The 65,742-nt window shown below is 36.1% G+C and overlaps 1 protein-coding gene across 1 annotated transcript; it reads left to right on the top strand.

Moving 5' to 3' along the window:
* Nucleotides 1-6,684: 6,684 nt before the first annotated feature.
* On the top strand, nucleotides 6,685-37,664 carry LOC128553429 (uncharacterized). Its single transcript, XM_053534576.1, has 8 exons — nucleotides 6,685-8,191; nucleotides 11,844-12,086; nucleotides 16,185-16,442; nucleotides 19,870-20,166; nucleotides 27,537-27,620; nucleotides 32,412-32,560; nucleotides 34,392-34,569; nucleotides 35,437-37,664. Exons 1-8 carry the CDS (start codon nucleotides 7,273-7,275, stop codon nucleotides 35,721-35,723), a joined length of 2,415 nt encoding a protein of 804 aa, XP_053390551.1. The 5' UTR covers nucleotides 6,685-7,272; the 3' UTR covers nucleotides 35,724-37,664.
* The last annotated feature ends 28,078 nt before the right edge of the window (nucleotides 37,665-65,742 follow it).

Raw genomic sequence — 65,742 nt, 5'->3', positions numbered from 1 at the left:
CCCACTTCTTGAATTCACGATTTCACGATTTCCACTTCATGAATTCACGATTTCCACTTCACTATTTCACGATTTCAACTTCACGAATTCACGATTTCCACTTCACGAATTCACGATTTCAACTTCATGAATTCACGATTTCCACTTCACGAATTCACGATTTCTACTTCACGATTTCACGAATTCAACTTCACGAATTCACGATTTTCACTTCACGAATTCACGATTTCAACTTCATGAATTCACGATTTCCACTTCACGAATTCACGATTTCCACTTCACGAATTCACGAATTCACGATTTTCACTTCACGAATTCACGATTTCACGATTTCATTTCAACTTCATGAATTCACGATTTCCACTTCACGAATTCACGATTTCCACTTCACGAATTCACGATTTCACGATTTCAACTTCACGAATTCACGATTTCCACCTCACGAATTCACGATTTCACGATTCAACTTCATGAATTCACGATTTCACGATTTCAACTTCATGAATTCACGATTTCCACTTCACGATTTCACGATTTCACGATTTCAACTTCATGAATTCACGATTTCACGATTTCAACTTCATGAATTCACGATTTCCACTTCACGATTTCACGATTTCACTATTTCAACTTCATGAATTCACGATTTCCACTTCACGAATTCACGATTTCACGATTTCAACTTCACGAATTCACGATTTCACGATTTCAACTTCACGAATTCACGATTTCCACTTCACGAATTCACGATTTCACTATTTCAACTTCACGAATTCACGATTTCCACTTCACGAATTCACGATTTCACGATTTCAACTTCATGAATTCACGATTTCACGATTTCAACTTCATGAATTCACGATTTCCACTTCACGATTTCACTATTTCAACTTCATGAATTCACGATTTCCACTTCACGAATTCACGATTTCACGATTTCAACTTCACGAATTCACGATTTCACGATTTCAACTTCACGAATTCACGATTTCCACTTCACGAATTCACGATTTCACTATTTCAACTTCATGAATTCACGATTTCCACTTCACGAATTCACGATTTCACGATTTCAACTTCACGAATTCACGATTTCCACTTCACGAATTCATGAATTCACGATTTCATCTTCACGAATTCACGATTTCCACTTCACGAATTCACGATTTCAACTTCACGAATTCACGATTTCCACTTCACGAATTCACGATTTCACGATTTCAACTTCACGAATTCACGATTTCAACTTAACGATTTCACGATTTCAACTTCACGAATTCACGATTTCCACTTCACGAATTCATGAATTCACGATTTCATCTTCACGAATTCACGATTTCCACTTCACGAATTCACGATTTCAACTTCACGAATTCACGATTTCCACTTCACGAATTCACGATTTCACGATTTCAACTTCACGAATTCACGATTTCAACTTAACGATTTCACGATTTCAACTTCACGAATTCACGATTTCCACTTCACGAATTCACGATTTCACGATTTCAACTTCACGAGTTCACGATTTCCACTTAACGAATTCACGATTTCACGATTTCAACTTCACGAGTTCACGGTTTCCACTTCACGAATTCACGATTTCACGATTTCCACTTCACGAATTCACGATTTCCACTTCACGAATTCACGATTTCCACTTCATGAATTCACGATTTCACGATTTCAACTTCATGAATTCACGATTTCCACTTCACGAATTCACGATTTCAACTTCATGAATTCACGATTTCACTATTTCCACTTCACGAATTCACGATTTCACGATTTCAACTTCACGAATTCACGATTTCCACTTCACGAATTCACGATTTCAACTTCATGAATTCACGATTTCACCATCGTTAAATCGTGAATTCGTGAAGTGGAAATCGTGAATTCATGAAGTGGAAATCGTGAATTCATGAAGTGGAAATCGTGAATTCATGAAGCAGAAATCGTGAAATAATGAAGTTGAAATGTCACCACGGGTCTACTTTCATACTAGTAATTCGGCAAGTAATTTGGAACAGGATGTGAAAAGTATTTTCAATTATTAATAAATAATACAAAGTTGTCCAATGCATTAGGCCTATTTGCAGTAAATAAGAATGTTGATAAGAAAGTTTAGCGTTTCAGCAGTCGTGTTAATAAAAAAGGGCTTTAAGCGAAACGACAAGCAAGCATCCATGGCTGCTCAAAAACTATGTAAAACCAATGTGCTCGCCCATGCTTAAAGTCTTTATTATTGTCAAGCTTACATTATTTACTTCATAAAATAGAATATGCGAGTGTCCCGCTACAATTACATAAGTTCAAATAGGTATTGAAGTTAGTGAATTATATGTAACAATGAATTATCTGAAGTCAGAATATGGTTTTTAAATAATAAAACGGGTGTTTTCATTTATGCCTTTTTTTCTGTGACGTCATGTATATATTTTATCTACGCTTGTCATAAAAAGGAAAAATATACCTACCACTGAATTTGTTTCCGTTTTCCTGCGAGACATTCTCACACAGTATGTTCTCATTTGTTTTCAATCAACAAGGTACATGATGAGCCATGTCTACATGACTCACGTTCATAGATGTGCCATGCCTGCATGACTCACTTTCAGAAATGAGACATGCCTGCATGACTCACTTTTAGAGACATACTGAGACATCCACGGATGACTCATAGAGAATAACAGGTTACTGTCTTTTGAGAAAGGGTTTCTCAGATGAGGCTATAGATATGGGCCTGGAAGGAGCGAGGCATGTCGAGCTCCTTCCGGACCATATCTAGCCGAGTCTGAGAGAAAACGGAAAATGACTCATGCAAAGCGTTGTTCAGAATATAAGTGGCAGGGGCCATTTTCGCATTTGGCCCGTACGTTTTTTAAATAAAATAGACAGATGCACTTTAAAGGCATTTATATTCAACTGGTTATTTATGATGTTTATAGAACTGAGGATTCCTGCGTACGAGAAGTTATTGTGTAAAGTATATGTACTTGAATCGATTTTCCTAGCTCCGTGTAGACGACCGGGTCTAAAGTCTTACCTGAGGTAACGGAATTCAGACGAAATGGAAACGGTCATTCATCCATCCAGATTCAGCTCAAAATAGCGGAAAAAGTAAACGGTTATGAGACACTTTTCTTCCCACCATTATTTTCGTCTGGCCACATGCTTTAAAAATATGCATGTGTTTGAGGTCAGTCGTTTGCAGATAATACGGTACAGATCGCGCAAGGTGTGCATTTTGGGTCATTTTTGCCTCAAGATTTAGTGTCCTGAAACCTGTGTTTTACTCGTTTTTATCACAAATGCAACAGAATCGGCTGAAAATGTCACATAATGAAGTGCTAAGTCTATGTAATACATTCGCTCAACACTTGCCTTGAATTTATCAAAATTGGATTTTTCATGATTTTTTTCGCACTGGTATCAGCGCAGATTTGTGGAATTTTCAAATTAACTGTCCCTTGCCCCCATTTGGCAACAAATTGAAATCATTCTTTCGTGTTCAGCAGAACAGAGATGTCGGTTACAAAACACAAGGTTAGCATTTTTTTTTCCGTTTTTTTATATTTTGAGATTTTAAAGGCCTACTTCAGTGTCGTATGAGGGCGTAATAATTTTTAAATGCAAAATGGACACAATCTGATGTCCTTGGACTTAATCATAGGTTTAAACAGTACAAAGTGTTCTCAAGTCACCGACCTGAGAAGGCCTGCTTTTCTCAGACAGGCTTTATCAGGCAGTTGTTATAGTAATGGCATGATAAATTTCAAACGACTATTATGTAGATGAGACATCCATGAATGACTCACTTTCAGAGTTGATCCATCCATGGATGGCCCACCTCAGTTCATCGTAATTTCTCTGAGTCATTCACGGATGACACTTCAAGATCCAACGATATGTAGCTGAGCCATTCACGGATGACTCACTTCCGAGGTTGACATTCACAGAAAACTCAATCTACACAACAAAACCCTGTATTCCTTTGTTGAATGGTGACTTATCTCAACTTTATAACTTGCAAACGCCACCAATTGATCCCTCCTTATTCTTATAATATATTGTATGGAAATGTTTGTAATTTTACACCAATTTTAAGATCTTATAGAAAATTGTTCAAATCCGTTGGCACAAATGGAGAACATCAAACACTGACTTCTCACTTTGACAGCTAAATTGAGTCAAGTTGGTCTGAATTTCTATCGGTAGTTCTGCCTTTTTTAACTATTAGAGACCATTAAAGGGGATTTCACGATTTTCTCACGCTAAAATGTATGTACATCACGTTAAAATTGTGCAGTGTGGCGTGTACATATTTAATTTTCAATTTAGTCAAAACAAAATTAAAATAATACATAGAGGATATTACATGAGTGTCTTTTCATATTGCATTTATAAAACGAATTGAATAAAATAGTAAAATGCGAGGCTCATACAGCACAAACTATGGGTTTGTGGTATGGCTATCTGATGTCAGAGTGATGTAATGGTCATAACCAAGTCAAATCCCGGGAAAAGTGCACTTTAATTAAAGTTTAAATCCCGGAATTGATATTAAAGAAATCGGACACACCGTAATGCGTTGCAATTGTATCCACCATCCATGCGTTGGAATCTTTTTTGGTTGATTATTTTATGTACCTGCATTAAAAGTTCCCCGATCACAAGGATAAGGTTGTTGCTTGATCTAGTGTCATACTTACGTTATGATGCAAACGTAATCAGGAGTTGATTTGTACAGAAATTCAACCATTTTAATCGAAATTCTACAAAATTTGTTGTCCCTTATCAAACTGTACAGAAGTGTTTACATTAATGGCTAAGAGTTGTTATGAACAAGTGTTTGCGGCTGGAGGAGTACATGTATATATGTGGGCTCCTGTCTCACTTTTTGTTTCTAGCCAAACATGAAAAAATAAAATAAACTCATTTGGAAACTTACCGATGACAGTGGAAATACGTTCACCCGGCCATATTTATCCACCGCTTCCGCGACGAATCCTCCACCACCGCAGCGTTGGAACCACCGCATCTGCAAAAGCTATGGCCAGTGTGATAATGGTCTTATTAGACATTTGCTACGATCAATATTTCAAGGGGACCATCTCAACATAATTTAGTTATATTATGTGTGGTAGAAAAAAACATGTCCATGATAGTGATAAAATCTGGCTTGTTATGCCACCACTTTGCGGTGGGGATATAGATTTGGCTTTGTTTGCCCGGCCATCCGTCCGTCCGTCAGAGAAATTTGTGTTACATATATCGTCAAAAGTATTTGACTAACCGTCATTACACTTTACTAAAATGTTCTTATACATTAGAAGTTATACATCTGAGTCGGAGTGATCAAGGGAGCTAGTGTGATCGCGCGGTGTTCTCAAACAATCTCGATTTGAACATTCCATAGATCACAATTCTGGCCCAATCTTGACCTACTTTTTGACCCAGTTTCAAAGTTAACCTACATTTGATAAAGGTAACTTTTCTCAAAATATTGCCTCTTGAGTGTATAAAAATGTTTTTGTTTTGTGCTTTGTTCTGTGATAAAATAGTGTGACCCAGTTTTTAATGCCGGATACCCTAGTATCAAACTAGATGTAGATTGTATTAACATCCAAAACAGGTTTCAGGAAGATCGAACATATAGAGATAGGCCTTAAAATTTTCAGTGATAGAATTACATTAAATAAAGTCTAGAAATTAATTTCCAAGTGCTTGAAATAACCAAAAATGATTTCACAAATGTGAAGTTTATGATAGTTTTGTTAATATCAATAACAGAAGTTTTATTTTTTAATTTAAAGTTGTGATCCACAAAGAATGACAACTCTTGCCTTGGGCTAGTACTTATAAGTAGAGATCTATTAGTTTACTTCCCTTGCAATTACACAATTGAGTGGAAAATGAAAACTGTTTAAGACACAATATCATACTTTTTTGCACAAAAAAATCATTAAGGATTTATTCATTTGTGTTTGATTTACCCCTCAAGACATGGTTCCTATGATTCTGTCAACTTACATATGGTAAAAAAATAACTTTTAACAAGCCAATAATAAAACGAAGTACCAGTAGGTAAATAGTAGTGCAGATAATACAGTTTTGCTTGTATCAAAATGTCACAATAGATCCACTTTTGTAATACAGAACACCTGGTAGGATTAGTAAAGGTGCAATTATATTGATCTCTATTTCCTATGCCTAGAACATAAATCATGGCCTCTAGTGTGTAAAAATGTATTCCTATAACTTCACCTAATGATACTGATTTTTGATCCTAGACAATTCAGTTTTAAACTTTATATCGATTTAAATATGGTTTCAGAAGAAAGGAACGGAATCTGGACAGTTAATAGGTTATTAATGATAACATATTAACTAGGTATTCGCATGTTTTTCCTACAGCACATAACCAATGAGATGGCCCCCATGAAAAAATAGATCGTTCTGGATGTTCACACTCCACTTCGTCTTAAAGACCCACCACAACCTAGTGATCTTCTTTTTCCTTCCACATGGACAGCGCGAAAATCATTCTAATAGTACTGGTTTAATACAGCTATATCACAGGATAACAGGTGGACAATTTAGGCCCTCCCTGAATGAATGTGTTTTTACAACTTCATCTGCAAAGTTATTTAGTCAGTCTCCTTACAGTATAGTTTTAAAAACATAGATAAATAACAAGTCTACCTCGTAGAAACAAAGTTTGGTCTAAACTCAACTTAATGCATCAAATACTATGCATACTGTTGTATTCGTTCAATACAATGCATTAAAAACATTGTCTTGACCTAATAAATGTCACTCTCAATTTGCAACGAGATACGTGTATTTCTCAACTTATTCATGCAAATCGTGTATAATACCATCATGGAAATACAAAAGAATACAGTTATTATGTGGCTCGTCTTTAAATTACCAAGTTTGGTTAAATGAGTAACGATTTTGCAATACTAAAGATCAATAAAGTTTATGAATCGAGGCGTGTCTGCACTTTTAGCTCATAACAGTACTACGTTAAACGCCAAGGATAGTGGATAAAATTATAGTAGGTAAAGTGTAATCTAATTTTGCAAACAAATCGGTTCGTTTCGTCTTTGAGATAGAGTGCTTTAATCATGTGATACATCCGATTATTGTACCAGTATTGTGCATTTAGATCAATGTGTACGTGATAAATTAGAGTGTGACATTTACACACGGAATGGAAGTTTATGTATTCATACTGAAAGGGAATTAAGCTGAAAATTAAATATGGCCGTCGCTGGCCGTAAGACGGAAACAAAATTGTCAGCAATCGGAACATCACTAAACATTTCGCATAATTGTGGACCTTGTGAAACTGATAAGGACCATATTGAAGCCTATGGGTACTGCATAGATTGTGAGGATTATCTCTGCAATGTTTGCTTTAAGTCGCACGGTAAAAATAAAGCGTCTAGACACCATACACTTCTCACTTATGATGAGATATCGACTGAAAATGTATCTCAACTAAAAACCAGTACATGTACGGACATATGTACCGTACATAAAAAAGAAAGTGTCAAGTTTTTCTGCTCAAAGCATAAAGTTCTTGGATGTAATGACTGTATGACACTTGGACATAGAACATGTGTAATTCAGTACATTCCAGATAAATGTAAAGGCATATCAGACTCCTTGGAGTACAAAACCACAGTAAGTTATTTAGCACAAGAATTAGAAGAAATAAACTCGCATATTGTGAAAGTTAATGTCAAAGATGGCATTGCAGAAAGTATGCATGATCAATGTATAAAAGAAATAAACAATTTCCAAACTCAGTTAAATGAACGCATTGATCAACTACGAATACAGATCCAAAACGATGCCGACAAGATAAAGTCAAAAAATAAAGAAGACATTCAAAAAGTCGTAAACGCTTTGCACGAGAAGAAATCAAGACTGGAACAAGCCGAGTTTGATATAAACAAACACAAAACTGCAAATCAAGAAGGACAGCTGTTTATCAGCATAAAAAGAGCACAGTCGGTTCTCCGCGAAAAAGAAAGGAACGTGAGTCACATGTCTGTTACGAATGAGAATATGCTTTACAAATTCGAGCCTAGCCACCGCCTTAGGAGTATTCTGGCAGAACCAGACATTTTTGGGAAGCTAAATCCACAATATCCGGAATCCGTCGAAAATTTGGGTATGTCTGTTAATTAGATGAGTTTCTCATTGCAGTTATCTTTTTTTTTCACCACATCTTAGGCCATACATTTATTTACGAGTGTGAGGAGTTTCATTAAAATCTGCATCGTAGAAAAAATTCTATTCGCAAAAATGTTACGAAGGTAGGGATTTTCCCATAGACTCCCATTATGAAAAGTTGTGCGAGGTCACAATTTTTCATATCAGTCTAGCAAAATTCAAGTACACGACCCTACCATTTTCATATGCCGAATTTTCTTAGTATATTTTGAAGTTTCGAAAAATCAGACTTTACTCAAAATCTACATTGTAGAAAAAAGTTCGATCCAAACGTGCAGAACTACCTAAAACATATTTGACAAAGTGGCTTTAAACATAATAGGAATATTATTCAACACGATTGTGAAGTTGTGCACCTGGGGATTTGTTTCCCCTATTTGTGTCTGAGATGTATAGTGCTATTTTGTTGTTGTTGGATTTAACGTCGCACCGACACATGATAGGTCAAATGGCGACTTTCTAGCTTTAATGGTGGGGGAAGACCCGAGGTGCCCTTCCGTGCATTATTTCATCACGAGCGTGCACTTGGGTAGAACCGCCGACCTTCCGTAAGCCAGCTGGATGGCTTTCTCACATCAAGAATTCAACGCCCCGAGTGAGGCTCGAACACACATAGATGATGGGCAAGTGATTTGAAGTCACCGACCTTAACCACTCTGCCTCGGAGGCCCCGTATAGTATTATGCCTCAACGATAACTTGATATTTACAAACAAGACTGTAAATAGAGAAAAATGGAACACGGGAATTCAACATTTTTCTAACAGGCATGTTAAAATCTAAATACATTTGTATTTCAAGTTTTAGTACGAATTGTACATATTTGCTTAGAGGACAAGCATGTTGTCCATGTTAAATAGATCTTTTGCCATGTAGGTTCGGAACTCAGTATCGACATTTAATTTCATTTTTGCATAAAAATTTAGATTCCTTCATGTGCTCTTTGACAAAACGGCAAAGAAATATCTTAAGCCAATATGGCAGATTAGAAAGGTTTACCATTATATCAAGAATGTTATTAAAATAACTAAATGCATTTACTCACGCTAAAGCTGTGAGTAAATCAATTATCCTTTAATCTCAATTATCTTCAACAAGACAAAAAAAAGAAGAAGAAAAACAGTAAATGTAGGAATAAGGTGTATAATTGGCAGCATATAAGTGTATAATTGTTCGCTGAGTAAATTCATAATTCAACAAACGATAAAAGTTCTTCGTATGGTTCCAAGCGATCAAACATCCGGGTAAACTTGTACTGAAACGGGACTAAAAGTACATTTCATCGTGTTGTTAAGATAAATGTTTCAATTTTGCGTTAAACACAGGTGTGAATAATTAATAAAATCCTTAATTTTATCCGGTGTTTACGATTTTATATTAGAAAAGACATCACCAGAACCAAACAGATACAACTGAAGTTGTAGCTTTACAACTAACAATCGGAGTGATTTACTTCGAAAAAACAAACACACATTATATATACTAAAAACTTAACCTAACTTGTGTAAAATAGTAAACATAAACCAAAGTGACAACGTTAATTTTATAATTAATTAAACTAATATTCCAGACAAGCGATTTTCATACCAGTGTGTTTCGTTGAAGCAAGCTATAAATAAAATACAAACACAATAGACATCATGGGAGGGAGGGAGGGTACAGACTGTTTGCTGCCTGTCATAAACCTGAGTGGTGAGAACACTACCAGTTCACTCAGGGCGTCCTTGGGCGTGTATTCTCCGGATGGAGTTTGGTCGAGTCGGATCACGTATCTCGAGTAAAACGCTCTAACACCGGGAACCTGCATAACAGCCTTGTGTACATTAACGACGGGGATAAATCAATATTTCTACAAAAATAGTGTAATTTTTTCATTCAAATAATATTTCATTTGGTCATAAGTTTATCATATGTTTATACTTAATACTAAAAGGATAAGGAAATAAGATTTCTTATTTGCCAGGAGCTGCAAATCATGCACAAATCATTCCGCCGTACTGTTTTCGCATTGTTCGCGGTCATCCCGATTAGGTGGTGGTGTGAAATTTTGACCCGAGAACAATGTTCTTGGGCCTTGTTCGTGTCGTTAGGACGGTTCTATCTCGGGTCTGACACAGAAGAATATGAAAAACGAAGCGCCCATGGACGCCATACACCGTAATATTTCACTAAATTCACGTGACAAAGAGCGCCAAAATATGCTAGCAAAAACGTTAGACCGAACTAGTACTAGGATAAACTACAAAGAAAGGTAATTTCGAAACGCTGTTGATTTTATGCTTTAAGGCAAAATTAATAATGAATATAATATTATGTTATATAAACACACATGTTTATGCAAATATAAACCATCAAAGAAAGAAACGAAAATATAGGAACAAAAATGAAAACGAATTAGAAAGAAAACAAGAAATTTGAAAAAAAAACTCTCTTGGGATTCGAACTCACAAAACAATTTGCTTATGTCCAATTGTTATCTGCATTTTACCTGACTGAGCTATGTTGTCGTATACTTAGAGGATAGTAAAAATGAAACAAATACTCGTATTTATTTGTCAAGTAATGTGCAAGCATTATGAATAGTTATTTTATCAGATTTCATGAACTATATAGTTTCGTCCTCGCGTTTTGGCGGGAATCAAGTTATCATTGGGGATTACTAACATATCAAGAGTTGAATTAAAATTACATGATACCTACAATTTATGAATGGACTGTAATCTGTCCATATGCCTTGTGTTTATCAAGTAAATAGCAAAGAAAGGCTTGTCTTTTCAAGGGGCTTCCCCAGCCCAGTGGTTAAGGTCACTGACTTGAAATCACTTTCCTGTTACTATAAACTGTGGGTTTGAAACTGTAACAGAAAATTATTACAGACGCGTTGCTTCAAAGATCCAACAAGCACTATTTAATTTTATGCAAAATATAGATAGAGGGGAGTAAGGGTAGAAAGGGGGATTGGTGAGGAGGTTGAAGGGGAAAGTAGAACAAGGATGAATATACAAAAGGGAATGCTACGTTCCTTAAACACAGTTACACTACATTGTAAACCACAGCAGCGCAGATACCGGTATAACAACACTGTAGGGCACCGCCCAAGACACACAGACGCACAGTCACACAAACGCACATATATAAGCTGGAAAAAAAACAAAACAATAGGGCACCGTCTTAGGATTCCGGCAGCCAAAAGTAAGGTGGACCCAATAACTTACTCATAGTAAAAGGGCAGGGGATGCCAAAGATTGATAAGTAAAGGTTTTTATATCGTGAAATTAAGAAGAGACCCTGGCATTTCAAAGTAGGAAAGTCATACGCGATAACTGCTCATTTTGGGAAAAGATTAATTCAAACAGATCAGATACCTTTTGCATATAAAAAGTTTCTCTTTCACAGTTAGGGAAAAATAACTTTCTTTTTTTTAATTGGGAATCGGTCGAGTATTCACTTCTGTCAAATAACGATGAGAGCTGTGTGTCTCTATCCAGATCCTGACTACTGTTTGAAATACTGCTTTGAGGGGTACCTAGGGGCTTCCTAAAATTGCATCTGTTTGTCTTCAAGCCTATCAGAATTGTTTTTACTTTACAGGGCATGGGCCACATCATGGAACTATTAATGAGAAACCAGAAAATAAAACAGGGGAGCCAGAGATGCTAGTTACCGAAGAGAAGCAAACAAAAATAGTGGTCAGCAACCTGCCCTCAAGTGTTCATGTAGAAGTTTTAGAAATGTTTTTTGAGAACACAAGAAAGTATGGTGGTGGTCCTGTGTTCCATGTTGACATTGATGAAGCGAATGGTACTGCTACTGTGGAATTTGAGGAACCAGAAGGTAATTCAAGTTTTCAAGCTGTACTTTTTCTTCGTTATTATCTTGTTATGTTTGCCCATATGTTTGGAGATATATTCAGTTTGTGATGCATGTTAGTCTGGCCATCTGTATGTCACAAAAGGCTTGAGATGTAGAGCGATCGTGGCCCTCTTGTCCTGAATCCTGGAGAGTTGTAGCTTTGAAATTTTGCACACTTGTTGATCATTATTAGTTGAGTATATGTGTCATGAACCATAACTGTCTTTGAATTTTATTATAATTATGACCCTGGGAGTCAAGCATGTCGTCCACCTGTCCATCCCTTGTGTCTGCTCCATGTTAACCTTATCAAGATAACATACGAAGTGCACGTCACATGTCACTAGGTCCAAGTTCAAGGTTATATTGGAGGTAAATGATCAAATAGCTTAACTTTATATCTTCTCCATATTGTCTAAACCGCTTGAAAGATTTTGTTAAGCAAATATCTGTTGCTTACCTCACCAAGATGACTCGCAGAGTGCACAACTCAGTTTTCTAGATCCGGGTTTAAGATCACACTAGGATGTCCTCGGTCAAATAGGTTAAGATTATGTCTGCTCTTGTCTAAACTGCTTGAACGATATTCATAATACTGACAGCAGTTGTTAACCTCACCAAGACAACATGCAGAACACACCATTAAAGTCATAAGGCCCAATGTCTGGTCATATTTAGAGGACAGAAGTCTTAAAGTTTAACTTTGTGTCCACTACATATTGCCGAACAGCTAACTGCTTGACAGATTTTCATAAAACTAGCATCAGTTGGTTAAATTTTCAAGTTGATCTGCAGAGAGCACAACCCAGATCACTAGATCAAGGTCAAGGCCATTCTTGGCGGTCAAGACTAATTAACAAATTAGTAATCAAATGTTAACATGGCATGAACAGGGTCTGTTTTGTGTCCAGTCCTAATCTCTCTCATCCATCAAGGTATTACAATATTACTTGGCATAAATGTTCCCCGTGATGAGATGACGTGTCAAGCACAAAGTCAGAACCCTAGCATTAAGGTCAATGTCACACTTTGAGACCAAGTGTCAATATGATTTTCTTTTCTGTTCGATCTATAACTTATTTAACTTATAACTAATTACTTCCGCTTAATATGATGCTTTCTTACATTTTTTTCTCATATTTTCCCATCAATTTCAAAATGAAATGTTACCAAAACTGAAATTTAATACTTTTTAATAATTATAGATATTATGAAACTATCAACAACTAGATTTTTGCATAATTATGCAAATTTGAATCCAAGTGTTCTGTTATAACATATTGTAGATATAATACAATCATTGTTTACACATCATTGACAGATATAAGACCATTAAGTTACACTGGAATAGAGGAAGGTAGGTGCCTTTCAATAGGGGACTTTGTATTACATGGCAATACTTAATTCACTTGTTATGCCTGTGTTGGTAAAACGGAGATAAGTGATGGCGCTGCATGCGCTTGTCCATCCGTGGTATATTAAGTCAAGGTATTGAATTTAAACTTGGCATATAGGTGATGGAGATGAGACAAGGTACAGAGCACATGAACCAGGTCGGTAGGTCAAAGGTCAAGGTCAAAAATGGTTCAAATACTTGTCAGGATACATATCTTAATAACTATTAAAAGCTTTGACTTCAATCTTGGCATATGGGTAGGTGACAATGAGACAGTTAGCAATGTACTTGAACCAGGTCTTTAGGTCAAAGGTTAAGGTCACAGCAAGGTCAAATTTGTCTCTCATATTTTGTGTCCAAGAGTCTTACTTGAAAACCATTGAGGAAAATTACTTATAAACATGGCACTTAGGAAAACGCAACGAGATGATGTGCATAGCGCATAAACTTTTAGTTAGGTAATTTTAGCTTTCAAGTTCTACCTTTTCTTCATCATTATCTTGTTATGTTTGTCCATATGTATGGTGATATATTCAGTTTGTGCTGTGTGTCAGTCTGTCCATCTGTATGTCACAAAAGTTTGAGATGTAGGGCGATCATGGCCCTCTTGAATGCTAAAAGAGTTGTAGCTTTGAAATTTTGCACACTTGTTGATCATTATTTATCTGTCCATCACTTGTGGCTGCTCCACATCTTTGTAATTACTAATAGGGTTTTCATAAACTGGCATTGATTGTTTACCTTATCAAGATGACATACCTCACTAAGATGACTTTTTGATTGCACAACCCAGGTGTCTAGGTCTGGGGTCAAGAGATCCGCCTGCTTAGCTCAGTAGGGAGAGCGCAGATCTACGGATCACATGATCGCGAGTTCGAGCCCTGGGCGAGGCGTATGTTCTCCGTGATGATTTTACAAAAGACATTGTGTCTAAAATCATTCGTCCTCCACCTCTGATTCATTTGGGGAAGTTGAGAGTTACTTGCGAAGAACATGTTTGTACTGGTACAGAATCCAGGAACACTGGAACAATGGTTAAGTTATCTACCCACAATTACATAACTGAAATACTGTTAAAACGGCATTAAACCCAAAACAACAACACACTAGGATGTCCTCGATCAAATAGGTTAAGATTGTGTCTACTCTGTATTGTCGTAACTGCTTGAAAGATATTCATGATACTGACATCAGTTGTTTACCTCACCAAGACAACATGCAGAGCACACAACCATATTTGGAGGACAGGGTTCTTAAATCTTAACATTTAGTCCACTGCATATTGTCATACAGTTAACTGCTTGAAAGATTTTCATAAAAAACTAGCATCAGTTGATAATTTTGTCAAGATGATGTGCAGAGAGCACAACCTAGGACACTAGATTCAAGGACAAGGCGATACTTGGAGGTCAGGATTATATAGCTTAAATTCATTTTCCCTATTGGATAGAAGACTTTCTTATGTCTGTTTTGGAAAAACAGACGTATTGTGTGATGGCCCTGCATGTGTTTGTTCAGCTGTCGTATTTTATGTCCAGACCATAACTCAACAAGAGATCGTAGAACACGAAATGATTCAGAAATTGCACAAGGAACAGAAATTATTTGATCACTGTGCACTAGACATTTGACTTACTGACCTCAAATCAATAATTATTGGTCATTTACCAAAGGTAGACTCCGTATCAAATGTGATATTCTCTAGTTATTTAGCAAAAAAGTTCTAATGTTCTGGGTCAATGTGACCTTGACCTTTGACCTACTGACCTCAAAATAAATGTGTCACGATAAACCTCTTGATTAAATTTCGTGATCTTAGGCCCAATAGTTCTCAAGTTATTTTCCGGAAACATTTGAACTGTTCCGGGTCAATGTGACCTTGACCTTTGACCTCAAAATCATCTTTTGGTCATGATCAACGACTGTGGTCTTGACCTTTGACCTACTGACCTCAAAATCAGTAAGTGTCATCTTCTGGACATGACCAACCTTATCAACTTTCATGATCCTTAAGCACAATTGTTCTCAAGTTATCGTCAAGAAACAGTTTAACTTTTCTGGGTCACTGTGATCTTGACCTTTGACCTGCTAACCTCAAACCAGTAAGGATCATCTGCTGGTCATGACCATCCTCCCTATCACCTTCTATGATCTTAGGCCCAAGCAATCTCAAGTTAACATCCGGAAACGTTTTACCTGTTCTGGGTGACTGTGACCTTAACTTTGACCTACTGGCCTTTAAGTCAATAAGGGTCATCTGCTTGTTATGAACTACCTTCCTGTCAGCTTTCATGATCCTAGGCCCAACCGTTCTCAAGTTATCTCCGGAAATGGTGTAACTGTTCCAGGTCACTGTGACCTTGCCCATAGACCTACTAACCTCCAAATCAATAAGTGTCATCTGCTGGTCATGACCAACCTTCCTAGCAATTTTCATGATCAAGCGTTATTGAGTTATCACCCAGAAACCGTTTCAACTGTCTTTACCATTGTTTTGTTCCCTTGTTTGCAGCACTCCTTAAAAAACAAAACATTTTTGACAATGTGGAAGGATGACCAGGTCCAACACGACTCTTGTGGATAATGGACTTTAATATGTTGGCCATAACTTCCTTACACAATATCTTCAGTTACAAGTAAGCTATTAGACAAAATGTTTTATGTTTTATTGTGAACATCTTCAGCTGTCGATATTGTCTTAAACAAATGTCCAATAATGATGCTGGGACAAAAAGTTGAAGTGACAGTTTACAAGCCAGAGCCTCCTGTTCCTCGGAGTACTATCGAAGTGACTGGTCCATGCAGTATCGTGTGTACGGAACAGCTTGAGACATTGGAAATGTGTTTTGAATGTTTTAGACGATCCGGTGGTGGTGACGTATGTGATTGTAGATTTGATGAAGAAAATAATATGGCCCTTGTAACATTTGAGAATGAGGAAGGTGAGGTTTTATGTTCTGGTTTTGTAATATAAACTGTAGTTATTGTAAGGTGATCCTAAGTTAAATTATTGTAGCAATCAATTGTTATTAGCCTTCTTCTGGTTGAATTTGTTTGTGGGTAGGTGAGGGTGGGGAGGGGCACTTAGAGTTGCCCTTATCCGTCCGTCTGTCCGAGCCTACATTTGCATACTTATGTGGCTATGGGAACAATAGGTAACCGTACTTTATGTTTGATGTCATTCATTTGGTAAGGTTTTTATTTGACTATTTTTTACGTGGCTAAAATGACAATAGAGAGAACAAAAGAGTAGCCATAAAACCCTCATATGTGGGAACATCCTCTGTCCGTCCGTCCAGCCATCCATCCCGATTTGTGTCACTCATATCTTGAGAAATATTTGTTCCAGAGTCATCAAATCTCACAGCATTGTTTTTCAACATGAAGCAGTGCACCAGGCTTTTTATATGGATCTCACTCAGTCATTTTAGCGTTATGGCCTTTGATTTAGCCATAAATAGGCATAAAAAGGGCCTATGTTTTTGTCGCATGTATCTCAAAGAGTATTGGCCCAGTATTATGAAACATTGCAAGAACATTATTCACCATGCGAAGTGTTGCATCTTGGGTTTATTTGAGATACCACAGCAATGGCCCTTGACTTGATAAAAAATGCGATAAAAAGGCATAAAAGTTGTGTCGCACATATCTCAAAAAGTGTATGACATAGGATCATGAAACATCATAGGAATATTATTCCGCATGTGAAGTTATGCACATGGGATTTTGTTCTGGTTTTTTATCGGTCAGACCAGAGTTATGGTCCTTGATTGTCCAAAATATGCATAAATGGAACAGAAGTTTGTGTCACAAGTATCTCAAAAATTATTTGAGTTAAAATCATAAAACATTAATTTAGAGGATTGTTATATAGCATGTGAAGTTTGACACCTTGTGTTCTATTTGGGATTTCACACGGGCAGATTGGAGTTATGGTTCTTGTCTTAGTGAAAAATACACATATAGTGCTTGTGTTGCATATATCTTAAAAGAAAATTACCTAGTGTCATGAAATCATGTAGGAATATTATCAAGTATGTGACTTTGTGCACCTTTTTCGACTTTGCAAGTCTACGGTTATGTCCCATGTCTTATTAAAAAAAAAAGTTTTTGCTGCATGTATGTCAATATGTACTTGACCTAGAGTCACAAAACATTTGAGTATTGTTTTATAGCCGATGAAGTTCTGCACTGGGTGTTCTCTTTCGGATTTTACTCGGGCACTTAGAGTTATGGTCCTTCACTAACTGAAAAATACACAAAAAGTAAATACTTAAATACTTAAAAGTTTTTTGTTTCAAACATCTTAAAAATGTTAACCTTGAGTCATAAAACCATGTAGTACTACACTGACTGGAATGTGTGTGTGTGTGTGTGTGTGTGTGGTGGTGGGGGTGGGGGCACCTGTGTCCTATGGACACACATCTTGTTTCTCATATTTTCACACCAATTTCAAAATGAAATGTTATGAAACTTGAGTTTATTAATAATTCCTTTTACTATTCATAAATGTTATAAGCAATCAACAACAGTACTGTAGATTTTTGTATATGAAAATTTTAATCAAAATGTTGTATTTTAACTTATTGTTTGTAAAGTACAATATTGTTTATACAGATCATTATGTTATACTGCAGTAGAGAAAATTATTTGCCTTCCAGTAGGGGACTTTGTATTGCATGGCAATACTTCATGCACTTGTAACATTATAGTTTTATGAAATCAAAATAACTTTAAAAAGTCTGCTCAAGTTATCAAAAGATGAAAGCATTTGTACTTGAGTTGTAAGCTGATGAAACTAAACCAGAAAAACCTACCATAATTATTAAGAGTCCTCAATCAGTTCTCTGTCAAAACCAGGTCAGAGAATAGTTTTAAGAGCTTTGGTTTGTGCTGTGGCAGTTGGTCAGTATGTAGTTCTGTTCTGTTTGTACAGTAAACAACTTAGTAAATGGTTAGATTATGAAACAACTTTGTTCAAACTCATTATAATAAGACAATAAAATTGCAAAGCACAGATCCAAATATAACTCCGTGGAGCTATATGCAAATGATGTAAAAAGATCTGCCAAAATGGGTCTGTCTTATCAACTGTCAAGAGAAATACTTACAATCAGTATGATAGGTTATGTTTCGGGCAAAGCAAATTTAGCAATGGAGCTATGCAGATCAGCAAGATTTTACAAAGCCACCTCCATATCCTAGTTGTAGAGCATTCACTTTGAGTGTGTGAGGTCGTGTGTTCAGTCCCTGACCATGTAATACTAAAGACATGAAAAATGGTACCAGTAGCTCCCTTGCTTGGCACTCAGCATTATTGAGAAACTGGCTTGTCTTTTAATACCCTCTTGGCAATGGGTTCCATCAATTTCATATTTATGTTTTACATAAATGGTATTTAATTATGCCCACCTTCCAAGAAGAGTGGGTATCTTGTTTTGCACCATGATCTCATAGAATGTTTGCATACAAAACAATAGATGACTTCTTTTGTTTTTTTTTTGGGGTCAGAAGGTCAAATGACAAGGTCAATTTGACCATGTTACTGAAAACAGGTTCTGCCCAATAACATAAAAATGCTTTGTCCTTTAGTTGTCAAACATTATGTAATGATTGACTATAGTCAGCAGATAACTCGCATTGTTTTCGGGGTTAGTAGATCAAAGGCCAATATCACAGTGATCTTGACACCGGACAGTTTCTGAGTAATAACTAAAGAATGCTTTGTCTGTCAGCTGTAAAATGTTATAAAATGATTGCATATAATCAGTAGATTAGGTGACCTCTATTACTTTTGGGTTAGTAGGTCAAAGGTTAAAGTCACAGTGATCTCCAATTTCAGTTCTACATTTTAAGAACAATTTGTCTGTCAACCTTCGTAGGGTGGTTGAATGTAGTAATTGTATGACCCCTGATGTTTCTGAGGATATTTGGTCAAAGGTTGTAGCAAAGTAGAATGATATATCCAGCTTCATCTGACTTGCCATCAAGTGAGGCATATATCTGTTTTACAAACAGCTGTTGTAAAAGAAATCCGATGATTTTTTTAAGTATATCAAATTATGTCAATGACTAATAGATTTGAAAACATAACATGTTAGTTAGTTCCTCTTAACAGTGTCATGTGAAGTGCTTGACCAGCCACAAAGTTCAAAGTCACAAAATGATTTAATTCTCCATGTTTTAGATTTGCAAGGTAAAACAAAAGTTCAAGTGCAGATTATGCAGATAATGCCTGAATCAGAGGACAGATCCTGTTGTTTATTATCAAAGTATTTTTTAATTAATAAATTATGTCTATAATAACTATAGACCAAAAATACAATGATACAATAGTTTAATCTGTTTTTCTTTGTCTTCGATATTTAGTGGCACTTAGGGTTCAAGAAAGAGTGGGTCATGTTATAGCAAAACAAAAAGTCAGTGTTGCACTACATACTCCTAGCAAACAGTCCAAAAAGTCAGACAAAGTGAAGGAAAAAGATAAAGAAAATGAACAATCAACAAAAACAATCAAAGTGAAAGGTGTTGACAAATCTGCATCAATTGACACAGTTGAATTTTACTTTGAGAATACAAGACGGTCTGGAGGTGGTGAAATTGAGGACATCATCAGAGACGAAGAAGAAGAGGATGTTATATATATTACATTTAAAAACCAAACAGGTATATTGTAATAAATATCTGTATTTCTTTCCTAAATTCATACATTTTGTAGAACAGCAAAACTGGAGGGTTGGACCTTGTAAAAGAAAGTTCTCGTACTGTATGTTGGATTGACCCTGTTTGCCTGTTTGTCTGTAGACACAGCGGACATGTTTGTCAAATGGTTCATTCATTATATGGTTGAATTCTCTGATATTTGTTGTGGCTCACTCTTACATAAATTTACAGGTATTAAGCTTGTTTTGAATTTTATTCATATTTAGGTTGTCTGATTTTTGAAAAAAATCTACGAGGTGTTGTCGTCGCTTGATCGTCAATGTTTGCGTCGGTTAAATATTTTGTTAAGGTCCTCCTGTTCTCAAAAACCATAACTACAGCTTTGAAACTTTGCACACTTGTTTGTCATCATTATGTGACAGAGTAGGCCAAGAACCATAACTCTGATATGCATTTTGTCCAGATTTTGGCCATTTTTGTACTTAGAAAGTTTGAGTTTCTTGGTTAAAACTTTTGTTTAGGTCCACCTTTTCTGAAAAACTATTAGAGATACGGCTTTGAAACTTTGCACACCTTTTTACCACCATAAGGTGCCTTTATAGACCAAGAACCATAACTCTGATTTACATTTTTTCAGAATTATGGCCCTTTTTGTACATAGAAATTCTGAATTATAACACTTTTCTTACATACTGACCAGCACTTGCAGACGAGCTATGGCACACATAGGCGGTGCTCTGGTTTCTAGAGTTATGGCCCTTATAGTCCTGTTTAACAATGTAGAGTTGAAGCTAGAAATCCTGAACTTGCTTTTCTGAACACTTCAGATATCTTTACAAATTTTGAAGTCGTGTCAACATTTGTTTTTAATGTATATATTTTCTCTCCATTTAAGTCATACCTAGAGCTGGAAGGTGAACCCCCCCCCCTCTAGGGACTTTTGTAGACCCTATTATTTTTGAAGCCCCTTGTCTGTAGATCATATTTCTGAATTCTGCCATCTGGCAAGCGGGTTAACTGTGAATTACAGCATGTTCTTTACGTTACATTAACAATTATTTAATAAATGATAAGACTGAAATGTGGTGATTTATGTGGTAGAAACAACCAAAAGCATTAACAAGTGGGTTTAGTGATATGCATAATATGCTGTTGTCAATTTTCCCGCTGTGTTTTGTTCTCTCAATCGGTCATTTCATTTTTTAATTTACGTTACCATATGTTTTAAAAAATACTCATATCAATTAATTCAATAGGTTTAATTGTCAGAAAAAAGCAGATACATGTATGTCTGAAATATAGTATTTTCATATACATATTATATAAGCATTTAAGAATGTATCGTTCAAAAGTTTTAAGAACAAGTACGTTACCGTTTTTATATACGTTACTAAAATTTACGATATAAAATTTTCATTTCTCAGACAATAGATTGTTTATGTAATCCTTATAATGATGTTTAATCTTAGATAATGCGAGTATCTTATCAAGTTTGAACTAGTTTGATATAAAAATGCATGTAGCTGTCAGGATACGAGTTATATGACCCAGGGAAGTCCCTGCGCCTTTAGTATCTTGAAAAATGAAATGGGTCCTATCCCTAAGGTGACTATGTCTTAGACTAGCTGACAAACGAAATAGAATGTCTTTTGTTAAAACGTATAGCTGGTGAGACCAAATATCTCATATATATAGAATTATCCTCTGGCTATCTTGCCTAAATGATTCGTGTACTAATGATTCGTAAATGATTTCGATTATGAGCTAAATAATTTCAGGGATCAGGCAAATCACTAAATGTTTCAAACTAACAATCTTCAATTAATAATAATTAGCTCAAACTCCTATAGGCTGGAGACTATACTTGACTGGTCTTTTTGTTGAAGTTCCCGTCAGACAATGTCTTTGAATCAAAAACATACGAGTCTTATCTTATAGATGATCGGCCTCTGCCCTCTTAATTGAAGTTACAACTCTATATGATTGCCCTGACTCCTGGATGCTCAGCGCCTATATGCTATCACATGTAGCATTCAACTACCATATAGGTATATCTCCAATGCCTTGGCTGTACTTCACCAATAACGCTGAACCGTCCATAAGCTGGAACTCTCCTACTATCTCAGTAGATTACCAAACTCTGGGTCTCTGTCTCAGCTTTCCGATGCACAGCCTATATATGCTATCGTCTATAGCATTCGACTACCCTTAAGGTAAAACTCATATGCTCTGGCCCTATAGCTCGAAACCTGGTTGAAATTCTGCAACTCTTCTTTAGTCAACGAACTTCAAACTTTTTCTTTTTAATAATTTATCCGCCCTGACAGTGCAGTTGCAATAACTTCCTTATCAAGGTACTGGGATAAATTATTAGTTGAATCCTCGATGTGTCTTCTTCTTTCGCTGGATACCGAATGCCCTCTTTGTCATCCATCTACCTATTTATACCTCAACAGACGTGCTATTTATAGAACTTGTTTCTGATTGGTCCAAATTTATACAAAGTATTTTACAACGAGTACTTGCTCTAACAAATATCTGGTTCCATTTAACTGTTGTATATAACATTGTGTGTGATACTGGGATCCAGCTATCAACATAATGAACCAAATTAGCCACAAATGACCCAAATCCTATTATTAACTGCAATTCAACAATAATTATAGCAATGACAGCATGAAAAGGGAGTCAAGCACTATCTGTGCTTATGTGTAACATTATCAATATATCAAACATACAAATTATTCTGACAGTAGCACAGCATTGACATTGTAACCTACCTTACGATACGTTAATGAATGTGTTTTTAGTAACTGAAAATTACATGCTTACAACCGCTTATCTGCTTAACCAAATCAATTCACATAAGTTAAAATTGAGAAACAATTAAGTTGTATCATTAATCATTCTTCAGCTACCTTGAAATAAGCAAATTAGTATTTACTGCTATTAACAGTTCTTTTCAGTTTGATATTTTCAGTCACCTAAGTCGTCATAATCACTGTCTCGTATATTGTGTTAATTATATTGGTCATCTCTACTTCTTCATAGTCATAATCAGAGTCATCAGAGTCACATGTAGCTGATGTGTCACAAATAATTTCAGCTAGTTTTTGAAGTACTATATTATCGGAACACCAGTCATATTCCAACAAATATTCTGACCCAACTTTCTATCTACTTTCATCCACTTTTCGTAGAATTGGGTAAATAGATAGTTCACACGTCACGTGTTATTTGCATTTTAAGTGCCAATAATTATTGGCACAGTGGATATAGACTTATGACCATACCATTATATGTACTCAGGACATTGCCAATACATATATACTTTTCAAGAAACATGTCATATATAAGTTTGTTGATGTTATTGTATTCTTTGTATCCATAGATTGCACAGACACTATTTTCGATGATGTATAAGAGGTCATCAGATCGGTGATGTATGTGAACTACTTCCGCTAATGTTGCAACATACACCTGGTTTTACTCTACTAATTTGAGCGGCGTTACTTTCCCTGTGCGAACAAAAGCACTAGTTGTATCAACCAGGCAGACAGTGCATTGCTGGCAAAATTGAGCAGATTCTTTTTCCTTTGCTTTTAAAGATGTTGCGAGCTTTTAAATGGCATCACTTATTGCCTGTTCCAGTGTAAAATAAAACAGTATTTCGTATTTTGAAGTCTGTATCTGAAGATCTAACTTTGATTGACGTCTTTCATGTAGTGCTAGTTGTACTGATATCTTTGTAATGAATAGTATTCTTATGTCTACTTCTTCCTTTATATAGAAACAGTGGTATATAAGGTCGAGCTTGAACTTTGTTCCCATCTTCACTTGTGAGTTTCATCATACACAAAATACAGTTGTCGTCCCTTCATCTTTAGTGCATAGGAATCACATTTTTAGTGTTCGAAAATTAGATTGATCAGCTGTGTTTTGTTTTCACTACTTGACATGAATGGTTTTCAGTCACGTTGTACTTTGGTTTTCACTTTGGTTTTCACTTTTGACAGTAAGATTTTTGGAGCACGCTGATATGATTTGATCGACCGAGGACTGTAAGTGTCATTTACAAAGTCGACACAAGCTGTCTTAGGTAGTTGACTGAACACAGTTTCGGCTACGTATTGGAATGTTGCAGGGATGGTTACTAAGCTTTGCAGCTGGGCGTTACCATCAAGCAATAAAACAATGTCATCTTTTTTGGACGGCTGGTTAGCTTCTACATAATGAAGTAGTTTTGACTTGTTTGTTTTAACTGGCATTCCATCTGCAGTAGCTATAACGGTCAGGGACAGGTCCTAGAGGAAAAGAAAGTGTCAATTCTAGATCAATGTCATGCTGAACAGCCAAAAGTACCAACTGTTCATTCACGTTACATTCTGCTCTTATCTGTAGTATTTTGTTTAGAGAATTTGTTACCTTCCTTGTATCTTCAGCTGTGGCAAATGTTTTAAGTTTGCTTCTCTTAATGGGGTCTTGAAAAGGAACTGATGTTTCAATCAATCTTCTTTTGATAATCAATCCGTCGTCTTTTCACCTATTTCAGTTGCCCCAAGGTCATGAGCGAATTCTGCGTTCGCAGGAATACCAGTCGACACACAGTAATGTTCATCTTTGTTGGAATGGGTTCGTGAAGGATTCTATGCCATTATAACCCTGTTAACTTCTTCTTCACTGCTACGTATCTGAGCAGGTTATACTTCTTTGTGGTCGGACATGTTTTCTCTATTTATGTCAGCATTTTGAAGTGTTGCTTCAACATACCTGGCTCTGAAATGACGGGTTATGCACCAGCGGAAGCATGCAGCATATTTTCTACTGAAACCAATTATGCCACCCTCAGACTTTGCATGTCTGTTAGGTTTCTGTTCTATAGTGATATATATTCAGCATTTCTCAATGCCGGTACAGAGGACCTAGATACACTAAAATCATTACTTCGGAGTAGCTCTTTTGCACCTGGAACAATATTCATCAATGTCAAGAGGTAAACAGGGAGGTAGCGGGCATGATTATAATATTGTGGTCAAATGCGAAGAACAAAGAGCACAGTTTGTACAGAGATACTATATGTAAATCAAGAACATTAGTCTTTGTTGCTTTGATGAGCAACAATATCATGCGAATTTTGTGTTCAATGTCATACTTTACACAAAATTGAGCAGTTTTGCCACTTTCACCATTTATGATTTCTGATTTGAACTGCAGATGTCTGTTGAAATACTCTTCAAAGTCAGGAATGATATTATTTCAAACACCTTTTCTTTGATTGGACTTTCAGTCCGTTTCTGTAATATTAGTGTCTTCTGAAATGCTTTCCTTGCGGGGTTCTGTCTCTTCAAACTTGCATAGAAGCAAACGCTCAAGAGCTTCCATTACAGACGAATGTACATATAGGTCACAGTTGTAGCGTTTACCTGGCGATACTTTATCATGTGAACCACTAGAACAAATTCCCTTTTCTGTTACAAGTTCTGCAAAACCATTGCTCTTCGTTTATTTTCCTACAGTCCCAAATATAGAGCAGATAGTGTGAAACACACCCATTCTAACAATTATGTTACCAATGCAGAACCAAAGAATATGCTTTCTTAGCAACAGCCAAGTCACTATAGTATATTTCTGGCCAACTTCATTACTTGCATCTACCGGCATTTGTAAGATATGTTTGACTGTAGCGTTATCATTGATTGAAAAATTCAAAGGTGCCATATATATGAAGCAAGTTTGAGCACTCACTCTCTGCAAATCATTTCACAGATTTGTAATTTATTTATTTATTTGTTTATTTATTTTCCACTAAATGAAGTCAGTTTCATTTCACATGGAAAATGATTTGTTTTTTAATCCTGATTGTAAATTCAGTTCGAAGAAAGAAAACTATACTAGGATATATTTTATGTAATTAGTAATTTTCGTTACATAGATCTATACATGTAATTTGTAATATATAAAATACAAATTTATGGAATTTGTACATGTTACATATCTGTTTAAGCAAATTATTTTACCATATCCCAAATATTATTTTACTTTTTAAAAATAATTATTTTAAATTGAAAAACTCAGATTGTCAACATTATATTATTTTATCTTCTTTACTACACATTACCGCTTTTTTTCGTAATAATTGGAAATATTTTACAACCGATATAATTATGTCAAGGTCTTATCTGCTATAATCACAACCTCTTCTAATAACACTTTTGACATTGACACTTCAAATAAAATATAAACTCACATAGTTGTATTTTCTATTTTTCGTTACAATTTTTGGTACATGTAACGTACATTTGATAACGTAAATCACATCCTATATGTGTCACTTTTACCTGCAAAATATAATTCTGTATATTCTGTCTATATATGTATACATACTGTGTAGCAAGTAAACCATTTATGGCTAACTGTAGTGCCAGTCAGTATTTTCTAAAAATTAATAATGGTAACGTATAAAGTAGGCTGTGACGTAAAAAGAACCCGACTGCCAGATGGCAGAATTTCTAGAATGATAGCTTATATTATATGCTTCAAGAAAATCATAGCGTAGAAATATCCCTAGACGGTGGGGGGGGGGGGGGGGGAAAGGGGGTGTTATTGTCAGCTCAAGGTCTATCAGATTGGACATACTGTGACTGTGGTTGTGTCAATGTAAATTCCTATAGATCTACATCTCAGTGTGTTAAAGTAAAAATTTGTTTTTTAAAAAAAGGTGTGATCTGTTGCAGATATAGAAAAAATAAAATCTATGAGCAAAACAGATTTTAATTTGCTCTGTTCTCCCAAAATATATATGCTTTATTCACTTGAACATAATGCGAGGATTCGACAAATATTCAGCAAGAAACCCTGCACCAACTATATTGTTCAAGTCTCATTTTGATTTACTAGAAGTAAAACACGGCTCATCAGATTTCGAGATACCCAGTTTCAGCTGTGTCTTCAGCTCTTGTTTTTAGTCTGATTAATGTCTGGTATGGTAGATCATCATGATAAAATTGAATAATCGTAATTTTAATTTCGAATGAAATTATTGAATAATGCAATAGTTAAAGCCATGTTTATTTCAATTTAATAATATACATGTCATCAACAGGAATTGGAATCTTCGTATGTTGAGGGGTTGTAGAAGGGGATCTAGTGATGTCCCTTTTTGCCTCCCTCAATATAAGATTGTAAATAGATCTAGTTCCAACAAGCCTTAAAACGTGCTTTTAGTAGTGTTAGGATGGAAAACATCAGATTTGAAATTGTGATGGACTCTTTTGATTTTGCGTATTTTAGAAATATCAGATATATGCAGATCATACAGATATTATGATAATCTAAGATTTGGTTTATGATGAAATATAGTTATGCATTTTCAGATGCAGAACGCGTCGTCAGTAAAGGCAACCACAATGTTGAAGGTAAAACGTTGAGTGTTTCTCTGTATACACCTTCTATACCAGGTATGATTCAAACTTTAAATAGTTGTACCACATTCACTTAATATGACACAAAGGTCATAACTCTTGCATCATTATTTCATGAATTATGCCCTCTTTTTACTTAGATCTTAATTCAAACTTAAAATAGTTTTTCCACTGCATTGTCCTCATCATATTACTCGAAGTCCACGATTTTAGAACAAATATGAGTTAAGTCCTTTTTACTTAGAATTTCAGTTAAATTTTGATTCTTCTATCATTACTCAATGGATTTGATTTAAACTTAAAACTTCCTCCGCGCATCATATGACATAAGGTTCTATGACTTTGCCCTGTTTTTGTTAGAATTTTAGGTTCAAGCTGCGATGTACTTTTGCTGTATCTGAGGTATTACTAAATAGATTTGATTTAAACTTGAAATAGCTGTTCCACATTATTAGTTATATGATATGACACATGGTGCATTACTTTTGCAGAAGTTTTCCATGAATTATGTCCCTTTTGTACTTATATAATGTTTTGATAATTTAACATAATCTCTATCTCTTGTTATTACCAAATACATTTGGCACTGACTTACTGACTAAGGTAATTTGATACTGAGTTATCCTTTTATAATGTGTACTATTGTACAATTCTTATCTTGAGTATTTCTCACCAACCAGTAATTACAATTTAGCAAAATTTCATAAGAGATTTTATTATGAAGAGAAGATAGTTGTCTTTGTGTCACGGTTGCGTGATTTTAACAGAATTATTGCCCTTTGATTATTTATTAGTAGTATAATTTAGTGCAATTCTTGTCCGCAGTATTTTTCAGCAAACACTGATCAGACTTTTGGTCATACTTTATAGAGGGCTTTACTGTCAAGAGGAGATGCGCATTTTTTCTCGCAATTTAGCCAAACAGATAATATATATATGTACTTGTGTGCCTTTGATATAGCACTATATTTTCCTGCATGTTTAAGAAACTATGGAAAGGTTACAAGTAACTGTCGCCGAGGGACAGACAAAATTATCTCATTTTTGTAATATTCATATTTCTCAAAAATTCGGCCCTGTCTTAAAAAAATTAATTAAATCGCGAGAGTTGGAGGCGATTGAAAATTACAAAGCTGCCGAATAAAATACCTTTCTTAAACAATTATATCATTGACTTGTCGCATCGTGCAAGACTGTGAAATTATGATTTCATCATATATTGTTGCGTGCCGCTGGCCGTTGTCTTTTAGACAAGATACCCGGACTACTCTCTGGACGGGAACAGTTAATATGCTTTCATGTGTTTAGCCAAATATGCATCCATATGCTCCACGATAATGTAGATTCAACCACTAGAAGCAAAATATCATTCAACTTTGCAGTGTCACAGATCTATGCTGGGATTCTAGGCTGGACAGGGACAGTTTATCTGACAATATACAAGTATGCACAGACGAACGAACACACAGAAAAACCATGATAACAAGTCTCTAGTGTTCACAATCGTGTAGACACCTGAATGCAGACTATGGCACCAGGTTCACAGCTATTGAGGTTATACCTCGAGACATCTAATGAGTACAGACGGACGGACGGACAATGACTGATTCACAAAGATTGACTGCGCAGGGAAAACAATAAAGGACTAGATCAAAGTAAAACATAATTAAAATCAAGTCGGTAAAAGTTTAACGTGATTTATTCACAAGAAACCTTAACAAAATGACCGTATAAGCAACGAAAATTAACGATATGGCTGCGTGAGAAAACATCGCGAGTAAAACTTTATAGAACTTTTAACACAGGGGCTGGCGCAGGTGCAATATACAAAATTTACTCATAAGAATGTATTTATTCCATTAACAAAACTTCTATATGAAAATTATTTAAAATATCTCTGTAATAAATATGGCCCCGAAATCCCAAAGGCTAGATTTACTGAAAATATTCTACTTCAAGTTCAACTTATAAAATACGTTTAGAAAAACAAAAACAAAACAAAAATAGAAGAAAGCTTTTAAATCTACTTAATAAGTCTTAAAGGTAAAAGAAAATTTCGACTAAGGTATTTAACTTGAATTTTAGAAATGACCTTCTGTAACATAAGAATATTGTCTGCGGAGTGCCGTTTCACTGTCGGACGCAACCTTTTATATCGTTCTGCTAACTGTTTACTTACGGTGTTAGCAAAATGTTAGAACAAGGAAACATTGTAAGCAAAGGGGCTCCGAATGGATTGCTAACACTGCTAACAACAAAAAAGTACATGGTTTGCAGCTTAAAAATAGCACCCTGCGCCGCGTGTACATTTTATTTAATTATACAAGTACATAATAACGAGGGGAAAGTAAATGTGATGCGGTCTTAAGAGTCATTTCATACAGTTAACTTTATTAAATATAAAAAATGCCCCTGGATACCTCACGAGGTAAAGCGAGAATACATGACGTCATGACTAAAGTGACGTCATAAAGAGCACGTACAATACAATATGGCTGCCAACGAATACTTCCGGGTTTGAAAATAAACATTTATGATCAATAACGTACAAATACTTGGGAAATAACGGTAAGAATTAGCTAGATAGGTGAAATACATAAGTCTATACTGATTTATAAAAGAATTGCAAGATATACGTGCATAAGTGATATTAGGTACTACTGAGGTAGCCCACAAAGTATGAACAAAGGACTGAGCATGGAAACCGATGCATCACAATATTATGTCATTACATGTAAATAACTGAACAAATGAACCAAATGCTTGCTTCTCAAAAAGCAAAGAAAAATATCAAACAGGGAATGCCACGCACCAAAAGCGCAGCCTCCTCAAAACGAACCCCCCAGCACGCAAACGCGTGCACCACACACACACACACTCAAAGCTTACACATCAGGACAAAACGAACAACACACACACACACACTCAAAGCCAACACATAAGGACAAGACGAACAATAAGCATACACACACGCGCGCACACAAAGTCAACACACAAGGACAAAACGAACAAACAAAGGAACACAGTGGGGCACCGCCTTGGAACGGTCAGTGGCAAAAACACCACTGGGGAGCTTAAACCGGTTTGTGGTGCGCACCCAACCTCACTCTTACCCCCACCATGTTCCAAAGACATGGGACAGTGTAAATAAAAGTAATCCCCTCCAGGTGAATCTCTAACACACGTAATGGAAACAAAAAGGCATGGCATGTAAAACACAAAAATGCTCGTGTATAAATATATAAAAGTCGCGATATAATTATCCCAAAACAATTTTTGCACAATTTAAAGATGAAAGTGGAACACTTCCTTTTAATATCTGGCGTACTTTCAACATGTGGATTCGCTGTGAGTTTAATTTCTAAATATGGCTAGGATGTTTTCGATGTATTAACTGTTTTTGTTATCGCAATTGAAAATTTTGTACAGCGCAGACACAGCTAATTTAATTTATATTAACTTTATTTGCAATATCATTCATGTCACGGACAGTTTTCTCCGATTTTTACAAATAATTAGGATATATTTTATTGTATCGTCTTTTTGTGGAAGGGTAGCCCTTGTAATGATAGAAAAGGCATCTGCGAATCGCATTGCAATATGGTTGTGATTTCGTATGTATAAATTAAATGTTTCAAAATAAATATAGTAGATAGACTTATAAAGAAGTGCCATGGACTTCTGGATGAAATTACTTTTCTAAAGTAACCTTAGCTTAACTGCCAATGACAACACATACATATACTTTAATATATATTGATGTAAGAACGCCGAAAGCAATCAGAAACGGTGACTCTGGTAGCAGAAGTTTACACTTACACCAGACCTTGAGTCATTTACTTTAAAATGTAATTAATTGAATTTTGCGGGAGAACATCACTCGGCCCTAATATTGCAAAGGAAGCTAATAGTCCGTCCTTAATTGATATTTAATACATTGTCAATCAGAATTAGGTTAGAGACAATGCATGAAAAGCTTGGTATTTCTCTGAGGTCTGAATTTCTTTGAAGTTTATGTGAGCGTGGTTCTGCAATATTTTTCAAATTTAGCTGGTGTAGTTTAGAATTTAATCATTTACTTTTCAAACATATATTTTAAGTTTTTATCCTAGACACTAAATGTTATCAAAAGGACCCCGTTGGAAATAAGTTGTAAAACATTCATGAGCCATCCTAGAATAACTATGCCACTAAAACTGTAGAATACTCGTAATATCCACAATAATAATTATATTTGTTATCTTATTAGAACTGTGATGTCAAATGCTATGTTGTTTGTATCATTTAGTACAACATATTTTAGCACAAATAAAATGATTTAACTGAATGCTAAGCTTTTCAATTTTTGCCTCGATAAAAAATTATGATGCAAATAACAATTTCAAATAATAATCCGATCATTTTCTCCAAAAAAAGTGACAACTTCATCATAGATTACCAGTTGGTTCTAATAAAACAATTATATCAATAGATTAGCATGTTAAAGAGTAGTGCCACTGGTAATGAACATATACTCTTTCTGTTCAACAAACTGAATTCAAGCTTGTGTCATGTAATTGGAAAGTCATTGAGTTGTAATTGTGTATTACTCGTAAAAACTGGTCTCGGACATATGGAGAAATTTTATTACGCACGTTTTTATATGTCCGGTAAACGAAGTCATATTGACACGTGTCTTTGCGTAGAGAAACTAAAGCACATGTATATAATTGCTGTATCAAAGCCAGTTTTAGTACATGATATATGTAGCCACATACATTCTGATTTGAAAATTGTTTAAAAAATGTTTCAGAAGTAGGATATATTATCGGCATTTTCTGGTTTCAGATGCTAGTTTTGATATTCCGAAGCACTGGCAATCGATGAAAGATAAAGAAAACTTAAAACTTGTGACTTTGAATCAAAGAGATACTGAGTACAGTAAAGTGGTATCCGAGTTTACAAAAACGTTAGGAAGGCGGCCAAATATCGTGAAGGCAATATAATTTCACTTGTTTTGCCATTAATGAAACAATATCTTTTATGTCGCTTTCTAGCTCACCTGAGCAAAAGTCTTAAGGTGAATTTTGTGACCACTTGATGTCCGTCGTGCGTCATCCGTTGTGCGTCTGTCAACTATTTCTTGTCTGCACGATAGTGGTTTCATTTATGATTTACTTTTAACCAAACTTGCACACAGCTTGTATCACTATAAGATCTTGGTTCTTTTCTTGAACCAGCCATATCCCTTCATGGGCTCCTGAAAGGACAAAATGACTATTTTGTTCTTGTCTGCATGATAGTGGTTTCATTTGTGATTGGATTGAAACGACATTTGTCCACAATTTGTATCACACTTTTAGTCTCGGTTCCTTTCTTGAACCAGTCATATTCCACAATTGATTCCAGAGCTAGGGCCACTGGAATGACCGTAAATTGGCTATTTTGGACTTGTCTGCACAAACGCGGGTTTTTTTATAATTGGATTTTAACAAAACTTGCACACAACTTGTATCAACATAAGATTTCGGTTCCTTGATTGAACCAGCCATATTCCGCTATGGGTTTCAGAGTTAATGGCCCCTGAAAGGTTATATAAATGGCGATTTTTGTAATTTTCGTATTTAAAGACAACATAAATTTCTATAGAATGGAAATTCCGAACATCACACAAAACGCATGTTCATATACATGTACTTGCAATTGTAAATCAACATTGATAAAATGGGGTCAATATATGCCACGCCCATGGTTCCCGCGTTTTACATATACTTATATTGGAAAAAATCTTTAAACATCTTCTTGTCCAGAGCCATATGGCCCAGACCTTAGATATTTAACATTAAGTATTGTCTAGTGGTCAACTATCAAATTTGTTTCAATCATGACCTTGGGTCAAAATTGACTGCGCCTCGAGGTCAACATATTTTGCATTGGCTTATAAAGGGAAAAAAACTTTTAAAGAGCTTAGATATTTGGCATGTGGCATGCTCCAGAGGTTATATACCAAAAGTTTTAAATAAATAAATGAGCCAGTCGTCAATATAGGCCACGCCCGGGTGGTCCCGACTTTTAAATATGACTCATTTGTTTTCGAAGCAGTGGCAAAGAAATTCGGACCATAAGTATAAAGTTTGATACAGGTTTCAATACTCATCTTGAAAAGTCTTAATCCTGACCTGCTGACCTACTTTCTCATTTTTGAAAGTACAGCATAGAAATTTGGACCACATACATAACTTTTAATACAGGTTACACACTCATCTTTAATATTCCCAAGCCTGTTATACCGACCTTCTTACTTCTGTTTGAAGCTACAGCAAGGAGTTTTAACAGATTTCACCAGTTATCTTGAATAATCTTTACTATGACCTGCGAACTAGAGTTTTATTTTTGAAGGTTAAGCAAAGAATTTTGTTCAAGCAAACGCCTAAACACAGGTAAGCGATAAAGGGACATCATGGCCCTCCTGTTTATGTTGTGTATTGTGTTGGATATAAGTCACACTGGCACAACTTAAGGGCATATGGAAACTCTCCTGTTTTTAGTGAATAAAGATCTCACGTGCCTCTCTGGGCATAATTTCAGACTCAGGAAAGCTATTACGTTTTACCGAGACACTTCCCAAGTTAGCTGTATGACAGCCTGGGTAGGGCTCGAACCTACAGAAGTGTTGGACAAACGGTAAAATGTCGGAGACCTTTACCACTCGGCCACAGAGGACTCTCATTAATCGTGATATTTTTTTTTATTTTATCTTTCTTGTAAGTGCCTAATAAAAACAAAATTATACAAGGTACATGATGATTGTAAAAATGAATGTTTCAGATTGAAAGAGTCCAGAATAAAACATTATATACACAATACGCAGCCAAGCGTAAAGAGATGAACGTATATAACCCTTACAAGAAGGATAATGAAAAGATATTGTGGCATGGAACTGCTGACTATGCCGTACCAAGTATCAATTCACATGGTTTCAACAGGAGTTACTGTTCAAATAATGGTAAACTGAATTCAGCATTTGTTGGAGATTCTTAAAGCCTTCTTAAACCCGCGAGTGGTTGGATACACTCTTTTTGTACTATATTTCCCACCACCGATATTTTCCTGTTGTGCGTAGAAATGATTACTGTAAAATCATTTAATTTCGTGGGCATGAAATTTCGTGGTTTTGGTCAAAACGGCAGTTTCGTGGGGATATAAATTCGTGGATTTCAACTTTTGAACATAAAATGAATGTGAATTTTACTTGTTCGTTGGGATTAAATTTCGTGGATTGACTCAACCACGAAATCCACGAAAACTAGTCCCCCACGAATATTAATGATTTCACAGTAGTCTTTTCAAATTTCATTTAGCTGTTTGTCATGTCTCTTTGTTAAAATGGAGGTAGGCATTTCAGTTGAACTCAGATACAATATATATAATGTTATATATATAGTTTGTATTGAAGTCACGAATTTTGTATCTTCTTCACCACTGGATGTATTTTTAAAATGTTAGAATCAAGTGTCAGTCTCATCCAGATGATATGCAGAGTGCACAACCCAGGGACAATGTCACACTTATTCTAAAGGTCAAAAATCAAATAGCTTCTATATCTTAAAACCACTTTTAGGATTTTCGTGAACATTACATCAGCTATTAACCTCACGAAGACGACTTGCAGGGTGTACATGTACAACCCAGTTCACCTAGGTCAAAGTCACGATTGAAGGTACAAGTTCATAATCATACAAGTTTCCTTTCCCCTTGTCAAAGCGGCGTCTGGGGGTATTAATTGCCATTAGTTATAGCTCTAGTTCATTTAAACTTAAACCTAGTAAATAAAGTTTTACCATGTTAAACTATAAACAAACAATTATTCCAGTGACCGCAATAGGCCAAGGTGTATATTTCGCTGTCAATGCAAACTATGTGGACCAAGCAATTTACACGCCACCAGGTAGTGACGGAAACAAAAGAATGTATCGGTGTTTGGTACTGACAGGGAATTATTGCAATGGATCATGCAACATGCGAGCGCCACCAATAATAGACATATCCAAGCCGAGGATTTTCTATGATTCTGTCACCAACAGTACTGGAAATCCAATAATGTTTGTCGTCTTCAATGACACACAGGCATATCCAGAACATTTAATAACCTACAGATAGACATGTTTTTATACATATTTATACATGTACTGCTGAAAGGAAAGGCTTCGTTTTAGAGAGAATACGTACTTGAAATGTATCTATTTCTATTGGCTCTTAGAATCTGTGTTGTGTTTCTTTAGCTCCTGATTACACGTTTTGTGTAATTGAAAGAACCAAACAATTTATACACGTTATCATTCAATTGTATATTTTCTATTTATCGTGATTATCTTTCCTTTTGCATTTTTTACCTTTAGCCTTCTGGCGGCAAGTGATTCTGTCTTTGCGACCAGTGAAAACCAAGAACCGCCTGTACATCCGTTCGCTATTAAGTCTGTAAATTTTCAGCGAACACCCCTTTTAAAAAGAATAATGGTTATTGCCCAAATTGAATGACGGACCAGTCCCCTTTAGAAAGTTAGCAGGGTAAGGGTTAATGTATTTGAAATTTTTTCGTCTATATAATATATAAGCAAAATCAAGAATTAATCAGGTGAACGGTTTCAACCAACCTACTACTATTAACATACTTTGACTGAGTTTGTTCATGGGAGGTAATGAAAATTGCAACACCCTTATGTCCCCTAGCATCGGCTTAAGTGTTTAAGCGAACTAACATTGGATGGACTACATGATCCTAAATGAGATGTAATATTTGTGAAATTTTGTTAATATTGAAGTTACATCCTTGATCACGCTATCTCGTATACTTTTTTAAATGACCTAGATAGCAAATGCTGTATTTTACCTGATAATGTTTTGCATCAGTGCAGTTGTCGGTCGTGTTCTTTTACATTGTGAGCACTTGCTTAGCAGCCTTCTCCAAATGTAGCCGCTTAAACAAAATATTTCAATCCTTAATCTTTAAGTAGTTTTATTAAAACATTCTCAGCGAATACGTTTTGTATGGTTATTGTATTTTCATGCGAATATGTTGTTGAAGAACACATATATCTGTCATTTTAAGCCAGCGCACCTTGCAAACTCGCGAACTGTGAGCACTCGCTGCTATATATTTCCACCGTTAAACTGATCAGGGCTTTCTTTACGTTTTTCTATTTTGTTTGAGAGTAAATTTGAAAGTTATCAACTTTGAAAGTTATTGTATTGTGTGCTTTTATAATTTTGATTGACAGTTTCCTCGTAGTAGCGAGTCACTAAGCAAATAGCTCTTTCATGTAGGAGTTACTCATGAGTCTATCTTAATTCATTTTATTTAGATTTGTCGTTTGTGAGAGTGATAAATGAACTTGCTTTATATGTATAGCATATATCTACTGAAAGTAAAAAGAACAAATATAAATTCTGAAGTGTCTTATAGTATTCATTTTACTAGGAATAAATCAGTTATGTTTAATTTTTTTGAATCCCTTCAAATTCCTAGCCCAGTCATTGTAATCGCACTTAGTCTGCTACTAGCCCATCACCAAAAAGTCGAGATACATTGCTTACAGAGCGAGCTACCACTGATTATAGGGCGAGCTGCCACTGCTTAAAGGAGGAGCTGCCACTGCATAGAGGGCGAACTGTCACAACTGAGGGGATGAGCTGCAATATTCTAAAAGCATTACAGAAATAAATAACATTTTCAAGATGTTTTGTGCCCACGAAGTTGGGCAATATATTAAAATCGCACTGTCCCTCCGTCCAACCGTGTTGTAACTCTGCCATACATAAAGGGATTTTGAAATAACTTGGCATAAATGTTTACTATAATGAAACGACGTGTCAAGCGCAAGGCAAGTCAATGTGAAATGTTAACAGAATATGTTTCATGTCCGGTCCACATTTCTGCCACTGAGGAAGGGCATTTGAAATTACTTTGCGTAAATGTTACTCATAATAAGACGACATGTCTTGCGCAAGATGCAGACCCCTAGCTCTAAGGTTAAGGTCATACTTAGAGGTTAAAGGTTAGCATAGTCTGTTTATTGTCCGGTCCATAACTCTGCTATTGATAAAGGGATTTTAAAATTGCTTGGCACAAATGTTCCCTATTTTGTGATGACGTGTCATTTGCAAGACCCAGACCCCAAGCTCCAAGTTCAAGGTCTCACTTAGAAGTCAAAGGTGTTTCTTGTCTGTTATATAAATCTGCTATTCATCAAGAGTATTAAAAATAATTTGTAACGAATGTTAACCATATTGAGGTGAGACACGCATATGATCCAGGTCTCTTGGGTCAAGTTCACGAAATGATGTGTGATTTTTCCGCAAACAACTGTAGCATTCTTGGGCACGCTTCAAGGGTATATTTCACCAATAGTGACAGCTCTAGTTCTTTCATGCTTTTATCCCAAAAGTTTGCGTAAATGTTTAAAGCTGCCGCCTGATACTTGGCAGCAATCAAGATAATATCCTAAACCTCACTGAAAATTTGTGCATTTTTCTGCAAACATTGTTAGGAATATCAAAATAAAAGTGTGAGCACTGACACAAAAGTTATCGAGAAATGTCATTTATCGCAAAAATATGACTTACCATGGCTAAGTTGTCTTATTTTGTTATTTTCTATTTAATGCACTGTGAAATTTATCACTTTACTAGTACACTTAACCACCGAATATATGACCAAAATGTACACAATCGTACGAAAGCCCGGTGGTGACTTCCGACTTCGCAATTCAGACTTTTCATACTGGACATTTCTGAATTAAGACAAAGACGAATACAGAGGTCGGAGAACATGACACATTGGGGGCGTCTCAATGTATTTTTATTCACAGTATGTGTATCTTTATCTTTTTACTGATTGCTGGAAACTCATTTAAAAAATTAACACCTTCAGTTTTAATATCTTTATAACATATCGCATCTGAGTCCGAGTTTGGAACACCTTACTCCCGAAGAAGCTTTGGAATTTCATTTCGGATGGAACATTGAAAATCCATTTGATTTTCACGAATTAACACTGCCACTTCGTCATTGAATGTTTCAGTAGCGCTGGTAGTGGTACAGCTTACTGTGGTGCTACTGGTTGCGATGCCACTGGCTTCTTTGCAGTTTGATGTGGTACCACTGGTTGCGGTACCACTGGCTGCATTGCAACTTGCTGCGGTACTGCTGTCTGCGGTACCACTGGCTGCCTTGCCGCTTGCTGTGGTGCTGCTAGATGAGGTGCCACTAGCTGCCTTGCCCGTAGTTGTACTGCTAATGGCTATGGTGCTGGTAGTGGTGCATCTGCTTCGTCGTGATCAGAAACGCTCGATAGTTGGCTAGCTGTAGCATATCGTCTGGACCAGCATCATTTCTGACATAGGCCTGGGTCTTGGTGCACCCTGACAGTCATTTTGAGAGATTATTCGTTGCTACAGTTGTGTGATTTTGCCTACCGCATTTCTGAGAAAGACAAGAACTATTCGAATATACAGTTATTTTATTTATACTAAGATGTATTACATAATTTGATAAGGGAACACAGATCATTTGTTAAAATTAATAGAGAATTAAAAGAGTAAATGACTAATCGTTTATTTGTGAATTAATTGAGAAGTTTGATAAGCAGACAGATATACGGAATAATTGCTGGATGCTGGAACAGTATTGAAGGATGTGACGGACCGACGGGCCGATGCATAGGCACAGAGAAATACAAAAAGCACATAACTTATTTCAAGGTCTTGAATATTATCTGGCCTTTGTATAACAAGTCCGCTCAGCTTAGTAGGTGCAATAGATGGTACTTCTCATAAAATATACAAACCATCTGTAGATCCACAGGAGCAGTACTTTCCAGGTAATAGACAATACCATGTGATTCATTCCCAAGCCATCGCAGATACCTCTGTATTAATTAGGTACACTGAATGTAGGTTTTTAGGTCACCAGAATGACGCACAACAATTCCAGTTAATGCATCAAATCGGATTTGACTTGCCATTTCCCGAGCAATGCTTTCTCTTGGAGGGGAAATAAGATATATCCAAACGAGCATCCCGTCATGACGCCTTATTTCAGCACACAACTAAGACGTAAACGAGTACGTCAGCGGTGAAAGTGTCAGACTTAATGTTCTATAAAACAGTATAGAGTATTGTCGAGAAGGCTATCGCTGAACTGAAGTGTTATAAGGCAGTGTCAGCGAAGGTCAGCATAACCACGGGTTGTTCCGGTATCTGTGCTGGGCTTGTTTGTCGACGCAAAATTATTAACTAATTAATTATTAACTATTGATACGCCCCTGTTGTTATATACATGTATTTACAAAAGTAGTAGACAGCGGCCCGTTGGGCAGAATGCCTGCGAGGCTGCAAGGCTATCACGTGACCTCATGGCGTCATCAATGCGACATCAATTGTGCGCACGAACAATGTGGAGAGTGTCATATGACTGCGCAGGAACAATAGGGTGGTATCCTATGAGTGCGCACGAACAATAGAAGCATCGGAGGCGAGGTTATCACGTTACGCGGAAAAAAACCCATGACGTCACAATCGCGCAACAATATGGCGAACAGGTCAATGCCCTAGAACAATGAAGGTCATCCATTACGTCATGACCTCATCCAACATTCCAAAATAATGTGTTTTTTAATGATTACCATTCAAAACCTGTTACTGAAGGAGCTCTTATCCTGTTGTAAGGGCCCGCTTTAGCTTATGTCTTGTTGGTATATTAATATACTTGTTGCGATTTAATCTCCTTTTGGGTCCTTTCAGTTTTGCACATGGAAGAAGAAGGTCGTTTGCAAATAGATGCGAGGGTTGATTTTGCTTCTTATCGAAGGAATCCTCGATTGTTTATACTTGCTGATGTTTTAAACATATACTTTATATCATATGTATTTGTATATTGACATTTATGTGAAGCTGTGACCAATTTCTGCCAACCATTAATTTAAACGAAATTAGATACTATTTGCTTGCTATAGTAAAATTGTTAATAGTAAAAGTAATGTATTCATACAACTGTCTTGGGTTGTTCTTTTTAGTATTATTATTACTGTGCCAAGCTATCTTCAGTAATGTGTTTTTAATGATTACCATTCAAAACCTGTTACTGAAGGAGCTCTTATCCTGTTGTAAGGGCCCGCTTTAGCTTATGTCTTGTTGGTATATTAATATACTTGTTGCGATTTAATCTCCTTTTGGGTCCTTTCAGTTTTGCACATGGAAGAAGAAGGTCGTTTGCAAATAGATGCGAGGGTTGATTTTGCTTCTTATCGAAGGAATCCTCGATTGTTTATACTTGCTGATGTTTAAAACCCCACCCTCCACTTCCCTTATTTTGCTTGTGTTCTCCTTTTTCTTTATAATTTCAGGTACATCTTATGTGTTCAAGTTCAGCCTACACCTTCCTTCCCTTCAGTCGTTACAGCTTCACATGGAATATTGGCAGTTTTCACATGTTGATATATGGACATGACAGTGTCTGTTTTCCAGAACTGGGAAATGTGTATGTGTCATATATAAACGTTTAACGGAGTCACTGATTCTGTATGTCTTTTTTTTTGTATACCTGATCTCCGTTGAATTCTGATCCCAGGTTCGGCGGTTAGGTCAGCCTCCACCAGTATATCTTAACGTTGTGTAATAAGAAGTTTGTTTGTTTCAAGTATACTGTATTAGGCCTCTGTTCACAGGGCCTCCACATCTGCATTTTAAACATATACTTTATATCATATGTATTTGTATATTGACATTTATGTGAAGCTGTGATCAATTTCTGCCAACCATTAATTTAAACGAAATTAGATACTAATTGCTTGCTATAGTAAAATTGTTAATAGTAAAAGTAATGTATTCATACAACTGTCTTGGGTTGTTCTTTTTAGTATTATTATTACTGTGCCAAGCTATCTTCAGTAACAATAGAGACTAGATGAGTCAATCGGTATTTCCCATGACGTCACCTTCCTATGATTCATGCCGCTCCTACATAAGAAAGAGTCGGGACCAAACCCTTCCACTGAGTTTTAAAAATTTTCAACAGAAACCCGCCAAGCGTTATTAAGTGTGAATAAGTGTGATTTATGAAACGGTATTTTAGTGTTATAAAACGATTTATAGAAGTACTTTGTTTAAAGCAATCTGGTTGGAAGAATGTGGTGTGTGTTTCATGGATAAAATATTTTATTTCATTAATCAATTTGCCTGTAAAAATTTAGTCTGTAAAGATTGCTTTGATTGTATTGACAAGTGTCCTCTTTGTCGACACTTGATTTCAAAATCAGACATAAAGCAAACAGCGCATGCCCAGCTATTCATTTTATGCCAGATATATCAAATATAATACCACTACCTGCAGTATTTCCATCTTCATCTTTAAGCCAGGGTGATGCTAGAAAAGCTAAACGGAATTGGAATTTTTGGTTTAATCTATTTTATGGGAGAGAAATCATGAGACCTTACATCTTTGCGTCGTTTAATAACGATCACATACATCTACTTTTGAAAACTGGGAGATTTGATGATCCTGACGGAGCAGGAGTATGTGTTAACAAAAAGGCAGCCTATTTTTTTGTAATAAGACAGTTGCAAGTATTTCAAGCATCTGTTTAAGACATTTTGTTATTAAATACGTTTGCGAACAATGGTTCATAGACCCAGTGATACCGCCTTCCTGCTCCATACATGTTGATACACGTTCCAATATTCACTAAATGTGATGCCTTTTGTTCTAAATATAATAGACTGATACGTCACATTATGTTACAAGCCTTTAAAGGGATAACTTAAGCTATATTTCTTTATTTTTTACGTAAGTCATCAGGAGAGCAACATGAACGAATGCCCCGAATGTCATCAAGATTTTTCCAGAAGGGATGTCATGTTAAGGCATCAAAGAAGCAGACATAAATCAATGGCACCGCCACCACCACCACTTATGTGCAGTGAAGCGTATCCGCCGCCGCCACTTATATGCAGTGAAGCGTATCCGCCGCCCCCGCCGACGCCGCCACTTATGTGCAGTGAAGCGTGTCCACCGCCGTCACCACCACCACTTATGTGTAGTGAAGCGTATCCACCGCCGCCGCCGCCACCACAACCACTTATGTGCAGTGAAGCGTATCCGCCGTTTAAATAGGTCAACCGTGTTGATGTACTTATAAAATAGACTTGCCCGGTTTATAGGTTGGTCAGGGCTACGGTGTGTATTGTATTTTGCCATCGAAATATTTTCTATAAAATGCTTCTTCCCCTTCCGTTTGGATCCGTCCAAGTTTACAAACACGTTTGTTTATTTTATGGACTGAAGTTTGTTCTATACTTAGAGGTCATATGTAAGATTTTTTTCAATTATCGGATATGCTAGAAGGATTTGAAGGATGTTGTCATTGTTTTATTAGCATGATCAACGTTCGGTTTCACATACCAGGTTGGTGACGGTCAGGTCAGTGTGTTTTTTCTTTGGGTTTTAAGTTAAAGATCATACAAGGAAATTCCTGTTTTGCAATAGGTCTAAAGGTATAGTATTAGTTAAGTATTAATGTTTTAAATATTTATCAATTTATGTGCCGAAACATGCTTGTGGTATATCAATTTTGTAGCAATCGATCAGCAATATAAACATCCGAAATAGATTTTTCCGAAAAGCGGGCACAGGTAATCAATACGATATTTATTTTAAGGTTCATGTAAAGTCTTGAAACAACCTCTCGGGTGAATTTTTGTTTTAGTTTTTCACGACACATAGGCCTTGGTCTATCATAAAGAATACACCAAAATGTTCATAATAAGTAGAAGCAACTTTCAAGACAGGTTATTCCATTTTGAACAACACATTTTGTTTTATATCACATGTACTTTGACTGTTCATGTTCTTTGTTTGTTTGTTTTGGGTTTAACGCCGTTTTTCAACAGTATTTCAGTCATGTACCGGCGGGCAGTTAACCTAACCAGTGTTCCTGGATTCTGTACCAGTACAAACCTGTTCTCCGCAAGTAACTGCCAACTTCCCCACATGAATCAGAGGTGGAGGATGTTCATGTTCTATTTTGTAGAAGATATCAAGCTTCTTTTTCAAAATGTATTTTGTTATTACTTCTATAATCATTGTGTGTCTAACATATTTGTCCAGGTACTCAGGGAATTGAAAAGGTTACAAACCATGTACATTTCAAAAAAATGCAAAAATTGCAAAATGAAAGTCAAAGTAGAGCTGTCAAATCGACAAAAAACGGCAGTATTTCAACATATATCAAAGTAAACTATTTTTCATTTCCCGGAGCACCTAGATAAGTATGTAAGACACACAACAAAAAACAACTTAGAAAAAAAAATATGTTTGAAAAAGAAGTTTGATATTTTGTACAAAATAGAATGTGGACAGCCAAAGTATATGTTTTGTAAGACAAAATACACATTACCAAACAAGATGACCTCTATAGAAAGTATTTTCTACTTCTTCTGAACAACTCCGTATATGTATGTTATTGCACGGCCCATCAGGGCCGGGCATATAGAGCTGGTTTAAGAATGGGTTCGGATTTGACAATTTTTCTCTTCGAGTCATATTTTCTGTTAAATTTTCGTTTGACACTCGGAAAGTGAATATTCTAACGTGTAATCACAACAAAAATGGAATTGACATTATGTGATTCTGTTCCTTCTGGATTATATTTTGCAATATTTGCAGAATTTGCATTATACTGAATCGGATTTGATCATTTTTCAGCCTTTCAAGTTATTCGCGTATGCGCAATGAAAACTATGTCATTCTTGCTGTACATTTAAGTGGTCAGTGTAACGTCATTTTTTATTAGAATATTTTGAAGTGGATTTTGTCAAGAACAAGGTAAGTTGTTACCAAGAATTTTGTTTTTGATAACAATGCATTTTGAGTGCCAATTCCAATTCTTTGATCTAAATGGTAGAATAAACCAAACTCATAGCGAGTTACCCTAAGTGATGACCTACTTTAATAGATACATTATCAGTTTATCAGTAGGAAACTGCGTATAAATGTGAAGTTTTTGAAGACATAATAGTGTAAACAATAGACCACGTTACTTTTGGCGCGAATTTACTACACATACTATATCTACTTTTGGCAGATGGCGCTGTGTAAGGTTTTTTCCAATTATTAAATGAAGCTATTTCTAAACATATCCCAATGTCCTTTTATTAATTTGAGACCGCGTCAGAACTTACGACTCGCTGTCTAGGAGAGGATTTTCTCTTGTACATACTACTTGATATAAAAGGCGTGGCAGTATAAAGAGATAGATAGTCGAACTAATCCAACGTATGTATACAACAAGTTGAAGCATAGCAAAAGTTCCTTCTAGGGCATATCTATATAAATATAAAATGATCATCTTGTAATATTTTGGTTGCAATGTCTGTTTTATACTGCCAAAAAAATTTCAAGTAAGTATTTACGCTAGTTATTTAACACAAATTGTTAAATCCAACAACAAATTAAATCTGTTACCACTTTCAGTAGAGTAAATACGGCAATAAGACATTGACCCGGTTAATCATTTACGATTCGATGCGTGAATTTGTTGCGCATAATTAGAGGGTCGCAATGGGGTTTGTTTTCATATATTAACTATGCATTTCAAGGTAACGATAATATTTAGTTGTTTACATTTAAATTTGCTGATATATGTCTATCTGGTCGACTGAATGTATGTTATGTTCCTCAAGAATGGAGGAAATAACATCCTCGGGTTTAGTAATATGTAATCCACGCCTCAATTAGAAAAGAATAGTCTAACGTCAGAGGTTATTTCTAAGGTCACGGAGTTTTATTGGCCAGCTTGTAATAACAACAGCTTTCGGTATCAGTAGCTCAGTCAAGTGTGACTTATTGAACTATAATATTCCTTCTCAAGAGAAGGAATAATTAGTTTTATATTGTGACGGTCAAACTCACTGGCAACAGAACAGAAAGATAATGCCTCCGTACATATAATACCAACCCCCTAGGTATTCTATAAGAACCATGGTCATGAAGGGGAAAATATACTAACCCGTTTCAATCGCGCATTTCATACCTAAAACACGCAGTTCGGTAAATGTGTACTATGGATATCAAACAAGTGGTAATTTATCTTCCATTGTGTACCGGTCACATTTCTTCAATACATCTTTTCTTAGAAAAACAACGCGTAGTTTATAGTTATATCAACGTTATACAAACAACTTGCTTGAACTTCCCTGGTGAAGTTCCGTTCTAGATTACAAAACCATTCTGATTGGCTAATGTGAAAATGTATGTCAGTCGTCATTTTACTACACGTGTTCGCTAAAATGTGAAAATGCAGCATAAATGTGCAAAATGAATAAAATAAACAGAACAGATGCAGACCAATGTACGATTTCAAATTGAAGATCATGTACAAGATGTATTTCATTCATCATTTCGGGTTTTATTGTAAAAATGTGATTTTTTTAATTCTGTTTTTGTTTGTTTACATTTCGCCAAACATGTGCACACTGCCGTGACCTCTAGACCGGATGTTCATTAGGGAAGGTCAAGCAAGTTTTTTTCTGTAACGTTGACGAAAGCATAAAATAGGTTGATAAACTCAACAATATGGAATATTGAGATAATGTGACTGGTGCACAATGGAAGAGAAATTATCGCTTGTTCAATATACTAGGTACCCATTCACCGAACTGCGCGTTTAAGTTGAGAAATTTACGATTGAAACGGGTTAGTATATTTTCCCGTTCATGACTATGGTTCTTATAGAATACCTAGGGGTAGGATAACATGTACAGAGGCATTTTCTTTCTGGTCTGGCGCCAGTGGTCAAACTGTGGCTTCAAATGTCAGAAATTAAAAAGCAGCCACTCACCGACAGTAAGCTTGTCTAAAGAGATAAATTAACAGGTCTAGGATTTTGTTCTGTAATATTATAGATTGAAAAATCTTTGAATTCATGGATTGTCCATATAGATATGTACTGTTACACTCGGCAGGTGGCGCTGTTCAAGGTTTTTTTGATTATTAAAGCGAGCTATTTTTAAACATATTCCAATGTCCTGCACAAAGGGGCATTTTCATCTTATCAATAGGTCCAATGATAGTCCAGATAATGGGCGATTTGAGACCTGGTGATAAATTTTGACTCGTTTCTGGTACATACTTTCTGATGATAAATAACAACCACTACTTTTCTGCTAGTTTTGATTACAAAATGAAAATTGTGTTTTTGGACACTTGTATGTGTATGAATGACAAATCAGTTGATAAGGATTTGTCATATTTATAGGATATTAAAGTCAATGTCCTAGATTATGATTGACACTAACACATGTTTCCGGTTTTTCTGCAAGAGTGACAGCTGCAGCTAATTGCATTTTTTCTGCTACGCTTATTTGGTTTATTTGAAGATTTCCCTTGTTTTTTAACAACTGCCCCGACCTCCCAGTTATGATCAGAAATTGATTGTTGGGAGTATTTCCGTATACCGTATGTAGATTTATAGAGAGATTACGCAGTGAAAATGTATTTTTAGTCCCATTCAAATACATGGTACATTCACTTTGAAAAACAGTGTATAATTTCCAGTCTGCACACTTTTCTGTCTTAAAAATCATATAGTATTTAACATACCCTGTATGACTAGTAGTCTACAATTTAGGTATACTGTAAGGCCTAAATTTTCTATTTGTTTCCAGTAACATGCTTAAAAAATTGGTACCGGGTAGGTAGGTCAGTAATTTTTTTTGGGTTTTATTATTAAGTGGGACCTTTAGGAAACTATTTTTGTGTACAAAAGATACGAATTTTGGGATTATTCCTTTAGTGTATCAGTAACAGGGATATAAACTAGCTATTTTTATTTAGGGGCACAGACTGTCAAAAATAAATGTTTAACATTAGGTATATGGGCATTTTCTCCAACAATTTAGGGGCCCAGCCCAAAATCTAGGAACCATGGGCTACTGGGCTCCTGCTAAGGGTGTAATGATATGCTAGTCTCACGATACAATATGTATCGTGATACAGATGCAACGATAAGGTACATATCGCGATATGAATTGAGTACCGTAAGTAAGCATCCATGTGACAAAATGAAAAAAAATCAATGTCTCGATCTACTCTTGGAAAGTACTTGAAATTTTGCTTTAAAGTTTAAGAAACTGCTGTACCTGAGTAATTTGATTTCTAACATCACTGACCATGTTTAAAACAAATAAAGTGCATATTTTTCAACTTCCCTAAGGCAATGAAAAAGAATTAGGGTCCGGCCAGAAATTTAGGGTAGATCGGGATACCGGAAACAAACTTTTTTTTACTAACCTAGCTTAAATGCAGGGTTGATTTGGTAAAAACTTGAAGGATTACTGAAAATCCCTATTACCATTTTTAGTTCACCTGAGCACAAAGTGCTCAAGGTGAGCTTTTGTTATCGCCCTGTGTCCGTCGTCATCCGTCGTCGTCAACAATTTGACTGTTAACACAATTTCGACATTTTAGAAGACTCAGAAAAACACATGTATGAGTTGAGGATAATGAACACTAAAAAGTCTTTGCAGTAAAAGCAAAACATCATGCAAATTTTTCCCACCAAGACAAATATTTTTAATCAAAATTTAACAGGCGGTTAGTTTAACAGCCGGTTAAAGTTTCGAACAACTGGACCCAGAATGATAATCTTGATGATCGTTAGGCCAAGTTCGAATCTGGGTCATGTGGGATCAAAAATTAGGCCACCAGGTCAAATCAAATGAAAAGCTAGTTAACACTATAGAGGCCACATTTAACAACATATCTTAATGAAACTTGGTCAGAATGTTAATCTTGATGACCTTTAGGTCAGGTAAAAATTCTAGGTCACACGGTTAAATCAAAGGAAAAGCTACTTAACACTCTAGAGGCGACATTTATGAAATATCTCTATGAAACTTAGTAGAATGTTAATCTTGATAATCTTAAGGTCATGATCAAATCTGGGTCAGGTGGGGTCAAAAACTAGGTCACCAGATCAAAGCAAAGGTTAAGCTTGTTGACACTCTAGAGACCTAATTTTATGTTTGAAACTCATGAGATTTAATCAGAATGTTTGTCTTGATGACCTCTGGGTCAGATTTGAATCTGGGTCATGTGGGGTCAAAACTAGGAAACCAGGTCAAATCAAAGGAAAAGCTTGTTAACACTTTAGAGGTCACATTTATGACTTATTTTCATGAAACTTGGTCAGAATGTTACTCTTGATGATCTTTAGGGCAGTTTGGAATCTGGCTTATGTGGGATCAAAAACTAGGTCACCAGGTCAAATCAAAGAAAAGCTGGTTAACACTCTAGAGACCACATTTATGACCATATCCTCATGAAACTTGGTAAGAATGTTAATCTTAATGATCTTAAGGTCAAGTTCCAATCTGGGTCAGGTGGGGTCAGAAACTAGGTCGCCAGGTCAAATCAAAGGTAAAACTTGTTAACAATCTAGAGGCCACATTTATGACTGTATCCTCATGAATCTTGGTGAGAATGTTAATTTTTATGGTCTTTAGGACAAGGTCGAATCTGGGTCATGTTGTGTCAAAAACTAGGTCATTAGGTCAAATCAAAGGAAAAGCTAGTTATCAGGAGTTAGAATTAGGTCAGCAGAGCGATACAGGACCTTCAGGGCCCTCTTGTTTTCTTAATTTAATGCACCCTTTCAGCTTTAAAAACCAGAAATCGAAAAATTATCTTAAGTGATATTACTAGCATATTGCAGTTCCACTAGCACGATAGCTCAGTTTGCAGAGCAACCCAAAATCGAGGAAATTACGTATGATAATTTGTATTTTGGGGAGGTTCCAGGTTCGAATCCTGGTCTGGCTGTGCAAACTGTCGCGTTGTGAAGTTAACTTTTTCCCAGTTTTTAGCTCACCTGAGCAATGCACAAGTGAGTTTTTCTGATCGCTCGATGTCCGTCGTCTGTCGTCTGTCTGTCGTCTATCTGTCTGTCAACATTTAGATTGTGTATGCGATAGAGGCTGTATTTTTCAATTGATCTTCATAAAATTTGGTCAAAATGATTACCTTGATGAAATCTAGGCCAAATTTGAAAATGGGTCATCTGGTATGAAAAACTAGGTCACTAGGTCAAATCAAATAAAAACCTTGTGTATGCAATAGAGGGTGTATTTTTCAATTTATCTTCATGAATTTTGGTCAGAATAATTACTTTGATGAAATCTAGGCAAAGCTCGATAATGGGTCATCTGGGGTCAAAAACTAGTCACTAGGTCAAATCAAAGAAAAACCTTGTGTATGCGATAGAGGCTGTATTTTTCAATTAGTCTTCATGAATTTTGGTCAGAATGATAACCTTGATGAAGTCTAGGCCGAGTTCGAAAATGGGTCATCTGTGATAAAAAATAGGTCACTAGGTCAAATCAAAGAAAAACCTTGTGTATTCGATAGAGGCTGTATTTTTTAGTTGATCTTCATGAATTTTGATAAAAATGATTGCCTAGATGAAGTCTAGGTCAAATTTGAATATGGGTCATCTAGGGTCAAAAATATGGTCATTAGATCAAATCAAAGAAAAACATTGTGTAGGCGATAGAAGCTGTATTTTTCAATTGATCTTCATGAAATTTGGTCAGAAAGATTGCATTGATGAAATCTAGGTTAAGAAAAACTTTGTGTATGCGATAGAGGCTATTTTATTCCAAATGATCTTAATAAATATAAGTCAGAATAATTGCCTTGATGAAGTCTAGTTCAAGTTTGAATATGGGTCATCATGGGTCAAAAAATAGGTCACTAGGCCAAATCAAAGAGAAACCTTCTGTACGCGATAGAGGATGTATTTTTCAATTGATCTTCATGAAATTTAGTCAGAATGATTGCCTTGAATAAATCAAGGTTGAGTTTGATTATGGGTTATCTGTGGTCAAAAAGTAGGTCACTAGGTCAAATCAAATAAAACCCTTGTGTACGCGATAGAGGCTGCATTTTTCAATTGATCTTTATGAAATTTGGTCAGAATGATTGCCTTGATAATATCTAGACCGTGTTCGAATATGGGTCATCTGGAGTCAAAAAATAGGTCACTAGGTCAAATCAAAGGAAAACCTTGTGTATGCGATAGAGGCTGCTTTTTTTTTCAATTGATCTTTCTGAAATTAAGTTAGAATGATTGCCTTGATAAAATTTAGGTAGAATTTGAATATGGGTCATCTGTAGTCAAAAAGTAGGTCACTAGGTTAAATCTAAGAAAAACCTCGTGTATGTGATAGAGGCTGTATTTTTCAACTGATCTTCATAAATTTTGTCAGAATGATAGCCTTGATAACATCTAGGTCAAGTTCGAATATGGGTCATCTGGGTTCAAATACTAGGTCACTAGGTCAAATCAAGGCAAAACCTTGTGTATGTAATAGGGGCTTAATTTTTCACTGGATTTTCATAAAATTTAGTCAGAATAGTTGCCTTGATAAAATCTAGGACAGGTTCGAATATGGGTTGTCTGGGATCAAAAACTAGGTCACTGGGTCAAATCAAACAAAAACCTTGTGTATGCGATATAGGCTCTATTTTTCAATTGATCTTCATGAAATTTGGTTAGAATGATAGCCTTGATGAAATCTATGTCACTAGTTGAAATCAAAGAAAATACTTGTTTATACTCAAGGTTTTTGCTCCAGTTTTAATGATAATTGGTCAGAATATTTTTTTCCATGAAATCACTTGGTCAAACAAGTTTACACTGTTATGGTGTGTTATAGTGTGTTTCTCAGATGAGCGACCTAGGGCCATCTTTGCCCTCTTGTTAAAGAAGATCTACAGATAAAATATGAAAATACATTTTATTTACATATATTGCTGTAATACAGTATTTACCTTGAAATAAATTTATTCCCCACTATTTTGTTTAGTCATGGGGGCATATTTGTACTCTTTTTTTTTCAGCTCACCTGAGCAATGTTCAGGTGAGCTTTTGTGATCACTCGATGTCCAGCGTATGTCGTCTGTCTGTCAACATTAAGCTTGTGTATGCGATAGAGGCTGTATTTTTCAACTGATTTTCATGAAATTTTGTCAGAATGATTACCCTGTTAAAACCTAGGACAAGATCGAAAATGGGTTGCCTGGAGTAAAAAACTAAGTCACTAGGTCAAATCAAGGAAAACCCTTGTGTATGCGATAGAGGTTGTATTTTCCAGTTGATCTTCATGAAATTTGGTCAGAATAATTGTCCTGATAAAGTCTAGGGCAAATTTGAATATGGGTCATCTGGGTTTAAAAACTAGGCCACTAGGTTATATGTAAGAAAATACTTGTCTAAACTCAAGAGACCACATTTTTGGTCCAGTCTTAATTAAAATTGGTCAGAATATTTGTTTCCATTAAATCACTATGTCAAACATGTTTACACTGTTATGGTGTGTTTCTCAGATGAGCGACCTAGAGCCATCTTGGCCCTCTTGTTTTTAATTTCTTCAGGTGACAAGTTTTTAAATCTGGGATGAGTAGCTGTATGACACATTTACTGATCTAGCTTTAACAGCTGCAGTTTCTGATTGTTCTGTTTTATTCTCTATCATTCCACTTTCACTATCATGCATCTTTGGTGAAATATACCTTCGCTGATACAAAAGAGTATTACAAACCCTTTGTTTTTTGGGGCCGTGCGACCATCTATTTGCTGCATCTTGCGTTTTTTTACTTGTGAATATATGTGTCTGTCCGGTATAATTTCGAAAGTGAAAAATTACCTCACGCGACTGACATGCACATGTACAGCAGTCACGCGACTGACATGCACATGTACAGCAGTTTATAAAGACTACAATTTATGAATTAAGAACAATTAAATTTAAATTAGATAATGGTTGGATATAATAACACGATGTTTTATTTATCCTAAGCCTGCATGTATTTCCGTTTATGTGAAATATTGAACAAGCATGTAGAAATTACTTCCTTGCAGGCTTTACTTCCAGTTTTGATCATTTAGTTTGTTTTTTTATTTATTTAGATAACAAGTTTTGTGTATGTCGAGGTAAAATATATTAGAAGTACACATTTTGCTTCTTTATAATAAATTTTCTGTTCATCCGATATTTAGTAAGAATTTAGATTTCTTTACAACATACCGCAACTGTTTTACTAGCTAAGTCGGGCTGGCAACAAAACAAAAAACACAGTATTTAGATTGTTTTTGAATGCAAAGAGTATACAGCTCCAGATATAAGCTTAGGTTGAAGAGCATTTTGCCCCGCTAGGTTTTTTTAAAATGTTATATTTATTAGCGAGTGTGTGTGTGTGGGGGGGGGGGGGGGGGGGCATTTTGCCCCGTTAGTTTTTTTTCAAAATGTTATTTTTTTTAGCGGGGGGGTGTGTGTGGGGGGGGGGGGGGGGGGGGGGGCGGTAATCATGGATTTCTATTGTGAATTTAAGTTTTTTCTCAATTCTTCATATAGTATTGTTTCTACATATTTAACTCCTGGCGGCATGAGTCATGCCTTCATATTTGCCTTTCCCTTCACTTGCCTAAATATGATTTACATCTAAGGAATATAGTAAGCAGGATTCAGTATCTTTGTCAAAAAGGTACCGTAACGGAATTCTGATCGTGCCACTTTAATTGTCGCCTCACCAACACACGACAATGCGATTGTCGCCTGGACCCAAAACATATATACATGTGAGATATAACAATCCTCGCGAGGCTTTTAGGGCGATATTTATCGTCTTATTTTTCACATGTCTTTCTTTACTATCGCATCGGGACATTACGGAATCACGACAATGCGACACAATATCGCGACATTGCAACACGACATCGCGACACGACAATGCGACGCGACATCGCAGACTTTCAGGAGGTGTTGTCAAACAAGTTCCTCCTCCTGTTGACATCACTAGCAGGCTCCAGTTTATTTGCACTGGTCAGTGATAAATAAAGAGACACTCGCAGACCTTCAGGATGTGCTGCCAAACTGTTTCATCTTCCCATAGACAATGTTAACAGATTCATATTCATTTGCACTGGTCTGCAACATTTTCAGGAGCACAAGCAAACTTTCAGGAGGCGGTACAAAACGAGCTCTTCCTCCTGTATTTATCAACATGCCGTTTATCATCCGTCGAGATTTGAGGTCGACGCACGACAATCCGATATGACATTGCGACAATGCAACACGACATTAAAATGTCGCTTCGCATTGTCGAGTGTCGCGTAGCGTTGTCGCGTGTCTCGTAGCGTTGTCGTGTGTCATTTCGCATTATCGTGTATCGCGATTTCGGTACAGTCACGACGCAGGACATTTTAAGACGGCAATGCGAAATATCGCTTCGCATTGTGTAGCATCGCGTCGCGACAATGCGAGAAGAAAAGGCGACAATGTGACAACACGACGCTGTGATATTATTGTCGTGTGTCGTGTCGCATTGTCGCGATGGCGCGTTGCATTGTCGTGTGTCTTGCCGTGTTGTCGCGATGTTGTGTCGCATTGTCGTGCGTCGACCTCAAAGCGCGACTAACGACATACGATATGGTCCTAACAGGATTCTGTTGGAAATTGAAATTCCGCTAAATAATGATACATAGTTGAGAGAATTAGTAAAACCTCGCATTGTCGCCCGGTGTTAACTGGAACAACGCGACCCGTATCACTAAATAATCTCTATAAGGAAATAGGATGGGTATCTTTGTCCGAAAGAAAGCTCTATCAGAAATTAATATTAATGTAAAAGTAAAACATAATATGGTTCCAGATTACCTAAGTAATTTATTTCCTAATGTAGTTTGTAACAATAATTCTAACACGATCTGCAGCAATTGCTATATAAACATATAGCGAAATCGCCTATACATGAATCTACGATAAAATATGGTTGGCTGTTACATTTCACCCCCTATGATTGTGGCATAAGAGATTCTACTTCAATTCCATTACATACGAATTATTTCAGGGCCAAACGGTTGAAAACAGCATATCAAAAACATAAATATGATAAAAAGTCATACTGACTGGAGGGGATTACTTTTATTTACACTGTCCCATGTCTTTGGAACATGGTGGGGGTAAGAGTGAGGTTGGGTGCGCACCATAAACCGGTTTAAGCTCCCCAGTGGTGTTTTTGCCACTGACCGTTCCAAGGCGGTGTCCCACTGTGTTCCTTTGTTTGTTCGTTTTGTCCTTGTATGTTGACTTTGTGTGCGCGCGTGTGTGTATGCTTATTGTTCGTCTTGTCCTTATGTGTTGGCTTCGAGTGTGTGTGTATGTGTATGTGTTGTTCGTTTTGTCCTGATGTGTAAGCTTTTGAGTGTGTGTGTGTGTGTGTGTGTGTGTGTGTGTGGTGCACGCGTTTGCGTGCTGGGGGTTCGTTTGAGGAGGCTGCGCTTTTGGTGCGTGGCGTTCCCTGTTTGATATTTTTCTTTGTTTTTATGTGTAGGACCGTAAAACACGTTTCGATCTGTACGAGCGTATTCAGTTAGCTTAATTAAGATTCAGCGGTGACGTCATAAACGTATGACATAAATGATGACGTCATATAAAGTTAAGCTCGTAACTTGTAACACAGGGTCAACTCGCCTGATTTGATGATTCTCTTCATAATTAGTTTGCGAGCTGTTAGATAACTAATTCATAAATACTTCTCAAAATTCTGATAAAAAGAAACAACTATCTATACGTTCCATTGGCAATGCAACTCTTTCTAACCACAGGGGGTAAATCGTAACAGCATATGACCCGAATGACGTATTACGCTGAAAATGTAGTACTGTAAAATGCGAATTATTTGCGTTGTTAGAATCGAAATAATAAATATGTTCCAATAATTTTATCAGTTAATAAAATATGAGCAGTCGTTTGGATGCGAATAATTAAATCACTCGTACTACGCACTCGTGATTTAATTATTACGCATCCAAACTCCTGCCCATATTTTATTAACTGATAAAATATAGGAACAGATTTATTATTTCTTAACCATTATAACTTAAGAAATAATGAGGATTATGAGATCGTAAGAAGACGTACCAAAATATTTTCTAGTTCATTTATTCCATCTTCTGTTTCCTTGTGGAATGAATTACCCATTGAAACAAGACAATTAGAAAGCCTATCAGCTTTCAAAAAGTTATCACTGACTACACGGTTTAAAGCACCAGAAGTACCGGAGATATATTCCATTGGCGAACGAAAGTATTCAATTTATCATTCTTGACTAAGAAATAATTGCAGAAACTTGAATTTTGATCGTTTTACTAATCATTTAGTCACTGATTTTAGTTGTAGTTGTGGATATCATACTGAAGACTGTGAGCACTATCTTTTTCAGTGTCCTAATTTTATAAATTAAACAATAGTTATGTTTCAGTCAACCAAGCACTACCACCCTTAAAACATAGAAACTTTACTTTTTGGGAACTCTTCTTTATCAGCAAATGATAGTATTAATATTTTTACAAGTGTTCAAAAATCTTTCAAAGATACAAAAAGTTTTAAGAATTGAAATACTACAGTGCCTTTGGTGTCCAAATGTAACTAGATTTAGTTCTGCAACAACATGACCAACAAAGGAATCTACAAAACAGTAATTAAAGTATCAGTACCACGCGAAATATAAAGTATATGTTGTACTCTATCTAACTAGATTTCGTCTTACTATCTTTACTTCCCTCTTTTCCTCTTCTTTTTTCTTCAATAATACAATTTTTGCATAGCTTTTTGAATAACACATTTTGTAGCCAAATCTGATGTATGTGAAATTTGTTAAGGGGAGGGTATGTAATAATGTTGATAGGACTTGTTACCCAACCCTTTTGCATATACCGTTATTAAGAACAGTACATAGAACAGTATATCATTGGAATGCCTTGCCCTCAGATGTTGTCAACTCGTCTGGGCCAGTGTTCAGTCAGGCTGTAAAAAAAAACAAAAAAATATCAAACAGGGAATGCCACGCACCAAAAGCGCAGCCTCCTCAAAACGAACCCCCCAGCACGCAAACGCGTGCACCACACACACAAACACACTCAAAGCTTACACATCAGTACAAAACGAACAACACACACACACACACTCAAAGCCAACACATAAGGACAAGACGAACAATAAGCATACACACACGCGCGCACACAAAGTCAACACACAAGGACAAAACGAACAAACAAAGGAACACAGTGGGGCACCGCCTTGGAACGGTCAGTGGCAAAAACACCACTGGGGAGCTTATACCGGTTTATGGTGCGCACCCAACCTCACTCTTACCCCCACCATGTTCCAAAGACATGGGACAGTGTAAATAAAAGTAATCCCCTCCAGGTGAATCTCTAACACACGTAATGGAAACAAAAAGGCATGACATGTAAAACACAAAAATGCTCGTGTATAAATATATAAAAAGCAAACCTTAGGAACCAAAAACGTATGTACTCAATGCCTTTTCAGAAGACAGAGCAACAAGAGAAACACCCTTAAGGGCCCGACGAAATAGGCCAGAAGACAAATATCAAAACAGTTCAGTCCTGGTAGGATTTAAAAACTGCTCATCATAGAGTCCTCCCCCTCTTCCGTCAGACGCAATCAAAGAGGGAAGCGTAGTGTCCAACTGTAAACGGAATGAACACTAAACATGCGGTATGTCTCAAAACAGTTGGGTCGTAACCTCTTTTAATAAAACGTTTGATAATCTTTCCAAATACATTTGGAAAATTACCATGACCCAAGATCTTACGAAGTTTGTAAACGACATCCCCATAAAAAACGGGTTTAGAAATACCTTCTCGCAGAAGTGTCTTTAAATTACTATTGAATTTTAAAACTAAATCAGAATTACGATAATAAAATTTAGTAAAATATTTACGCAATTTGTAATAACGGTAGCCTTGCTGAAGAAGTTTACTTGTAATATATTGATTACGTTCATTGAAATGCTTGACATGACTACACGCTCTGGCAAACCTCTCACCTTAAATACACCTGCCCTATTTTTAACCTGTTTTTAACCACTCTCCTTCTTTCTTTTTACTATTACTTTTTTACTCATTTTAACATTCTTGCTAGTTGACGCGCAAAGTCTAGGTCCCCAGCAGGGGTTTGACTATATGGAAGATTAAGTATTGTGTTTGAGATGTATATCATATAAATTGGTATATTTTAAACCGTGGATAAACTTAACTGTTACACCTTTTGAAAACTGAAGTGACGTCAGCAGAGACTGTCGTTAGAAATTTCTTTCGGTGTATTGATACATAATATCCAGAATTTATCCCAAGCGACAGCGCGGCAATGCGATAGAGCGAGGTTTTACTATTGTTATGCGGGGAATTTTCAAATTCCAAATGCGAGAATTAAGAAAGACATGCGAAAATTGAGAACGATTATAAGCAACTCAAAAACCTCGCGAGGATTGTTAAATCTAGCATGTATACTAGTATATGTTTTTGGACAAGTCGAAAATGCGATAATATCGCATTACCGCGTGCTGGTGGGGCAAGAATTGGAGTGGCACGAGCAGGAGCCCGTAAAAAAACGTCGGGTTATCAAAATTTAGAACACTGGTATCAATATTCGGAACATAGGACATAGAGTTTCTTACCAAATTTATAAATATTTCTAAAACAAACGTCGGCATTATAGTTAAAAGGGGTTGAGCATCAAACATGTGTAACTCAGTCAGAAACAATAACAAAACATTCATAAAGGATTCGTAAAACATTGTTACTACGGACGGGTGGGGTACTTGATCACACCAACATTTACTCAAAAATAATAAACCGTTACGGTAATTATTTATAAAATGCTTCTTGAACTGCTTTATTATGTAATGTATGCATATGGGCAAAGAAAAGAAAAAATGATACTAATAGTTCGTTTAAATGATTTTATTTTAGATAAATTAACATTACTTTGTTTAATTAAAACCCGGTGGAAGCTACCCTGAAATATTATCTAATTTTCAGAATTTGGCTTGTTTTGCTCTTGAGGATTATTTACCTCTTTTGCATCAATACATGTAACTAAAGATTAAAAAAAACATCGATAAAAATTACGTTGGAATTAGTTTAAGGTTCTGACATAGTTTGTAATACTTAAAAATATTTGATACAGAAATTACATAAAGAGCCGTTTACTTACGATATCTTTCTTTTCGCTTTCAAAATCTAGCCCATGTTTATCACTCGACTTAATAAGGAATGTGATTGATTTACTTCGTGCACGTCAACTAAGAGTCCCATTTTTTCAGTGTTTTTTTTTTTCAAATTTCATAGCGTATTTACGCAAATGTTCAGCTTATTTGGAGCTCTTGCTCAACAGATAAAAACGTTTCATCCTCTTTTAACATTTTAGATATGATTGGATAGATACTTTGTCTTCTGATATGGCTATACCCGGGCGTAAAGCAGAGCAACATCAGTCGTCAGGGTCGGCACCGGATTATGAGCATAGCTGTGACGCATGTCTCGTCGATGGACAAGATGTGGAAGCTCATGGATATTGCTTTGATTGTCAAGATCATGTGTGTGTAACTTGCTTCAGGTTTCATTGTAAAAACAGGGCTTCCAGAAGTCATAGATTGGTAGAAAATATAGCATCTCTGCCTGCAAATGTCACTAAACCATCAGCAGAAACATGTACTGTCATAGAGAAATGTGCCGAGCACAAAGGCCAGATTCTTAAGTTCTTCTGTCCAAAACACGAAGCTCTTGCTTGCCACGACTGCGTTACACTTGATCACAGAACATGTGACATTGACTACATTCCAAAAACATGCGAAGGGGTAACTAGAAGCAAAGAGTATATCGACACTTTTAAGAAGCTGAATGACCTCCTTGATGACGTGAACTGTGTGCAGAAAATGGCCGACAGAAAGAGTTGTGAAGTTGAAAATGCTCATAAAAAAAGCTGTAAAGGAAATATATAAATTCCAAAAAGATTTAAATGAACGCATTTATCAACTTCGTTGTCAACTTGTAGGAGAAGTAGCAAATGAAAGGGAGAAACAAAATGATGGTATTGGAACCGTGCTGAAAATTTGCGAAAAACTGGCATCGGATATAAAACAGGTCAAAACGAGCTCGCATGAAAACGAAGCTGCTCAAAGAGAAGGACAGGTATACATCTCCATGAAGAGAGCTGATCAGATAATCAAGTCTCAAGAAATAGAAAAAGCGAAGGCAGATCTTCACGCCATTCCCTCAGAGATTACTTTCAAACGTAACATAGAAATTGAAAATATTCTCTCAGATCAAATGACTTTTGGTACGCTGATAAGACCAGGTAAGAGTCAATTTCAATAAATACATACCCTGTGTTTCAAATTGCGTTACCGTCGCTACATTTCACCGTCTAATTACACTATCGAAAAGATAAACGTTTGTATTGAATCAAATTTGGATTTTTTGCATATTTTTCGGTCTGAGACAATTTGCATATGGTCAAAAAGTGGTGTTATGTTACTCAGTAGGTTTTACACTAAGTCAGTATATTGAAAGAACTTTACATGTTAGAGACCACATTATATATCTGGTCTTCATGAAATTTTGAGGGGCCTCATTGGCCGAGAAGTTAAGGTCGCTGACTTCAAATCTCTTACCCGTCGGGCCTCTCTCGAGTTGCTGAATTCTTTATGTGAAGAGGCCATCAAGCTGATTTACGGAATGTTGGCATAACAAGAGCAAAGTCATAAAATTTTGTCAGGATGTCTGTCTTTTTAAGATCTAGATCAGGTTAAAATCTCGGTCATGTAAAGATTAAACTTGGTCACTAGGTCAAATAACTAAAAAAGCTCTATTGAGTTCTACCTTACTAAAAGAAATCATATAAAAAATATTCGTTGTAACTAGATGTAAGTCAGGCTGGATAGTTTGTTATTTGGGAAAAGAATAACGCCAAGTGAGCGCTAAAGAGCTTAAGAGTCTTCATAGCCTAATTATTTTAAAAGTACCCATACATAACACTCCCGTATAATAAACCCATTCTCAAAACGTGCTTTCACTAAATTTTAACATCTTCAGCTGCGAGTTTTGTTGTCTGATGACCTTTTTTATTAATAGAATGTGTCGTTTATTATTATCAATATATCATATCTCAGTAGTGAACTGTGTTCAACGTCCGTAGTACAGTCGAACTTATATAATACTCGAACTTGGCGGGATCATCACAATTTGTTGGATTAATCAGTAGTTAAAGCCATCGAATAAAATACGTTATATAAGGATTTTGCCGGGATCTGACGACGAGTTAGAGAGAAGGGTGGTGTACGAATTTCAACCGAGTTTGTGCGAGTCACCTGATAGGTGTTAATCAAAGACGTTCGCTGCATGCCCTCTTCTCTACTGCTTGTCGTCTGATCGTCTTTAGGGTTCAAACATATACACCCAGATTTCATCTCCTGTTAGTAAGTTAGAGAGCTTTTTACCGTCATAATCTTTAAATTGTTTAATAAGCAGGTTTCTGGAACATTATAATCTGGCCTTTTTCTGATCAGGGGTAAAAAATTGAGGGACCCACCTAACAGACCTAAATGCTTTGTCAGAATAGTGTGGATAATAGTGTACTGTTCATAGTACTGTAGCTATCTCTTCCCCAGAATGTTTTCCATCTTCCGCGGCAAGATATTTGACACCAGTATCCATACAGGTCAACGATGTCTAAGATTGACCTTTATAACAAAAATCTACTAGGTCATGAAAACCAGACTTAAATTTTGTACCCACCTGCATAAATGACACGTTAGAATGGCCACGTATATTATCCAGTTCATTAAAGATTTGTTTTGCTGGAACGGCCTTGGATATAGGCGCGCATTTCACTTTTTACTGCCTTAGCCATAATAACAGACAATGGCATGTGTATATGTCAGTCGCTATTTCAAATATGTAAAACCTTTCCATTTTTTATACGCTTTCCATGAGCTTTTCGAGTTTGTATATGAATAAGCATATTTACATGCATGTTGCAATTACATAAAAATCATGTACTTATGTATTGAAGCGTATCAGTAACAAAACTTTTAAGCGAAAGAATTTTCAAAATCGGCTGAAAAATGAGAAAGTAATGAGCATTTAGATATTTGATTAGAAATGGCGGCCATTTCGTTTCCATGACAACAAAAAACAAAATGGAGGATTTATTGAATTTCTAGATTTTAACTGTATTATCTTATCTGTAAAATAATTTCTCCATCTTTCCCAGCTATAATGAAAGAAATTACAATGTTTTACATCTTAACATCAAGAAACATATGAAATTAATCATTTTAAAAGGGTATTTGTTAAAAACAAAAGAATTCAGCAATGTGTAAATGACGTCATAAACACAATAAAATGGCTGCCTCCATGATTAGCCATTTTCTTAAATTTCAAACTGCCATATCTTTTTTCAATAGTGGTCCGATTTTAAAAATCCTTTCAGCGTCATGAACAGCTTGAGTTTGGCTTTCATATGAAATTAACTTTTCTTCATGCATTCACAGCCCTTTAAAAACGTTTTTGAAACGTCTATAAAAATTCTAACAGTTGAGGATACAGCTAATAAATTAAGTGTATTTATATTTGTAGTAGCATTCATGTCAAAGGCAGGGTTTTACCCCCTTTGAAAAATAGAAAAAAAAATATATATCGCATTTTATTCTGGAAGGGATACACGAAAAGGAAATTTAGCCTTTACATGAACTATACATTTTAATATAAAAGTGGGGGTGGGGGGGGGGGGGGGGGGGGGGGGGATTGCAATGTGACATCGTAGCGATGCGTATGTATATAGCGACAATAAAAGCAAATATTTCAAAACAAATGTATGAAAAAGGATCCAGGGACTTCTGTGGTGTTTTAGGAGAGTTATTTGGTTTGGACTGACTCTGTTTTTAGCTCCAATATTCGAAGAATAGGGGTGCTATGCTACTCGCCCCGGCGTCGGCGTGAGCTTTCTTGGTTAAAGTTTTTCGGCAACCTTTGATTTTCTTTGTTACTATTGCTTATATCTTACTGTAACTTCACATTTACATTGTTCAGCATGCAAACAAAGTATGTGCAGGGGCTGGGCCCATTATAACCAAGGTCAAGGTCACCAAGGTGTTATACTTAGGTTATTTTTAGGGTTAAAGTTTTTCGGCAACCTTTGTTTTTTCTGTCATATCTTTGTTACTTTTGCTTATATCTTACTGTAACTTCACATAAACATTGTCCAACATACAAACAAAGTATTTGCAGGGGCTGGACACATTATACATAAGGTCAAGGTCACCAAGGTGTTATACTTAGGTTAAACAGTGTCCATTATACAAACAAAATATGTGCAGGGGCTGGGCTTATTATACCTAAGGTCAATGTCACCAAATTTTTATACTTGGAACTATTTTCATGTTAATGTTTTTCGAAAGCTTTGTTTATAGACATATCTTTGTTACTTTAAAAGATAATGACTTAAAATTAAATTTTTTTCTTTATAATCATGTGTGGTTACAATCTCCATAACTAATTGTATTTTTGACAGAATTATGTCCCTTTCATACATAAAGTGTTTTGGCAATCTTCGCTTTCTGGATATAACTATAGTACAATATTAGATAATGACTTGAAAATGTACCTTTATCTGATACAATTAAATTCCACCAAAATAAAGAATGTCAGTACCCTTTCCATATTTGACCTTTAACCACTCTGAGTAGTAGAGTCTTTTTTATGTTGTGGTATCCTCCTCTTTAAAGTTGGGTCTCTAATTGAGACACCTTTGTTGAGGTGTGTGTGTGCGTGTGTGGTGGGGGGTGGGGGTGTGGGGGATGGAATGTGGACAACATTGTTTTACTTAAGTAAGCTTATTTTGACTATGACTGACAACAGAAACATATATAATTTAATATATATTGCTTTAAGAACCTCACAAGAAATCGGAACCGGTGAGCCTGGTAGCAGAAACTTACATTAAACAGCACAGAATTAGATATCCGAAAGTAAGAAAATACTTTGAATGTAGCTCCTGGGAAGCCTGCAACAAGAGAATCGAGGAAAACACTCCCTGTGTGACTGAAATAATTAGCTTGTCAGAGAAAGGTAAGTGTGTTGTGTCCTTTATATACACTGATCTTCATGTCACGCATCATTCCAAACGGCAATTCTTAGAGTGCCTTAATCTGTAGTATGTCTTTCTCGTCTTTATTCTAAAGACCGTGTCGTGAGTCTTAGATGAACATTTATAAGGCAAAAATATTGTAAAAGTTGTACAGAAAAAAGTGTCTATAGAAAGAGTTTTGTTGAATTACAAGAGCGTTACACAATACTACGCTATGCCTAATTGAAGCTTCTTGAACGTTCTTGAACATGTTTTTGTCTGTCAGAGCAGACAAGATATATTTTTAAGAAGACAGACAGTATATGTAATGCTGTTTGACATATGGAAAATCAGAACTAAACAGAAAATAACAACAAAGCGTTTGTAAAACTGAGTTTACGGATAGAGAGAAAGGTGAGGATAAACATTATGAAGCAGCTCTGTAATGACAGTAAACAGGCTTAATTTGTAAATACAAAACAATGTATTTAAATTAAGCTTCAAATTTAAATCAACCGTCAATTGACGCCCTGAGTTGATCCTAAAATATACTCGTGTTGAGTCAGAATCCCCAATTTACTAACACACAAACACATAGAATTAGTTTGACAACAGTTATAGCCAGTCGGCATTCATTTAAATACACACGATGGTGTACGGTAACTATCAGAACATACCGTTTCTGGCAGCGAGGTATATAATGGGGTTTCGATTTCCATTGTGACGATAAGTCACTTAAAACTTTGAAATTATCATTATTAACAGTACATTCGTTCCTTGCTCCGACTGCTCTGAAATATAGGTCAAAATCCTTATTGTGGTAGGGCTTCGCAGAATTATAATCACATTTCCATCTTTCATCCATAGAAAAACATATCATTGGTTTACATACAACTGCATTATTTTTTTACAAATTTCAGTCAGAAAATGTCGTACAAATGCCATAAAATAAATTCATAGTTTAAGTCTAGTTTTTCACTTCGCTGTGAGTTCAATTTTTGAAAAAAAAGTAGTTTGTATTGCATGTCCTGTGAGTGTGTCAAATAAGACGTCGTAGATACTTAACTTATTATTTATCGACATTGCGTGTGTTTCTCCTGTTCAGAAGGTACATTGTCGCAAAACGACTGGACCCAGTTTGGTAAATGCCCATCCTTTAATACGAGCATTCTTTAGAGGAAAAACAACATGAAATGCACCAGTCTTCAGTAAATCGTATATGTCTCGTATTCACTATCACTTACAGATGAAGACTGTTGTGAGATCATGATATATGCCGAGAATAAAACAAAAGCAGAAAACGCTGTAAGAAGCATAGAACACACTGTCAAAGAGGAATGGATCATGGAGGGATTAGAAGACGAAAGGATACGTACGCTTAGATTCAACCGTGTAAGTTACCTCAATAATAATATTATATTAACCCGCGATATTCATATTGTGGATGATTGCTGGATGAGTGTGAACTATTAGTTAAGTTGAATATATGATATTTATTGAACGAAAACCAAAACAGAATTCCGCATAACTAAACCATGTCATACACACCACTCAGACCTCTAGTTCAAATGCCAATGTCATACTCTGAAAGGTTAACAAGGTATTAACATGGTGTGTGTGATATCCGGTCCATATCTCTGCTTTCAAATTATTCTTTTTATATATTATTTGGCAAAAATGTTCTCTATAGTATAAGATGACCTTACGTACGAAAAATCTTGATCCCTAGCGTGGAGGTCACATGTTAGCTGGTTTTTTTTTGTTTGATTCGCGTCAAGGGATAATATTTTTATTTGGAACAGATATTTCCCATAACGAGACGATGCATCGTTCACAGGCTTAAAAATCAAGGTCAGTCCAGAAGGTCAAAGGATAACCATAAACTAAGGAATTTAAGTAACACTGACAACACAGCGTTTCTCATAATAAGACGATGATGCATGCAAAACAACCAGCTCCTTGCTGAAAGATCAATGCCACTTTTCAGGGTCAAAGCTTTCGGGTATCTTTTATTGTCCGGTAATTGAATTTGCCTTGCACGGAGTGATACATGTATTAAAAACCTTTGCACTGACACTCACCATAGCAAGACAATGTATCGTGCGCAACACCAAGACCCCTAGCTTAAA

Source organism: Mercenaria mercenaria, unplaced genomic scaffold (genome assembly GCF_021730395.1).
Source record: "Mercenaria mercenaria strain notata unplaced genomic scaffold, MADL_Memer_1 contig_3817, whole genome shotgun sequence".
Lineage (NCBI taxonomy): Eukaryota > Metazoa > Mollusca > Bivalvia > Venerida > Veneridae > Mercenaria > Mercenaria mercenaria.
The sequence above is the reverse complement of the archived record's forward strand: the minus strand, read 5'-3'. Positions and strand labels throughout refer to the sequence as shown.

Bases quoted from the DNA above. Each gene is read 5' to 3' on its own strand.
- LOC128553429 (XM_053534576.1), top strand. From the start codon at position 7,273: ATGGCCGTCGCTGGCCGTAAGACGGAAACAAAATTGTCAGCAATCGGA. The intron at 16,443-19,869 runs GTGAGGTTTTAT...TTCGATATTTAG, and splicing joins AACATTTGAGAATGAGGAAG to TGGCACTTAGGGTTCAAGAA. The intron at 34,570-35,436 runs GTAAACTGAATT...CAATTATTCCAG, and splicing joins GAGTTACTGTTCAAATAATG to TGACCGCAATAGGCCAAGGT.